The sequence below is a fragment of the Xiphophorus maculatus genome, chromosome 22, assembly GCF_002775205.1.
Source record: "Xiphophorus maculatus strain JP 163 A chromosome 22, X_maculatus-5.0-male, whole genome shotgun sequence".
NCBI classification, from domain to species: Eukaryota; Metazoa; Chordata; class Actinopteri; order Cyprinodontiformes; family Poeciliidae; genus Xiphophorus; species Xiphophorus maculatus.
The window spans coordinates 1-71,900 of NC_036464.1; the positions used below are offsets into that span (position 1 = coordinate 1).

General features: G+C 37.3%; 4 protein-coding genes across 4 annotated transcripts; 1 reads left to right on the top strand and 3 right to left on the bottom strand.

Annotated features, from left to right (window-relative positions):
- Positions 1–6: 6 nt before the first annotated feature.
- On the bottom strand, positions 7–11,724 carry LOC102221704 (insulin-degrading enzyme). Its single transcript, XM_023327110.1, has 9 exons — positions 11,591–11,724; positions 8,236–8,420; positions 7,153–7,360; positions 5,610–5,779; positions 4,667–4,789; positions 3,023–3,135; positions 2,772–2,934; positions 1,524–1,616; positions 7–645 (listed from the first exon to the last, which is right to left on the bottom strand). The coding sequence occupies exons 1-9, from the start codon at positions 11,701–11,703 to the stop codon at positions 497–499; spliced, it is 1,317 nt and encodes a 438-aa protein (XP_023182878.1). The 5' UTR covers positions 11,704–11,724; the 3' UTR covers positions 7–496.
- Positions 11,725–13,629: 1,905 nt separating this feature from the next.
- kmo (kynurenine 3-monooxygenase) lies at positions 13,630–38,235 on the top strand. Its single transcript, XM_005795175.3, has 15 exons — positions 13,630–13,749; positions 13,961–14,030; positions 14,114–14,211; positions 17,065–17,154; positions 18,963–19,011; positions 20,581–20,668; positions 25,523–25,688; positions 25,785–25,856; positions 26,794–26,915; positions 27,368–27,515; positions 27,948–28,005; positions 28,094–28,176; positions 35,086–35,187; positions 36,607–36,666; positions 37,325–38,235. Exons 1-15 carry the CDS (start codon positions 13,687–13,689, stop codon positions 37,496–37,498), a joined length of 1,443 nt encoding a protein of 480 aa, XP_005795232.1. The 5' UTR covers positions 13,630–13,686; the 3' UTR covers positions 37,499–38,235.
- A 2,464-nt stretch (positions 38,236–40,699) lies between these two features.
- Positions 40,700–51,290, bottom strand: opn3 (opsin 3). The gene is made up of 4 exons (XM_005795176.2): positions 50,857–51,290; positions 47,230–47,549; positions 42,489–42,740; positions 40,700–41,414 (listed from the first exon to the last, which is right to left on the bottom strand). Exons 1-4 carry the CDS (start codon positions 51,167–51,169, stop codon positions 41,130–41,132), a joined length of 1,170 nt encoding a protein of 389 aa, XP_005795233.1. The 5' UTR covers positions 51,170–51,290; the 3' UTR covers positions 40,700–41,129.
- A 12,130-nt stretch (positions 51,291–63,420) lies between these two features.
- On the bottom strand, positions 63,421–67,774 carry LOC111606510. The gene is made up of 2 exons (XM_023327124.1): positions 64,958–67,774; positions 63,421–64,042 (listed from the first exon to the last, which is right to left on the bottom strand). Exons 1-2 carry the CDS (start codon positions 67,751–67,753, stop codon positions 63,692–63,694), a joined length of 3,147 nt encoding a protein of 1,048 aa, XP_023182892.1. The 5' UTR covers positions 67,754–67,774; the 3' UTR covers positions 63,421–63,691.
- Positions 67,775–71,900: the final 4,126 nt, after the last annotated feature.

A 71,900-nucleotide genomic window follows, 5' to 3' on the forward strand; every position in this document is an offset into this window, starting at 1 on the left:
CATAATTTTTAAAAAGTACAATTTTACATGAACTGTATTTTTAACTAATAAATGTTATTGTAAAAATAATTTAAGTGTAAAAGTGCTGACAGTTATCCAGTTCAAAGGGTCGTTACAAACTAACATTGCTCTTCACAGAGGACTCTAATAACTCAAAGCATATGAATGGAAAGTTAACTGGAAGGTAAAAATGTGCAGATTAGGAAGACGGAGAGAGCTAGAGCTAAAGAACTAGAGGTGTATGGCTATAGAGCTATAGACCTAGATCTGTAGATATGGAGCTATACATATAGATCCAGAGCTAGAGATCTGGAAAGCTATCTATAGCTTAAATAGAGCTAGATATAGAGCTACAGACATAGTACTAGAGCTAGAGAGCTATAGATATAGAGTTATAGACATAGAGCTAGAGAGCTTTAGACCTAGAGAGCTATAGACACAGATAGAGCTAGATATATAGAGCAGTAGAATGATATCTATTTCTTTGTAAACAGCCTCAAGGCGTCGTTTGTTGTGAACTGTTGCTACATGAATGAAGTGAATCAGAACCGACCTTGCACTCGTCAAACACCCATTCCTGAGGACCTTCGGTGCGAAGCTTCTGGATGTACTGGAACATGTGGAAGATGATGTCCTCAACATGCACTGCAGCGACAAATCACCCTACAGTCAGTCAACAAGCCCACTTCCTTTCAGACACGCTGCAAACATCTTCAGAGGTTTTGCACGAGTCGATGTGCATAAACCGGCAAAAGGTGTTTAATAGGAGACTTTTAAATAGTTTATTTTTTAGGTGGAAATAAAACTGCTACTTCAGGAGTTCTGGGTAAACATATTTACAGTTTTTTCATCTTAAATTAAAAATATTTATATTTCTTGCACAGTTTTGGCTTAATTAGTTCTCTCAGTGTGTTATTTTAGCAAACAGCAGGATTTAGAGTCTGATTACTCCGGTTGTTAAATTAGTTGACAATTATTTCAATAAATGAATTAATTGTCTAGTAAACAAGTCTTCACACAATCTCTGCAAACATTTTGAACTGCTGCCATAAGAACCAAAGTTTTATTTTATTCTAAAATAAAAAACACTTTGGTTTTATTTTACTTTTAAATATACAGTATATATATATATATATATATATATATATATATATATATATATATATATATATATATATATATATATAAAGTATTTTATGTAAAATATTTATATAAAAAAATGCTTATTTGAGCATGTAAAAAAAATTTTAATTTTATTTTAAAAATGTAATACTTATTTTTAAATAATTATATTTAAATGAATATTTAAAAGTACAATAAAAAATTATAAAATATTGTATTTTAAAATATTTATTTAAAAATACAACATTTTATTTTTTAAATTTAATTTAAAACTAAAGCATTTTATTTTTAAAAAATTTAATACAATTTTAGATTTTATTTTACACATATTTTTAGTATTTTTAAATAAAATAAAAATATATTTTAAAAATAAAATAATTTGTATTATAAGGTAAACTCACAGAGCCCCTCCTCCGTCAGGTCGACGTTGATGATGAAGAACATGAATCCTTTGGCTCCTTCCTTCTGCCCTCCAACCAGCGTGTTCACCCAGCCTGAACAGGAACAGGAAATGCGTTTCATTCGAGTCAAACAGGAAACTCATTCACCGTCCTTCTGTTTGGGGACGAACCAAAGATTTATTCTGGATTTAAACTTGGTTCTGTGAGGGCTGAATGTCTGGGCTCCTGCTTTTGATTTCACTTTCTACATAAAGATATTAGCCAAACGATCCAACACTTAAACCTATCAGATTGCACCGAGAGTTTTATCACTTTTAGTTTTATTTATTGACACAGAGAAGCAGCAGCTTTGAATTCGTCTCTCCAACCATCCTGCAGGTAAGAAACTGAAGATTTTAATCAGTTAAATGTGTTTAAACTGAATCAGGATGAAACAGGAAAGTTGCTGTTTATAAAGATGATCTGCATTCATTTAGATTTTATGGTTGTAGGAATATATTTAAAAGTGAAATCAGTGTCTTCTTGAGTCCAACACAACTTCAGATTACATTATTTGGTAGTTATTCAGTGTTTGAGCTGCAGAAACAGAGGAAGAGGAGAAGAGAGAGAACGGATTTGATGGTAATAAGAAAACTACAGGTGACTGAAGTGACAAATAGATTTTCAAAGTTTTAATTATTAAATATATGAATGAGAGCAACTTTGATGGAATTTAAAGTTTATGTCAGGAGTGAAAGATAGCAAAAGAAAGAGCAAAAAGATTAAAAGAAGAAAAAAAATTAAGAGCAAAAAAGGTTGAAATAGCAAAAAAGATTGAAAGAGCAAAAAGATTGAAAGAAGGAGCAAAAAGAAAGAATGAAAGGAAAAGGAGTAAAAAAAATGTTTTCAAACTTCATCTCAGACTAATGATGATAAATAAATGAGAACTAGTTCATCTAGAAGCTGTGAACAAAGAACTTTTAAGAAGTGAACTATGAACATGATTCACTTAATCTGAACCTGACTGACTTGAGTCGATAACTACTTCCTGTTTGGGATGAACTAGAAACAAACCCTGTCAGAGGTTTTAACTTCTCAGCTTCCTTCATTAAAAACTGGAAAATAATTCAGATTTTTCCATCTGCTGTTCCCAGATGTGACAAACCAACTTTCTGGTGCCCAAAAATCAAATTAACATCTGGATAGGATTGCATAAAAGTGCTAACTTAAATCTAAAACTTTAACAGAAGATAAAATATGACGCAGTACCTTTAGTCTTGAGCTCGGATAACAAACTGCCGGGTCCTTCGTGGCCGATCAGGTGTCCCAGATAATGGCCTGGGTTCGACTTGTAGTACTTCTGCAGGTCTGGGATGGGGAAGGTCACATACAGGTTCCTAATGTCTTTGATGGGAACCACTTTGTAGAATTGCTTTAACACAAAAAACCAGGGGAAAAGGGAAGATTAGTTTAACTGTTTTAAATTTGCAGGAAATATTCTAAAAGATGTAATGACCCACTTTAAGGTGCTCTTCCTGAAACGGATGCTCAGGGAATTCTGGAACCGGAACGTTCTTGTTTTCCACTTCTCCAAACAGGTTTTCCATCATGGTGGTTAATTCATCAAGAGACTCTGGAAAGATCAAAACACATGTAAAATAATTATTATTTCAACAGACTTTATTCTTGTCTTATTTGCTTTATAAACTACACTTGTCTATTTACTGTAATAGATAGACAAATAAAATCAAAGTATCAAAAGTAAATATCATGACTTTATTCTCGTAGAATCGGAACTTTATTCTTTTATTTTTTTTCTTAGTATGGCCCTAAAACTTATCCTAACGGACATTTCTCACTGTCTGCTTTGCTTTTTGTGTCACCCCAATAAATGTTAATGCCAGACGAATTGAACCTGAGTAAATACGGAGCTCAGCCTTCGGTTGATTTTATCTATTAAGAGGAGAAACAACGATTCAAAACAACATGTGGAAAGTATTTACCCCAAATAACTGGTTGTTCCACCAACCGCCCTACTCTACAAATATTTGAAGAATTTCTGGACCTAAATTGAAATTTCAGTCCAGACTTTGACTAGGCTATTAAAAAACTAATTTAGTTTAGCTTTTTTGAGCCATCTTTTTGTAGGTAATTTAATTGCTGTAAAGTCAATGTGCACTTTGCCTCAGCTGGACATTTTTCCTCCTTCAGGGTTTTCTGGAACAGCAGCATCCAAGGTTTCATCACGATAAAGTTTCATCACATATGACAAGGTGAGACAGGCCATTGTGTGGTTTTACCTTGGAAACTGCTCATGTCAGATATTTTCCCCAGTTTCTTCCTTATTGTTCAACCATGAAAGTTTGCAGAGATTTAGATACGTATTTACAGTGAATAGAGTACACGAAAATATTACTGTAGTAAAAGTAACGACATATTTTTACTTAAATACGAGTAAAATGAGCCATCTAGGGAATTACTTGAGAGTAAAACAAAGCATTTGATAAAAAGTTTACACAAGTACTAACTGATCAAATTATCAATCATTTAATATTTAAAAATTACATCAGACGGACCAAAATATAAAGTTACGTGGGAATTTTGGTATTTTAAGAATGAAAATGACAATAATTCATATAAGTAACAAAAAGAAAATGTTTCTTTCAATAAAAAACTTTATGAAACTTTTAGAAAAACTGCAGGTGTGTGTCTGTGTCTGGAGAAGTTTTGGTTAAAACATGTTTGTTTTTCATCCGGTGGGTTGAAAGTACAGAAATTTTACTCAAGCAAAAGTAGAAATACTTCATAATAAAAATACTCAAGTAAAAAGTACAGCATAGTAAAAACACTCCTAAAAATAATTCTTTTCCAAAAAGTTACTCATGTAAATGTAATTGTAACCCTTTTAAGACCGATATCTGTGAATGTCTTCCTGTTTCTGAATTGCTTTTTGCCATAACTCCAGGTTGTATTAGATAACTCTTAATCCCCTTCAAATAAATCATTTTAGAAAATATTTTTATGCTTCTTTATGGGAGAAAATCCTTTTTATTGTATTATAGAATAACACGCACAATACTTATCAACTCAGACTGGATTAAATGGCTGAATCCATTCGTTTTATTGAAAGGGTTGAATAAAATTATTCACTGGTTAGTCCTTACCTCTTCCCAACACGCAGAGTCCCATCAGATTAGCAGAATAATACGTAGAGTGAAACTTCAGCAGTTCCTGACGAATATCGACCCCTTCTTTAGAGGGTCTGGTTTCAAGTGTTAGTTTGTTGCCTGCAAAACAATAAAAACACCACAAGAATAAATTAATCTCAACTAAAGATTAAAAAAAATCCAGTATCTAATTATCTTTACCACTAAATGATACATTGCAGCTTTGTGATGATATTTAACTACGATTGTACCCCCAGCTGCTCTTTATGCTAGCTGTGTTTCCATTACAAATGTGTGCAAAACTTTGTTGGTATTCCGCTAAAAATTAAAAACATAATTCCGCAATTACCGTTTCCATTAAAAAGGAAACAATTAAAAATCACACGTCAATAAGTTTGTTCACGCAATAAAAAAAAAAAACATGCCGTGCTCACTTAAAATTGTAATAGAATATGTTTCTTTTTTTCTTATATAAAGTAATATGCAACAAAAGGAAAATAAAAATAATAAGTTAAAAAAAAAACAAAATGTGATACGCCGTTACCCTCCAACCACTTCCTGTCGTCTTCATCATTTCTGCCAGTAGTAACATCTGGTTATTGATCATGTGACTCATGTGATGCAAAAAAAAAAGAGTTTCCATTGCTGTTAAACGTACTAATTTTAATATAGCTAAAGAACCACCTCATACTAGCGCAAAAACTATTTACCAAAAACGTAAACTTTTTTTCTAAATTGCCGTGTTTCCATTAAGTTAATTTATTTTCAGAATTCCAATTTGTTTTAAGAGTTTCACTTTTCAAACTAATAAAATAACTTCTATTGAGCTGGACCCATCGTATCTTAATTTATCATAAATGTAATGGTGACAAAACAAATCCAAATGGATAATCTACTGATATTTAAATGAGTTCAGGAAGGGCTTGGCGCGGCTTTCTACCTGTTCCAAATTTACTGAATGGGTGGTTTGGGTTTCCGGTGGCTTTCTCCAGCTGAAACAGCCTCCAGGCGTCATTCATCAGGTTCTTCTCGTGTTCGGAGTCGACGGCATTCACTTCCCGGTCCTTACAGCTCTCATCGAACAAAGGGCACAGGAAGAACTGGGCAAACCTGAAAAAATCATTCACTATTCAGACCGAGCATAAAGCAGCAGATCCTGCTTTCCATTTTCCTCATTGTTAAGAGTTTGTAAACAAAGCAGTGGAGATACATAGCAGCATCATTAGTGTGTAAAGCAGAGCCATCTGCATTTAAACAAAGTGATAATAAATCATTTCCATGAAGACAAGCTCAGAGCAACTGCCATGCAAATGAGGAAACAGAAAATACAGCAGGTGATCCTCTTCACTCAGACAGGATTATTCTACTGTGTTCACAACCAAAACAGTTTTAAAGTGTACTTATCTAAAAATGGTTCACCACTACTGCAGACTTGAAGGCCTATAAGGCCGTCATAGGAAGAAAAGGAGTACATTTCCACCAAAAAGTCAGACATTTTTTTATACGAAACAAATGCATTTCTGAGAATGAGTAGTTGAAAATTTGCTAGAAAAAAAATCTGAAATTTTGAGATTTATGTCAGAAATATGTGGGAAAAAAAACACCTTTTTTGGAGTTTCAAGAGATGAAAAAATATTTTTTTCTAGAAAATTTCTGAATTTTTCACAAATTAATTCTGAGATTAATCTCAGAAATTTTTGAAAAAATAAGTAAAAATGACTCCGAAATTTCTGAGTTTCAAAAGTCAAATATTTTCAATTATTCAAACTCAGTTTTCTTGTTTTTTCTAGAAACTTCTGAGATCAATTAAAAATTTTTGAGTTTTTTCAAGCTGATTTTCAACTTTTCAAACTCAGAAATTTTCTTGTTTTTTCTGGAAAATTTCATAGATTGTTTTACTCCTTTTTTCTTTTTTATCCACAATGGCCCTAAAATGCTGTCAGAGATTTGAAGTAATCTTTGAACTTTAAAAGTATATTTCCTTCTGATTAATCTGCTGATTAATGTTCTGAATAATCTGTGAGAGTTACGGATTAAGGTCATGGAAAGCCTCAGAGAAACGCAGCTTGTTGGTAATCGGAAAGCATAAAAATACAAAACTTTACGTTAAGTATAAAGATCTAAACTTTTAATAAAATTTAGACTAAAGCACTTTTTTCCTTGTACATGTTTTTGTCATTTTCCAGCAAGAAAGGAAGGACATAAACTTTTCTTGATCAGATGAAAAACACTGAAATCAAACTTTCCCAGAATGCACTGGGATTCCATCTCATGAGATGAAAAGTGAAACACTTGATATCAATACCGACACTTTTGCAAACAGATACCATCATCATCATGATGCGTCAAAAGTCCATACAGCACAAAAAACCCTGGTAAACAATACTGCTGAACACGGATGCTAACCGGCTGCTGAACACGGATGCTAACCGGCTGCTGAACACGGATGCTAACCGGCTGATCAGAGCAAACAGGGAAGCTACCTGTCTAACGCTCCTTGCAAATGCTCATGGGAAACGTCGAAGTAATAGTTGGTGTGCTCGCCGCTGGTGAAGGCGTTGGAGCTTCCTGCGTGCTCGCTAAGGAACTGGCTGTATTCGTTCTCCTTGGGGTATTTTTCTGTTCCCAGAAACAGCATGTGCTCACAGAAATGGGCCAGGCCTGAGATGTTCTCTGGGTCAGACAGGGAACCTGGGAAAGAACCACAAACAATTATTAATTCACCAAATTAATCAGGACGTTGGATTATGAACACTGCAAAACACTGAATATTACCGAGTATTTTTGGTCTAGCTTCTAGTGCGAAGATCTTAGTAAACCTCAAGTAAGACAAACTAACTTAGAAATAACTTTTCATTAAGATAAAGAAACTTGTGCAAGTAAATAATTCCTTAATATGGATGAAAAAGTTTGAGTTCCACTGGCAGACTATTTCAGTTATTTCACAATTGTTACCTAGCAACGCCAACCAAGCCCAGCCCGTTACCTGGCAACCGAGTTCTAGTTCCACTGGCAAATTATTTCACTTATAACAAGACATTTTTCCTATGTTATAAATCATAATGTTGTGAATTACTGACTTAAAACAGTAATTAGTAAAAGCAATTTTTTGTGCTGGAAGGTTAGTTTAGTTAGTTTTGTCTTATTTCAAGTGAACTAAGATATTTGCACTAGAAACTAGACCAAAAATACTTGGTAAGAATTTGTGTTTTTGCAATGACTATACATATATTGGCTCAAAACAACAATATTATCAATTATTACAATAATTTCTAGGACAATTTATCATCCAGTAATATGTGCCATCTTAACAGACCTAAACTTAGAACACAAGATTTTCCCACATGTTATAAGTGAAGTAATCTGCCAACACTGCTAGTAATTTTTCATCTATATTAATACATTATGGAGTTAAAACAAGCCCTATGTCTGGCTGAAAAGTTACATGCAAGTTTGTTTTTCTTATTTCAAGTGTACTAAGATATTTGCACCAGAAACTAGAGCAAAAATACTTGGTAAGATGTTGTGCTTTTGCAGTGAAGAAGCGGGAAGAGTGAAGACTTTACCTATGTGCACATCCAGTGCGGCTGATGATTTGTCGGTCGTCGGGTCGCTGATGAGCATCGCTTTGAGTCCGTTTTTGAACTCCAGGCCCCGGTAGTCCCTTCTGTCTTCAGGAGACCGAATTATATCGGTGACCACCCTCCTCACAGCCGGTTCCGTCATTCTGAGAGGTAAGGATGACACCAGCCTGCAGGGAAGAGAGACAAATAAAAATGTAGCATGGGGTTGCTCAACACGTGGCCCATGCGCCATTTGTGGCCATTGGAATGATGTCGTGTGGCCCCCTGACTGCAGTTCAAGAATTCTCTGTATTTGGTCTTACAGTGGGAACTTACTTCTTTAGAGCGAGAATTCCAGTTTCAAACTTTTTTGTTTCTTTCTTTTTTTTTTTTTTAGCAAACTTTCCGGCCTGAATTTTGCTCCATACATACTGTTTTTCTGACTTCAAAAGCAAAAGAATTTTGTCATCAATAAATTAAACATGCAATATTTTAATGAAACAAAGCAGAAACTTTTGTCTTAATAAAAGGTTAAGACATAATAAAAGGTTTCCAAACTTTTTGGGTAATTTTTTCAGATTATTTGGTCTAGAAAATCGTTTAGTCTATTCTAAACAACAAAAATGCAATTTTATTCAAAAAAAAAACCAAAACTTTTGTTATTAATAGAATGAATGTGCTCAAGTCTTCTTATTTTAAATAAAAAGTTGCTACATACTTACAGTTACTGTTTATAAAGTTAAAACTAAAAGAAAACATGGCCAGTAAAGGAAATATTATCTGTGCCCAACACTTTCCAGTAAAAAACGAATGAAATTGTTTACTTATTTAGAGTTACTTTTCAGCCATAATAGATGAAACAATTGTTGACTCTATGTCTTTTATGCCTTTGTATTTTTGTGTTTTTATGATGTAAAGCACTTTGAAATGTGCCATACAAATAAACTTGATTGCTACATAAATTTGTCTCTGAAAAGAAAACTTGAATATGAAAAGTAGCTTGTAACATTTTTTTCAGCTTCAAAATGTTTGGTTTCAATTATTTTTTCTTTTGAACAATTTTATGGCCACCATTTAGCTCCATAAATATTCCACTGTCCCTGAGTATTTTCAGCTATGGGATCCTGGTCCTTGATGCAAAAACGTTGGACAGCCCTGATTTAGAGCATGTTTGCATCCATTTTAGTGTGTGAGTGTCCCAAAAATAACCGTACAATCCAGAAACTCTTAACCAGCCATTAGATTATAATGAGTTATTATCCTCCCAGTTCAGTTTCAAGTTGTAATAAATCCCAGTGGGGTGAGCCAAGTATAGCAGCAGCTTGAAGGACACATTTAAGTGGATGTTGGAATCAATAAGTCGGCACCATCGACTCCAAAGACCTTTCTATTGTTACAGTGCAGTGGAGTTACAACAACTCCACTGCACCTTAATCTAAGGCAGGGGTGGGCACTCCTGGTCCTCGAGGGCCGGTGTCCTGCAACTTTTAGATGCATCTCTACTTCAACACACCTGAGTCAAATAATGAGGTCGTTAACAGGACTCTGGAGAACTTGACTGCACTTAGGAGGAGATTCAGCTGTTGGATTCAGGTGTGTTGGACCAGGGAGACATCTAAGAGTTGCAGGACACCGGCCCTCGAGGACCAGGAGTGCCCACCCCTGATAAGGTGTAGATTAAGGATTATCTACACCTTAATCGTTTTATTCATTTAAGTGAAACATTAGCATCAACTGTAAAACTGATAAAACCACGTTCGATCTACCTGAAAAACTGTAGCTTTTTTCCCTCTTTTTTTAAACAAACCAAATAGTTTGTTTACTTTTTTAAACAAACCAAATATCGTAATAGACATGTGATCAATAACAATAGAAAATATGTCCGATATAATTTTCAATAATTTCACAAAACAGAGATTCAGAACAGCACTGCATTCTGGGGGATGTAGTTTGAGGAACGGCTGCAGCTGCTCAACCTGCACAGTTGGTGGAATCAACTCAATCACACTTTGGTTACCTAGCAACTCACTCATCCTTCGGTTGCCAAGCAACAACCTGTTGAGTTACTTGCCGAGCAGCAGTTTCAGGTTTTGCCACTATGCACCATAATTGCATAAAAATTAAACAGAACTCAAAACGAAACTGGATAACAGATGAAAGGTCACATTACTAGTTTGGCGATATTTATAGTAGAATAGAATATACTTTATTGATCCCCCAGGAGAATTTGCTTATTCTTTGATAAACTACTCCATCTAAGAAGTTAAATATTAATAATACAAATAAAATCATAAGAGGTCAAGTTTATAATATTGATAATATTGTAATTTCTAGACCATTTTCAAGTAATATATTGATATTGGCATAATGCAAGTTTGCTCCTTCTCAAAGATTAATAAACTTTAATTGTATAAAGAACACTAAACACTGTTAGTAAAATAAAATGCATAAAAAATGCAACAAATAAATCCTGAAAAAAGCTCCACTTACAACAAAAACTATAAATAATGTGGATTATGACATTTCTGTAAACAAAACTGACCTACCAAAAAATGATCAAAATTGAATTTAACGAGCTCATTTTAATTTATCTTGCGATTAATTGCTTATTTCGACAAGTTTACAGTTCAGAAAATTATCTAGTTCTCAAAACATGATGATTCACAGCTTAAACACCTGATGCAGATGACTGCAGTTCAGTAAAAACCTGTTAATCAATCATCAGTTTAAATCAGGTGTGCTGAAACTGGGAAACGCCTAAAACATACAGGGCAATGTGCGTTGGGAAACATTGATTTAAGGATTACTATAAGGCTTTAACGTACGGATTATTTTTTTTTTAAATACTAACCGCTTGCCATACTTGTCATCCGCTGAACGGGTATAAATATTAACATGTATAGAACTGACATAAAAAATATTAGTGTGGTTAAAAACAAACAAATGGAGCAGATTAAAATAGCTAAAAGCAGAGGTTTTGTTTTATTTATTTATATGGAACATCGGGAGAGCATGTTTAATCCCTCTGACTCACAATAGGAAGGCTAGCATTAGCTTGTTCTGTTTAGTATATGACAGAAAGGTTACCACGCGCCAAGACACCGCCGACTTCAGCCGCTGGGTTTAGAGGGATTGTTGAATAAATTGGAAAAAGTTTCGTATTCAGTCATGTTAGATAATTGTTAAAGCTGCATCTTAATATAGCAACGAGGCTAATAGCCGTTAGCTGAATCACCTAACCAAATTGAGCGGCTCAGCCAGCTAACGTTGTTCCGGTAGCCTCACCGTCTTGTCGTGCTTAAGCCGGCGTTACTTTTATTTTTATTTCAAGCCTAAAACATGAACCGGCGAGTCTTACCTAAAACCTTGGTTAACACAGACGCTGTTTCCTGTTGACTTGAGATATCTGGTGAACTGGGCCGTTCGGTTAATGCACTTAAACATACTTTGCACCCATAGAAAACAAATCATGGGCTTTACAGCGCCATCTTTAAACAGACTCGACTAGTCGAGCGCAGAACTAGCGGATATTTCGTGTCGTAACTCGCTGGTTAAGCGGTAAATTATTTAAATCGTCCACTCGGACGCAACAGCAGAGATCAAGCAGCCATAAATAGCTAAGTTAAAACATTTGTCAAGAAGCAAGCAATCTGCAGTTTATCTAAATATTGTGTTGTGTCATTGATTCGGAAATTGATTAAACAGTCTGCATGGAGATTTCCTTTTAACGTCAAGTCGCAAGCAACGTCATGTTAGACTTTTATTGGCGCATCCGGCGCTGGGTGCCCCTAAATAATTTAGACTCTACTGTTTGGAGCCAAAAGCAATAAACAGAACTATATTGTTAGTCTCTAATAATACTCTATTGGAAATACAGAAACACAGATGTAAGTTTAGTGATGTCAATTTATTCTCTAAACAAAAACACTTTATTTATACACCTCATTTGATGTATTTACGTGAATAAGCCTCTTTGCTTCTGTTCATTCCTGTAAATGTTAATTAATAACTTGTGTTCAGTTTATTATGTTTCTTTCTATAAAGGTTTTTTTGGGGGGAAAGTTAAAATATCATAGAAATGCTGTTTTATTTAATTAATTACATTTTTAAAAAGTGGACCTGATATATTTAGTCGTTACACAGAGTTTTAAACATTTATTTCAGTTCCTTTCTATGTGGAACACCTATTAATAATCAAACACGTTTTAGTCTATCAGAAGATTTAAATATAACACAAAACCAATGGAAAATATTTTTTTATATATATTTTATATGACAGCAGCCTGATAGATAACTTGTGAAACATTTACAAGGATAAAAATAAATAAATAAATAAAGTTGTCTCTTTACAGAGCGATCCATCCTAGCATTTTGATTTAAAGTTGAGTGAAAGGAAAAGTCTTTGTGATGCTGTTTAGTTCCTAATTTTGAACTGCTGGATTTATTTTGCGATTAAATAATTTCCACCTGGTCTCCATATACTATTCCCGTTACATCTGAAGGACATACATTTTATTTAGGGCATCAGTGTCAATTATACAAACACTCAATAAAAGAATATTTTCACAAGGCGCTAATGCTTCTGTATTCTCAATTTCTTGTGACTGTAGAAACGTTTTTCTACTGTTGAATTAAAAACAAGTGAATCAATCTTTAATGGTGACTGATTTTGTTTTGTTATTTTAGGTCAAAGTTACTGAATGTTTTTCAGATGGGCTGAGAAACTTTTCGCGGCTGCAGTATCCAGTCTTCTCCACTAGATGGCGTCAGAATCCTATATTTGTTCAACCTTTTCACATCATTTCACCTTTCATTTAAGGCAGGGTGTCAAACTCCAGGCCTCAAGGTCCGGTGTCCTGCAACTTTTAGATGTGCCTCTGTTTCACCACACCTGAACAGAATAATTAGGTCATTAAGGCTCTGGAGAACTGATCTACACAAGGAGGAGGTAATTAAGCCATTTCATTCCAGTGTTTTGTACCTGTGGCACATCTAAAAACTGCAGGACTGGCCCTTGAGGACTGGACTTTGACACCTGTGATGTAAGGCATGACGTGAAACCCAAGAACCTTCACGGTTTTGTTTTTATTTTAACACAGGTGTTGCAGCAATAATGAACTTTGGAAGATTCTCATTTGCTCCAATGTAAGTGAGACATTTCTTGAAACCATAAGAGTAGCATCCAGCAAAACTCTGAGAAGTAATTTAAATCCTATTTGCTAACAAGTTGAGACTTTTACCCTTAAAATCTGTCGCCTGACTGCAGCGAGCGCCCTGCTATCTCCTGTTTCTATTTGCATTGAAAGAGGAACTGATAGTTACAGGGAAGTTCATCAGAGTGTAGTGGCATATGCAACGCCCCTCCTCTTTTAAATCAAAACTCAGCAGTTCTGCAAAGCTCTTTGAACCGGACAGAGAGCCGGGTCAGACCATCGGGGAACTCTGCTGAGCGACATGGAGGAATCAGCACACAGACGAGGAGACAAGAAAGTGGTGGCAGTGGTGGGCGGTGGGTTGGTAAGAAGGGAAAATGAAAGTGAAAATACCAATTCAATGTGTTTATAGTATTTATTTTACACTATCTGGGTGCAAACATCTGTTCGGTTTTACAAAGCATTACTCTTTCATCGTGTCATGTAGGAAAAGTGAAACTATGAACAGAAAGTACAGAAAAGGCATTTTGAACTGTGCTGACATTATTATCAAAGCACTTCTTTTCGTCTTTGAGGTGGGGGCACTCAACGCCTGCTTCTTCGCCAAAAGAGGCTTTGAGGTGGAAGTCTTTGAAACAAGAGAAGGTAGCTTTTATTTACAAATCAAAACAAAAGAAAAAAGAAAAAACTCAACTGATGACCAAATTATTCTGTGTGTTTTCGGTCAGATATTCGGAAAGCCAAAGTAGTGAAAGGCAGAAGCATCAACCTGGCTTTGTCCCACAGAGGCCGGCAAGCCCTGAAACATGTTGGAATGGAGGATAAGGTATGCTGATGGAAGGTACTCATGCACAAGTGGAGAAAAGGTCAGCTGTAGAGATTAGCATAGGCTTGATAGGAGGTGGTAAAGTACCCAAAGATTGTACTCAAGTAAAACTTAAACTACTTCAATGTATTTTTACTCAACTTTTACTTTTAGTAAAGCTAAAAGTTACTGTCCAAGAACGTACTCAAGAATGAAAAAGTATGTGGTACTGAATAACCGATCAGAACATCTTCATATTCAAATAAGATGTTAGCAGATTAAAATGTTAAATTATGTCCAAATTCTGGTGTTTGAAAGACTAAATGAACATAAATTAATACAAATAACTCGATTACAAAACTACAAATTCAGGCAGCACTTTTACGAAACATGACAAATGTTTACAGACGCAAGTTATCGATTAATGACTTAATCTAACGATCGATCTTATCAATCGACTAACAATTAACTGACAAGCAACCATTTTCTTAAAAACCCGAGTTTTCTCTTGTATGAAGAGGGTCCACCGCCTTTCCATAACAGCAACATTTTTCATATGCCGGGTTTTAAAGAAAAGCCTGGGCTACGTTCACACTGCAGCCTGAAGTGACCCGGTATTTTGTCAAATCTGATTTTTTAAAATTTATTTTTGCCGTGGTCATTCACACTTCCAAATGCGATTGTGATCTCCAGTGTGAACTACAAACAGCCTGAAAGTGTCCCGCATGCGCAGTAGAGGGCGCAATAACGTCACACAGAGAGCGTGCTCTGTGTTTGCGGAAGTAAACGTGGATGCTAGCAGTGGAGCTAGCATCTTACGATTTTAAAGTTGTTGTCCAGCTGGAGTCAGCACATTAACAACTTAATCTTCATTATTGTCCGCCATGGTTGTTGTTTTTCTTCCCGTTTGCGCGTATCAGGACGCAGAGTTTGTCGAGTATCAGTAACGTTCAGGTCGGATGATGCTATCAGGTTTAGGACCACATACTGTATCCAGGTGACCTGGGTCACATCCGATCCGAAATAATCCGATCTGTGTTGTTCAGACTGTGATGAAAATGTCAGCTATAGGTCGCATAAAATTTTTTTTAAAAAAAATCGGATTTGGGTCACTTCAGGCTGCATTGTGAACGTAGCCAGATAAACGTAAGGAGTAGGCCTGTCGCGATAAACGATAAATCGATTAATCGTACAATAAATTAAAACTATCGACGTCATTTCAATTATCGGCATTATAGTCTCTTCAGGCCCTTTTCTCTTTCTGTTGATGACACCAAATGAAAAAAAGCTCAACTCCGGTGCTCTCCACTGACTCTTCCCTTCCTCATTTCCTTAGTGTAAAGCTCAGCGCACACCACAGGATCTTAAAGCTTCGGCCGATTGTCGGCCCATTTTCAAAACCTGACAGACCACACAGCCGACAGAAATCCTAGGTATAACGTTTGATCGGTTTGTTCCTGCCGTGTGGTGTCCAACAATGGGCACAAAATAATGGCTACAAGTTCAGGTAACTCATTTTAAAACCAGGCATTAATCAATGCTTTACTACAATCTACCTCCAATGCATGTGGCTAGTGTCAGAGTAAAGTCCTGACTGAATGAAAATCATTAGAACCTATTTATGTCACGTTAACGAAGAACAGCTGAAAAGTTACCGGGTTTATCAACTGCGGTAGCAATTTCGCTCCAACTCCTCCTCTTGTCATTTCTATATTCTTTGCATGTTGAATAAACATTAATGTTGTTTCCACATATCATCTCCGATGTCCGCTGGACTTCGGGTTGCGCCGTGTCAGCTGTTTGGGATTCCCCTCCGTAAATTCCCCTCAGAAAACTCAGAGGAGAATCCTCGCTTTCTGATTGGCTGCCTGTCACATTCAACAGGCGTAGTTAAGGCTCCCAGTCGGGGAAAACCCCTGATTTAGATCAGAGCCTGCAACGACGATCTACCGCAACACACCACACAGTCTTAGAAAGACCAACTTTCTAAGATTGTGGTAAGGGGAAAAATAGGAGCAATAAATCATATAGTGTGAATTATTGCATCAGGTAGTCGATGTGCCCATCTTCTCTATTTAAATCTAATTATTACTGAAGGGCAACATAATATACAGACTTCATAATCTGCACTCCTTTGGTTGAATGCAGTATTTATTTCCACTTTGGCTTTATGTTGTTTAGTTTTTTTTCCAAGTGTGTTTTTTGTTAATGGAGACTGAGAATCCATTTTGTTTTTGGTTGTTTTGTTTATTTTGTTTATCAGCTCCCGTGTTAAATATTCTTTTGAAAATAAAGTGCAACTATCTTTGGCAGGAAATCACATGCATTATTACGTCATTTCCATTAAATCAGTGTAAAAAGGTCTTCAGACAATATTATCGCTTATCGCAATAATTTTTAGAGACAATTAATTGCTCAGAAAAATTTGCTATCGTGACAGGCCTAGTAAGGAGCTTATTGAGTGTTTATATATATATATACAGTATGTATATATATATATATATTTTTTAAAGAACCATATAAAATGCATTTTGAATCTGTTTGGACCGTTTCTCTTTCCCATTCTGTTACTGCCGCCAACTTAGTTCTGTATCAGCTGATAGCAGGTAGAAAAATACATTAGAAAACAAACTTTGTGCACAAACAAGAGGTCTTACTTTAGCTTAAGCTGGGGTAGAGTACCCAGAAATTTTACTGAAGTAAACACAGCAATACTTTATAATAAAATCACTCAAGTAAGTAAAAAGTGCAGTAAAGCTACTTCTAAAAGTACTTTCTTTGGGTAACAGTCCAGCACAAAGTAGTGCATAATGTCCTTCCTGAATAGTTTCACCTCAGTGTTTTATTATTAATTATTCAATTTTCTTTCCCCAGATTGTTTCTAAGGGAATCCCGATGAATGCCAGGATGATTCATTCGCTAAGTGGGAAACAATCTCCGATCCCGTATGGGAAGAAAGGACAGGTAAATCTACAGAACAGCCGCCGTTTCCAAGCTTTGGTAGATTTTTAGTTTAGGATTTAGAAAAGTTTCTGTTGCAATGAAATCTGTTATTCATATAAATAATAAATACAATTTTAAATTCACATTTTTAGCGAGCGCTTCCCATAATGAAAGACGATTTCTCTACTATGCAACAAACATCTTGTTGGGAAAAGGTTTGTAAGGATTGCATCAGAAGTACAAATTTACCTTCAGATAAAATATTAATCGTTCCAGAGTTTGGACTAACATTGAGGCCAGTATTGAGCATATTGTGGTGAGAAAAAAAAACTGCAGCGTCTTTTAAATTAAGTTTAATCAATCAGGATGTCATAAACATGAGACAAGATGTAACTCTTCACTCAACAAAAATGAAGCAAAAAAAGAAGGAAAAACCCGATTTTTGGTGGAAAACTAACACTATAAGTCACCTTGGAAACACCAACCCAACACCCAGGCATGGTGGTGGCAGCATCAGGCTGTGGGGAGGAGATATATTAGTTTCTGCAACGCCATCTTAAAGTCCCATCAGTGATGTTCAATCACACTCGGCAGTTGCAACACCTTTGTTATTTTGCTGCTGTTCGCAAGCCCATATCACCACTCCACCACCACTGTATCTGAGAGGTAACATTGGTTTTACATCCCCCAATACCATTCTTATAGAAGATCTTTTGTTTTTTGGGGGGGAGAGGTTCTTATTAGAGTTGGATTTCTTTTAGTACTGCCCAGTTTGACCTTTAAGTGAATGTAAAAGTCAAATTAGAATCACTTAATTAATTCAGGAGTGAACGCCTTCCAGACGTCTTAAATAAAATTTTCACAAACCACAGATGCTTTTTAAAGGTTATTGCTGATGTCTTTCTGCTTTGGCATTGTGTTCAATCTTATATTTTTCCAGAGATGAATGACAAATAAATACACTGTAAAAACACAAAATCTTACCAAGTTCTGTCCAGTTTCTACTGCAAATATCTTAGAAAGAGAAAACTAAATTACAAGCTATAGGAGCTTGTTTTAAGTCGGTAATTCCTTAATATTGATTTTAAAAAAGTTCTAGTTCCACTGGCAGAGTATTTCACAATTGTTGCCTAGCAACGTCAGCCAAGCCAACTCGTCGCTTAGCAACCCAGTTGTAGTTCCACTGGCAGATTGTTTAACTTAACATGGGAAAATATTTTGTTATTGGAATTGTTGATTTAAAACAAGCTCCTACCTCTTGCTGAAGTTATTTGTAATTTAGTTTTGTCTTATTTCAACTGTAAGAAGATATTCGTACCAGATACTCGACCAAAATTACTCGGTAAGATTTTGTGTTTTTGCAGTGTATGATAAATTAAAACTAAAAAGGCGTTTTTGTGTTTTTTATTGTGGGCTCTAGTGTCCTTTATTTTTTGAAAGTAGGCTAACAGAAAAGGGGGAAGACATGCGGTAAATGTCGCCGGGTCCGGGAGTCGAACCCCCGACGGCCGCGTCGAGGACTCGAGGCCTCCAAACATGGGTCACGCTGTCCCCTACGCCGCCACGGCACGCCCTAGCGTTGTTGTTTTTTAACACATATTTTTACTAATTATAAATGTGAGCCTCGTCTGAAAATAGAAATGATTTTCCTGCTGCCAGTTTGGCAGAGGCTCATAATCCCATTAAGGGACCTTCACGGTTAAATAAAACAAAAATATTCCAGAACACCAGGAAGCAAACAAACCCTGGAGCCTTCCTGTTCCCATTTTAAAGGGACATGTTCACAGTTCTGTTTGATTGGACTACATTAAATATTGTTCTCTTTTCAGTACATCCTGTCCGTTGACAGAGCCAATCTGAACAAAGAGCTGCTAACAGGTAGGAATGGAAAATAGATGAATCACGCCTGAATTAGACACACCGAGTTATGACATATCCCTCTATGGCATGACTTTTTATTTTTGTGGGGAAGAAATATTTTCCTGCATTCTTTGGGAGCTTGGTGGTCCCTAATTACATGTCAATCATAAAATCGGACTCTGACACCTCCTGGAACCAGATTTGGGTTTGTTGCCTCAGGGTAACATTGGTCTAGAACACCAAGATTGTCTACACTGATTATGAGAAATGAAATACAAATCAAACAAAAACTATATTCATAAAAGAACTATTTTTTGGACAAAAATATGTCAAAAATCATGCCCCCCAAAAAATAAAATAAAGGAGCAATGTGAGGTACAGCTATGTGGTTTGTTGCCTGAGGGCAACGCCATGCCATAGAGGGATATTTTTTGTTACATCAGCTGCAGAAAGAAGTCGAATAAAAGCGGTTTACTGATGCATCACCCCTCTGGGAATGTGGCTAGAGGTTAAATTATTGGTGAATACTGATAAAATTGTAATATTGGACACATTTCTACTAGTTAAACATGCTAGTTTTCTGCATTAAAAGGCCAAATGTTTTTTCTTTTCATTCTTTCAACTTAATAATGTGTATTTTATTATTTTTAAATTATAAGTAACATTGCTGCTCAGTTAGGAATGATATTTAATGTTCATATTTGTTTTTCTTTTAGATTAACTGCATCTGAATGTATTTTTTTATAACTAGATGGGATTGAACTGCTGCATCTAAATCTGTCTGTATTTTACTGAAATTCGTTAAACTAAACTGAATTTAATTCACTTGAACTCACTGAATTGAACTGATGTAAACTGAACTGAATTTAATTAATCTGAGCTAAATATATTTTTTAACAGAACTAAAATAAAGTGAAGAAAACTGAACTAAAATGAATTTGAACTGAACTGGATAAGCTGAGCTGAAGCGATTATTTTAAACTGAATTTATTCAAACTGAACTGTAATGAGCTGAACTGAACAACTTGACGTTAACTAACATCAAAATTGTAAAGTAAAGTAATGAAAAACCTGGTTTATCATTCAATATTTTTGTTTTGTTACTTATTATCACACCTCTTTATAAAGTATTTGCTCTTTTATCGTTTGTCCAGATTTTGGCACGTTTCTCTCCATTTACGTTTCCTGACATTCCTTAAATAGGCGACGTAAGGGGATGTGTTTTCCTTTCTTTTTGTAGCTGTAAGGATTTTTCCTAATATTTAATGAGGAGCCTCTGAGAGATAAAGTGTGGCAGCTTGGCTCTGTTTTTAATTAGATTGCCTGGATGCGCTGGAGAGATTGTCGCTGCTCTTATCGTGGTTGATTCAGGCGGCTGCTGCTCTGAACCCTGAAGATAAAGGGATTTCGCAGTGTGAAAACCCAAAACCATCAGTTTGCACAGATCCCAGCTGCAGCTCCGCGGTTCCACTGATGATCGTTCAGTTTTTGCTGATCCTCTGGTTAGCGGAGTAAAAGTTTTGGGTATATTGTAAGAAGACATGGCAGCTGGTGTTGCATCACAGGCTGTTTTTGTAACTCTCACAGAGGCAGAGACGTATCCAAACACAACGCTGAACTTCGACCACAAACTGCAGGACTGGCGTGCTGAAACCGGACTAATGACCTTCGCCAGGTAAACAGTTAGTGATCGCATGCAGAGACCTATAGGTTCACTTTCCATGGCAGGAGGTGGTAGAGTAGCTAAAAATTTAACTCATGTAAAAGTAAAAAGCAGCCACCTAAGAAATTACTCAAGATTAAAAAAGTATTTGGTAAAAAGTCTACTCAAATAGTGAGAAACTGATCAAATTATCAATCATTTAATATTTAAAAATTATATCAGATGGACCAAACTCTAAAATTAAGTAGAAATTTTAATATTTTAAGGATAAAAATGACAATAATTCATATAAGTTACAAAAAATAACAAAATCATGCAAAATATTTTTTTTCCAAATCAGTTTATTTCAGTATAAAACTTTAACAGAAACTGCAGGTGTGTGTCTGTTTATGGTGAATTTTAGGTTCAAACATGTTTGTTTTTCATTCAGTGGGTAGAAAATCCAGAAATTTTACTCAAGTAAGAGTAGAAATACTTTTTAATAAAATTACTCAAATAAAAGTAAAAAAGTAAAGTGTACTAAAAATACACTGCGCTTGAGTTTGCCAGGTAAACTTTCAGAGAAAGTTACACATTTATTTGAGTAACGTTTTTTGAAGACATACTAAAAGTATACAAAAACGCACTGAAAATATATTTTTCAAAAAAAAGTTACTTAACTAAATGTAATTGAGTAAATGTAACTAGTTACTTCCCAATTCTGGTCAACACCCCCCAAAGAAGATTCTTTTTGCAAATGTACAAAATTATAAAATATGTAGAGAAACAAAAAGTTTCAGAGTTTTTTTATTCAATAATTATTACATTAAGTTAGCATAAATGCTAATCTCATACTTTCTGATTTTAAATGGCTATGAGTTTTGTGGCAGAAATTTTCGTTATTACATAATACATTATTCCTTCATTACCATACAGTACAAATTGTCATTACAATCCCCTCTTGATAATTTGCACCCTGATATCAGGGGTATCAGATCCCGACAAACTGCTGCTGCCTATGATGACTAGCATTGGCTTGAGCTGTCAAGTTGTCAAGATAATGCGCTAAATCTTAAATGTCCGCCTGATATATAAAAGAAAAAGGATCACAGTACTTTGCTACTAATTGTCAACACTTCAACAACCAAATAACCAGGTCAGAAAAATGTTAAATTAATAAATAAAATAAACAGCGAGGGAGAGTGAAGTAGGTCAGTTATGCTAGCTTGACTTTGACAACCTTAAATGTAGATGTGCTGCAGAATTTGGTGTGTTTGGGTTCAGCAAAAAAAATAAATAAATAAAAATGTTGATCCGTAAACCAACTCTGACAGATAATTATGGCTTTTTTTTTCTCATCTTCCCTTCAACTTTCTGAGCGCCCCCTAAAGGCACCGCTTTGAAAAACACTGTGTTAGCTGACGAGGGTTTAGAAATGTAATGGACATGTTGTGTTTTTAACGGCTGTAAGTAATTAATTAGTTTTTTTCATAACTGAGTGTCCCGAGGAAAATGTGACGCACAATTTACAATCCAATTAACCCTGAAACACCTCCAGCTCTTTTCGGGTGGGAGGATTCACGCTTCAGCTCATGATTAAAGCACCAGGCAGAAGCACAAACTGTTGTACACAAATTCTCAAATTAAATGCAGTCTTATCTGGAAATTAAAAAAATATCCATTTATTTTAACGCCCACAGCTCCATGCAGAAGTTTTCCTGCTCCTTTAACTTTTTCCACTGTTGTTGTTTTACTGGGATTTTCTGAGACAGACCAATACAAAGTGGAGGGAAAATCTAGCTTAGAATATCTTGAAATATTTGGCATTGATTTACATTGACAGGGCCGGCCAAAGCCTTTTAGGGGCCCTAAGCAGATTTTCATTTGGAACCCCGTCCCCCCATACAAACAAGTCAACACCAGATGCTTTGTCGTTCCTTGTGTTACATACCTGCTATCATTAGCAATGCTTGTGAAAATTACAAAACATTTCCAATAAACTGTTTAATCAGTTGGAAAACATGGTTTTATGTGGTCTGAAAAGGTAGTTTAATAACTTTGGAACCAAATTGCATCTGTACTCTTGAGCACATGTAAAAAAAATAGAGTAACTTGGTTAACATAATTTTTAATATTACCAGAAATTCTGAATTAATATTAGATTTATTCAACTTATTTTTGGTTTGGGAGGTGAAGTAAGTCACGTTGGTTTTCTAAACCAAATTTCTTGTTGTGTTTAGTTAGTAATAGGCAACACTGTTAACTGAGTGGAAATTGTTGTCTGCATCAACAAAACATGTACAGAGTGTACTTATTTTTATTTATTAGGGGAGCAAAAAAAATTTAAGTTGTGGGTTAAAGTATACTTTTTATCTGTTGGACTGTAATGTTACCTTTTTTGCCAAATTCATATTTTTAAAATTTTTGTACTTCCGTTTGGGTGTCTGCTGCTCCTAAAAGCAGCTCAAGCACTTAAAAAAAAAAAAAAATCAACCGGCCATTTTTTAGCAATAAGTTTATGGTTTTTTGGAGTCTGAAAAATGAGCCTCGTTAAAAACCTTCGGAGTGTAACGTCACAAATCAGCAGGCACTGCCCGTTACCTAGCAACCCCAGCCAAGCTCGGCCCGTTACCTAGCAACCCGAGCTGAGATCTTGGTGTTTTGCTGTTGACCTGCCATCCAGAATTCACTTGCTGCATAAATTTAGAGTTAGGGTGCGTGGCCAGCAGCAATTAATTTTTATTTAAAGTGACCAGACGCCCTAAAATAAGTCATTCTAAATAATGAGATGGTATCTCATTATTTAAATTAAATGAACATGTTTTTTATTGTCCATAAACCTATCATAACATGTTCAAGATCAGCTTTAGCAATAAAAATCCCTGTTTACTGGTGCTAAAAGGTGTCAAAATGACGATTTAAAACAAACTACAGTCGACAATGCAACAGTGACAACCGTTCAAGACGATTTCCAAAGTTCCTTCCTGCTGTGGGGAGAGCATGCGGGGCTCAGGAAACAAAGCCCAGTAATTCATTTCAAACTCGACAGGCTCCAGCTAACAGAGAGGTTAAATCTAATGGCTGCGCAATTAGAGAAAAAGACAGAAAAGGTTTAATTTGTTTAAAAGATTTCTCATAAAAAAAGAAAATTACTACTGTGGGTTATGTCTACTGACCGTTGTAATTACTCTTTTATTCAACCCTGTAGGAATGAAATGAGTTTTCTGCAGAAGTAGGCAGATGTATGAACACCCTCTGTGTTATGCAAAGTCAATTTTGACAGATTTTCTGTTTCTGCTGTATTGTAGCATCTGACAGATACAGAGGTGATGTTTTTGCTGTACTGAAGGTAGCAAACTTTGTGAAATAGAATATTTATTATATACAATTTCCTATCTGTCTTGCTATTTACCACCTATAAAAGTGATTTTATTTTTATTTTCACACCTGAAGTGACTGTGAGGCTTGATGTAGCTGAAAAAGGTGTAAAAGAAAGAAATTGTCTAAATATAAATAAATGACCAAAGAAAGAAAGTAAAATATCTAATAAAAAAACAACAATTTAATCCTTTGTATCAGTTTCAAGAAATATAATGCTTAAATGTCAAGTACCATTTTCATAATTCAAGAATATTTACATATTTTGAAAATAATCTTATTTGCATAAATAAAAGTGGTCATGTTATAAGTGAAACTACATTAATTTTAAGGTATTTTTACTTATTTTGGAAAGTTTTTACAAGTCTCATTTTATTGTTCTGTTTCCAGAAATATTTTCTTATTTTAAGTAAAATATACCATAATTTTTATACTTTTTCTTCTTTTTTTAAAGGTGACTTTTTACAGTGTGGTGCTTTACAGTTTTACATTTCCTCAAACTGCAGCCACAAATGTGAGCGGTAAACTGTCCTACATCTGTGGTTTAGGTCAAAGAATAGCTGTGTGTTAGAATGGCCCAGTCAAAGTACAGACAGACAGAATCTGACCCAAAACACATCTCATTCAATCTGAGGTTTTTTACTAAAAAAAATAATTTAGTCTTTAAAGCTGGTAGAGACAAAATCTGGAAAGTGTTGCTCATGAACATGAGCTATATTGTGTGAAAACTCAATAAATATTTTAAAATATTACAATGAAATAAGAATAAGAATGTAAATTAATGAGCTCCCAGGCTAAAAACAACAGATTGTTGAAAACATTTAGATTAAATTCAGGTGGAAGAGTTGCTCTAATTCAGGGCTGAAACGATTAATCAGATTAATTATTGAGATAATCGATTAATCGTTAACTGAACTCAAAAAAGGCCATTTACTCAAATAACAGTCAGAGCAGCAATAAAGACAAAACTGTACAAAAATATATGCATTTTCAACTTATGACAAAAAAACAACCTTTGTCAGTAAATATGCTTTTTATGGAAGAGGATTAGGGACACTGAACAAAAAGAAATTGAATTTCTTTTTTTTTCAGAATTTCGACTTTTTTTCTCAAAATTCAAAATTTTTCTCAAAATTTTAATTTTATGTCAAAATTCAAATAAATAACCAAACATTCTTAGGTGTATTGTGTCGATTATTTTGTTAGCATATAAAAATAATCACATAAATATTTCTTCTTTGTTCTATGATTGATCCAGTGGACCCGTGATTTGAGTCTTATGAATAGATTTGCCTGATTCTGCATAAACAATTTAAATAATTCTGATTCTGAGGGAAAAAAGTCTGAATTCTGATATTAAAGTCAGAATCATCTTTAAAGCAAGGCTTCAGTGGTAACAGAATGTTGAAATTTCTCATCCGATTAATCGACAGAATAATTGATTATTAAAATAATCGTATGTCTCAGCCATACTTTGATCACATTTAAGTGTAAGTATCTGATTCTCAGGCCGGACGGATCCAAGACGCAGACTCAAGCGGACCTGATCGTCGGTTGCGACGGAGCGTTCTCCGCCGTCCGGAAGCAGTTCCTGCGCCGCAGCCGCTTCAACTACAGCCAGACGTACATCCCGCACGGATACATGGAGCTCACCATGCCGCCGAGAAACGGGGAGGTCAGACGGGTTTTACTTCGGCTTGAGGCTCAGATTCACAATCAGACTTTGCTTTTTCACATCTTGGCTTATTTCCACCTTCATCATCATCTGCAGTTTGCCATGAAGCCAAACTACCTGCACATCTGGCCCAGAAACACCTTCATGATGATCGCTCTCCCCAACCTGGTGAGTGAGAAATGCATTTCTTTATCATTTTTTTTTTTACTTTTTTGAACGTGTACAGGAGAAAAAACGCAACAAAGAACAGTTTATTCGCTCGATTGAACAGATTTCATCAGTTTCAGGCAGCAGTGTTGTAAAAGTAAGAAATACTGCCATCTGCAGGTGGGAGTTAACATCACTTAAACTAATGTTTTTGACCATTTTTGCGGAAAATTTGCAAATAAAAGGTTAAACTAGATGCATTTCTTTTAATACAGAAAACTTGCAAAAATAAAGTAATAATATGTTGTGAATTTCTGCCGGAAATCTCAGAAATTTTGAGAGTAATCTCAGAATCTATCTAGAAAAACAAGGAAATTTGCTAAAAAAAAACAACAACTTAATTCTTAGATTTCTACAAAAAACAAATTCTGAATTTCAAATGTTGACAATGTTGAGATTAATAAAAAAAAAATTCAGGTTTTGGATCCACAATAAATATCGGTCTACTTTCAATATCAAATTTATTGATGTATGACTTTTAGAAACAGGTTTAAACTGCACCAAGTTTAGTACAAAAACAATAACACGAGAATAAATTTATGAAAATTAAGAAAGTAAATAAATAAAAATAAAACATCACAACAGAAAAGTTACAGTATCAGGACTTAATTAAATGATAACAAATAAAATAAGTTTTAAGTAGTGATTTAAAATGACCCTTGGTATTAGGTTGTTTTGTTTGTTTGGTTTTTTGGTCTGTAATTAATCTCTTAATTTTAATCAGTTAATTTTTTTCAGAGATTAAAGTCAGCATTTTTTTTCCAGTGGCCTAATGCTCTTCTGTACTTTTGTCCCGCATGGCAAAAAGTTTGGTCACCTCTGATCTACAGGGCCACAGAAAAATTTACTGTGTTTTAAGGATAATATTAAAGCATCTTTTGTTTATTTTCTAATTTAGGACAAGACGTTTACCTGCACCCTCTTCATGCCCTTTGAGGAGTTTGAGAAAATCACCACAGGAGACGAAGTCATTGAGTTTTTCCAAAAATACTTCCCTGATGCCATCCCGCTAATTGGAGCGTAAGCGACCTTTCTCCGTCTGTCTCCTCTTCCTCCTTCCTGCCTCTTCATCCCGACCTGTTGGGTTGTCGTCAGAAACACCTTCAGCCGCCGTCACCCCACCCAAAGCGGGCGCATCAGCAGCGGACTGTGAAATTGAACGCTCACACAGATTCCTGCCGCCGCAAGGCTTTTAATTTTCGGCGGGTGACGGATAGACGGCAGGATGCAAGTAGCCTTAATAAAGTCTGAGACTTTTATTCGGAGCGGTCAGGCATGAGCAGCCCAGCGCGGGCTTTCCTCCCGTTTTCATTAAACCACAGCGGACAGTTCGCGTCGCTCTGCAGTACCCAGCTGTGACAGACGCTTTCACTGCAAGCAGGGCGACTCCGTTGTTTAGGAGGAAAACATCAGATTAGATCAGCTACTCTGAGCAAGTTTGTAATGGTTTTGTTTGCTTTTGTCCTTTGCAGTGCTGCCCTCAGGAGGGATTATTTCCGCCTGCCTGCTCAGGCCATGGTCTCCGTGAAGTGCTCCCCGTATCACATCGGGGACAAATGCGTCCTCATGGGGGACGCGGCCCACGCTGTGGTGCCTTTCTATGGCCAGGGGATGAACGCCGTGAGTACCGCCGAGTACGGGAGGCGGGCTGACAGAGAATCACTTTAGATCCGATCAAAACTTGAACAAAGAATCACTTTAGATCTGTACATAACAATCTAAAGAATCACTTTAGGTCCGTTCAAAACGCCCTAAAGAATCACTTAGATCTGTTCATAACGCCCAAAAGAATTGGTTTGATCTGTTCATGACAATTCAAAGAATCATTTTAGGTCTGTTCAAAATGCCCTAAAGAATCACTTTAGATCTGTTCATAACTCCCCAAAAGAATCACTTTAGATCTGTTCATAACTCCCCAAAGAATCACTTTGATCTTTTCAGCTCAAAGAATCCCTTCAGATTAGTTCTTAACTCTGGAAAAGAATCACTTTAGATCTGTTCAAAACTGTACTAAAGAATCACTCATATTTTTTCTTTCTTTTATGCTTTCAGGGTTTTGAAGACTGCATTGTCTTTGATGAAATAATGAATCAGTTCAATGAGGATTTCAGTAAGTGCCATGTTTTTTAAATAAAAACCACTGGTGCAGAAAGAGTCCGGAGTCGGTAACAGAGTCATTCTGGGTTTTACCTGCACAGGTGTCGTGCTGCCAGAGTACTCCAGGGTCCGGGTTCCTGACGACCACGCCATCGCAGATCTGGCCATGTACAACTATGTCGAAGTAATTCTGTTCAATTTCTACTTCACATGCACTTTTAGTTACATTAGTTTTAGTTAGAAATTTTCACTCCAGATGTTCTTTTCCAATACAAATATTTGATTCTCCATCCACACTATTTCAGATATTTTTCAGAAAATGTCTTTTTTTCCCCTCTGTTTTTTCCAAACTACACTATTTCACCAGATATTTTTAAAAATATTTATTTTCCCTGAGTTTTTGTAGAAATTTAGTTCCCCAGCCACACTATTTCAGATATTTTATTTTTTAAAAAAAAGCTTTTTTTACATTATGTTTTTGTAGATATTTGATTCCCAAGCTGAACTATTCAAGATATTTTTATTGATCCAAAACAAAAGTAAATACAAGGCCAGAATCACTGATATTCATATGGATATTGATGTCAATACCAATACAATATCGATACTATTTATGATTTAAGTTTATCAAACTTCTGATCTTTTGAAGTTTTTGTGACTTTTTCTTTCAATTACTTTAATAGAATCTGGACAAAGTTTAAATGTGTTTATAAAATACTTTAATAAAATATATTAATGTGATATACAGAAAAATAAAATTAATTTGTGAATTTTTTCCTAAGACAAAGTACAAAACATGATATTTTTTTAAGTACTGTAGATTTGAGCAACTAACTAAAATCAGATTCCAAGAGGAAATCTGAAACTTTAGTTTCAGGAAATCTAAAGTTTCAGATTTTATAATGATCTTTTATAAAAGATCATTATAAAAGATGATAATGATCTTTTATCATTTATTGGTTGCATTGATCAACTCTTCTCACCTATCGGCCGATACCGATTTAATTCAGAAAAATGATGCTGAATTGACTTGAAATTTAGTTGTTTTTTTAAATACAGACATAAATGTATTTAGTTGGAAAAACTATTTGATAACTCTGCGCCAGCACAGCACATTTAAATACAACAATAACTTCACAATGTTGGTTAAATGTGGAAAACCAATTTTAATTTGTTCCGTCAGTAAAATTCGGAGTAAAACAGCTAATGTAGAACAAATAATAAAGAAACTGACAAAAACAATGTGTTGACTACATTGGTCAAACATATAAATAATAAACTCCAATAAACCTTTCAAATGGTTCGGAAAGTGGAATTAGGAAATGTAAATATAAAAAACAAAGCATAGAACTAGACTGAATAGATCTGCCCTTATGGATGGGGAACAATGAAGGTACCGATGCAGATATTAATATCAGATCTGAGCATCTCTGCTTACTTTAGAGAATGCAGTTTATATTACATCATTGTTCTGGGTTTGCTCAAACAAATCCAAAACCGAGCATTGCTCTGAACCGGTTCTAATCATCAACCCAGCTAAAGAGACTTCTGTATAAAGATTTCCTCTCGTTGCTCCACTGACTCGGAACATGAAAGCTAAAAGCCCCTGACTGCCGGTTTTCAGTCCAGCGCTCTGGAGCTCAGGGCTGCTAGTGATTCAGTCGCTGGAAGCAGGAAAGAAAAAAGCAGTTTGTTCCTCTGCAGGAAAACAAGCTGCTTTAAAATCAAACGCAGGGATTTATAAAAGGCATCCAGCAGAGAGACGACCTGGAAACAGGTGCAAAGTGTCCAGCAAAAACTAAACATTGAGCAAACGATTAATTGATTGTTGAAATAATCATCAACTAATTTAGTAACAGATTAATCGTTAACTTGAGCAGAGGTGGTAGAGTATAAAAAAAATTATACTCAAGTAAGAGTAGCGCTACTTCCACATAATTTTAATCAAGTAAAAGTAAAAAGTTTTCATCCAGGAAATTACTCAAATAGGAGTAAAAAAGTGTTTGGTAAAAAGTCTACTCAAGTACCGAGTAACTGATCAATTTATCAATCATTTAATATTTAAAAGTTACATAATCAGATGGAACAAAATATAAAGTTTAGTGGAAATTTTGGTATTTTAAGGACAAAAATGACAATAATTCATATAAGTAACAAAAACTAACAATAAAAATCTTCCAAATCAGTTTCTTTCAATAACAAACATAAACTGCAGGTGTGTGTCTGGTGGATGTTTGGTTAAAACATGTTTGTTTTTCATTCAGAGACTCCAGAAATTTTACTCAAGTAAGAGCAGAAATACTTCATAATAAAATTTACTCGAGTAAATTGAGTAAAAGGTACTCAGAAAAGTACATTTTTTCAAAAAAGTTACTCAAGTAAAAGTAACTAGTTACCAGTGATGGCATAGTTACTTTGACAAAGTAACTTTAATCGGATTACTGATTACTCCTTGAAAAAGTAACTCGGTTAGATTACTACTTGATTTGGGAAGTAACTAAGTTACATTAAAAGTAACTTTTTTTAAGTTACTTTCAGCAGCTGCTAACAACAACGCTGTGAAAATTACATTGAGCTTTGCCAAAACTTAATTGTAAGCTATTTTATAATAGTAACATCAACAATGTGTCTCCATTTATAAGGTTGAACTGAAGGGGAGATTTTTTAATGGTTACAGTACAAAAAAAAAGTTAGTAATTTGTGCATGTTTTTGTGTGGTCCACTATTGTCTAGAAAACTTTAAGAATTTTAACCCCCCAGTGCCCCCCAGCCTCCAGGTTGTGAGTTACGGCCCTGCGTTTGGTGTCAAAGCGCAACGCTCCTCCTGCGGCTCCACAGTCCAGATGGCTGCTGCACAGATTTGTGGCACTTATCTTAATATTAACAATTATAATGCCGTTTAGTTGAACAACTTTACGGACTTGTTCATTCGTAGCTCTTTTCACGTTTATTGCGCTGTTCATATTAGTCTCGATGTTTCCAATGTTCTGGATAGAACGACGTAATTGACAGGTAATATATTAACTTGACATTAACAAAGACAGCGGGACGGATCATCCGGGAAATGATGGACAGGGAGAACCTGACGAAAACTAATTGGAGGTCAGACACATTCTGGGGTTTATGTCTGCTTATTTAAAAACCCAAATGAGCAACTTCACGTTCAAAAACGAGCCCAAAAAGCGCAACCCGCGACTCATTAAATTTGCTAGCGACTTTAAAAAAAAAGAAGTCCACAGCCGCTTATAATAATCGGACTTGGCGACAAAAACTCAAAATAGTTCCTGTTTTTCTACCAACAAAATGCGCATCTCCCGCTTCCCTCCATTGTTTACGTTTCTGTCGCTGCTGATACTGTCCCATGGAAACGGCGATCCCTCGACAAGACGCGTAGAGGAAATAAAATTAAATTCCAAATGAAAATAGTAACGCACAGTAACGTAAATAATTTTGATAAGTAACTGTAGTCTGACTACTGGATATGAAATGGCAACGCGTTACTAAGTACTAAGTTACTAAGTAACGCGTTACTGACATCACTGCTAGTTACTACCAAACTCCAAACTTGAACATACAGACTCAAAAAAGCCAATTGCTGAAAGAACAACACAATCAGAGCAATAGTTAAGTCAAAACTGTGCAAAAAACAGAAAATCTACCATTTAAGATATGAGAAAGCCCTTTATCTGTGAATATGTTCTACAAAAACGTTTCAAGTGTCGCTAAACCTCTCTGCTAGCTAGCAGGGTTGGTGAATCAACTAAATGGAAGCGATATGAAGCTCCAGACGTCTGCTTTTAGACCAGCTTTAAAGGAGCGCATTGGTTGCTTTGACGTCCGTCAAGGCGGAGTGGGCGGAGCTCTGGAAACCGTGACGTCACGTGCAAAGGGTCAATAGTTTAAATCATGCAGAACCATCTGATAGTTTCCATAGCAACGACCAGACGCAAGACCTTGCCCCAGAACAGTGAGTTCATTGATGAGGTCACAGATGACATCATAGACCAAAGAAGATCTATGAGGCTCTGAAGGCTTGTTTCTCAGAACAGCAGTTAGGATCCCAGCAGTTGGTTGATTGTAAACACAGCATTTCACCATGAATATTTTCGGAAAGGTGCCAGTTCCTGTACTTTTTGGACTTGGATACTTGGCGATAGTAGGAATGAAGAAGCTCTACGACAATTACTTTCCTGGGACTGATCAGGATGAAGGCAGCTCTCAGCCTGAGAGCAAAGACCAGAGGATGGATAAGTCGACGGTTCCCAAGAGAAGAGAGAAAGATTTCTCAGAAGTCACAGAGATCAGCTTGACAAACACGACGTCAAAAGGCAGCAATCAGGAGAAGAGACAGGTCTCTGACAACAGTGGGAAAGATGTTCCCAAGGAAAAAACTGACCCGGACGGGAACGTTTGCAATGCGATTGATTGGAGAAACACGACGTCTCAAAACCGCGCTCGAAATGTGGCCAGAGCCTTTAGGAACACGGGAAAATTTGTTCCTAAAGTAAAAACCAACCCGGATGGGAACATTCACACGGAGGAAGAGACAGTTTTCTCTCCAGTCAAAGAAAAAACTGTCCTTAGTTTGAAAAAAGAGACATTGCACAACGGAGCTCAAGATCCGACCCCAGTCCTTGGGTACCAATCTCCCACTGGTGCCAAACAAAAATTTTACCTGAAACTGAGAATTTGCCCAGAGACAGACAAGGTTTTCTCTACAGTCGAAGCGATTAGTTTGAAAAACGAGACACTGCCAAACGAAGCTCAAGGTGCGACCCCAGTCCCTGGGTACCAATCATCCACTGGTGCCAAAGAAAAAATGGACCTGGACCTGAAAGTTTGCACAGCAACTGATTTAACAGACAGAACATCGCAGAATGGTGCTCAGGATGACGCCACAATCTGTGGGAACAGTTTTGTCACTGTGGGCAAAGTAAAAACTGACCCGGACGGGAAAGTTCTCACGGAGGAAGACATTCACAACCAAAATGCAGAACATTTATGGTGTAAATGTTTGATTCTAACCATTAGTGTCCTTATTTTCTTTTGTATTTGCTTTCCTTTGCTTACTTCCTTTTCTGATGCTTCCGTACTTGTCGCTTTTTTCAGCGGTTATTTCTGTGCAGTATTCTATTTTTTCTTATGTACAATGGTAATAAGGTAAAATTGTAATTTTTGTTGCATATGTTTTGTATTGGACACTACAATTCCAATACTATAATTCTTCAATTTTCAAGAATTAATAAAAATCTTGAAAATTTTATGCATGGGTTCTCTCCGGGCGCTCCGGCTTCCTCCCACAGTCCAAAAAGATTTTGTTTGTGTTAGATAATGGATAGATGGTGGAATAAAATTTAAACTTGTTTATTATAATAAACAAATGAATTATACATTTCTTTATAATATTATTATTATATTACTTTATTATTATTACTACATTTAATATCAATAAGATAATGATACTGTTATTGTATTATTATTATATTACTTTATATATAATAATATATGTGGTATACCATCATTTGTATATAATAACATGTATTATAATATATAGAGGATTATTTGCAAACACAGTGGATGCGCGCGCAACTTGACTACAGACAGACCAGCCGTTAAAGGCTCCCTTGTTGCCATGGTTACCCACATTTATCTTGCTGTTTTAACATTAGCTAGCATGTTCTCAGCATACTATTAACCCTTTGCAACTACGTCACTTAATCATTTGAGGCGTCGTGACGAACGTTGGAAGTGAGGGACGGGAGTACTGAACAGAGCGACTCAAATTGTTTTCCAAAGTTGTTTTTGCCAGTTTATTCGTGGCTTTTACTTGTTCAAATCAAGCTAATTCGTCTGTCAGTGTAGCAGGCCTGGTTGGGGTTCATAGCCATATTTACGCAAGTTGGAAATACCTAGCTTAGGTGTGCGTCGGTTTTTAAACTGAGGCACACCTCCTCCCTCCTGTGTTGATCAAATTACGACTTTGCCTGAATTCACACCACATCATTTACATCACTATGTCATAAAGAGCGTTTCCCCATTCACCGGAGCAGCCTCAAAACATACCAAAGACGAGCTGCTAACCAGTTTTTTCTATGCATGCTAGGCTACATGACAGTACGGCATTATCTCCATGGTTACTAATGGGACGCGTACCTTCTCATTAGCGCGATATTTGATATCATTTCACGTCATGATTTTTTGCCCCGATTCCCCCCTTACGACAGTTCTAGAACATTCTTCGTTTTAAGATTGTCGCTTGCTAATCCTAACAACTCACCTCCGTATCGTAGTAAAGCAGCTGCTGGCGCCATCTCCGTTCTTTTATCCAACGCCTTTTCTTTTTGTCTTTTATCGCTCAGAGTAAGCTCACAAACTATCACTATTACTTCTACATTGTCAGTCGTCTTTGTTTACTTTAAATTCGGGTATGATAAAGAGGGATTTTAATGGGATTGTCTGACTGGAATCTGAATGTCGATGAGTGAAATCGGTTCGTGTGTGGCGTGTTGCTCCTTCCGTGGGGCTGGACACCACAGACGGGGCGATCCAACCGTTATACCTAAGATTTTTTTATCGACTCCTGTGTGGGATCTCACGTTTTTGAAAATCAGCCAACTGCCAAAACTCACTCACTCTTTGGTTACCTAGCAACTCACTCACTCTTTCGTTACGTAGCAACAACCAGTGGAGTAACTGATAAGTAGCAGTTTAATGTTTTGCCTCAAAATTGCTTTAAAATTGAGAGATCGAGGTGCAGTGAAAAGAGAAAATGAGAAACTTTGGAAAAATCACCACTTTGGCTATATTTATTCCTTAATATTGATGAAAAAGTTCCGGTTTATTTATTTAAGGGAATATTAATTGATTGATTGTAAGAATAATTGCTGAAAAATATGTTAAGTAATAGTTAGTTGCAGCTCTAAAATGCATCAGATAATCAGTAGTCAAAACATGAAAATGATCCATTTCATCATTTGAAGCAGAAACTGGCTTGATAGTTTGAAATAAATGTATTTAATTTTTTTTTTACATGAAAATGGAGTTCACCATCATTGATTCACCTCACAAACACATTTGCTGTTTAACTTTCCAGATGCGGGCGCACGTCAACTCCAAATGGTTTATTTTCAGAAAACATGTGGACAATCTACTTCACCTCCTCATGCCGAAGACGATTATTCCTCTTTACACAATGGTAAGTGTGTCTTCGATCACTGCTGTCAACACTTACGGAACAATAACGTGATTTCTTATTTTTAAAAATCACGTAAAAATCTTACACAAATTATGAAGCACCCTTCATATTGGTTTTTGTTGCAGCTGCTGCCTTAGGCAGAGTTGTTCATTTTATTAGCGTGAACACAGAACAAACAGAAGATGTCAGGAAAAAGAACAGAAACCCGATTTATGGTGCAAAATTGTCTCTTTTTAACTCCTTCTCTCCAGCATATCTAAACCAATAAACAGAAACAGAAAGGAACAACCAGTTGACCTGAAAAAATATGAATTAGCCAAGCTATGCAATGTGTCACTGCAGCATAGTAGCTACTGTTAGGGCTGGGCAATTCAATTTCTCCGCTAGCTAGCAAGGTTGGCCGAATTAACTAACTCACTTACTCTCTCTGGTTACCTAGCAACTCACTCATTCTTTGGCTACCTAGCAACAACCTGCAGAGTAAATAATAATTAGCAGTTTCATGTTTTGCCACTCTGCCTTAAAACCGCTTTAGCATAAAAAATAAGATTAGGTTGGAGTGAAAGGAGAAAATGAGAAACTTTGAAAAGCTACCAGTTTGGCAGAATTCCTTAATATTGATGAAAAAGTTCTAGTTTATTTATCTAATGGAATACTTTCTAACATGCTTAATAACATTATTTATTTAATTTTGAATGAAATGTCTCTCCATAGCTGATGTCCTACAGTGAGAACAACTGGATTATTAGTGGACATACATTGTAAAACTTTACCAAGTACTGCCTCTGAAAAACACTCCCATTTGTAATACACTAAACTCCACACAGTACAGTAAATGTATTTAATATTTTCACATTTATTTGTATTTATCAATACTCTCATTCAACAAACTGAAAAAAATATATAATTATTTTAAAAATCATTAGTTGGAATTTATCATGACAATGATAAATGAAAATTCTTACCATAAGAAACTAATCGAGATAAATTATACGGTAAAGGCCGTACTTATAATCTGAATTAATGAGTTACAACAACATTTAACTTCCTTTGGGATCAATAAAGTACTTTTTTTTTATAACATGGCGGAACTAGAAGTGTGTTGCTAGGTGACGGGATGGGCTTGGCTGGCGTTGCTAGGTAGACGGCGCAGGGACAGTTGACTGTGAAATAAATTGCCAATGGAAAGAGTACTTTTTCATCAACGTTAAGGAGTTATTTACTTAAAACAAGCTCCTATATCTTGCTGAAAAGTTATCTATAAGTTAGTTTTGTCTTACTTAAAGTGTACTAGAATATTTACACAATAAACTAGACCAAAAATACTTGGTAAGATTTTGTGTTTTTGCGGTGTAGATGTGTGTTGAGACTTTTTATGCATTTTAACTTACAGGTTTTAGTTTCTTTCTGGTTTTTCAGGTTACTTTCACCAGGACCAGATACCATGTCGCTGTGGAGCGCTGGCATTGGCAGGACAAAGTGAGTTTCTTCCTCCTTCTGTTTAATTTTCCTCTCTAATCCGTCACTGTTGTGAAGTCGCAGCATTCAAAATGCGATTCTCCAGCTGGAATATGTTGCTGTGTGGAGCAGAAATGTTTCTGATTTGAACCAGGAAGTGTCTGACTCGTGCTAATGGTTTCTGTGCTGATAGTTAAAGAGACATCAGGGATTTCACAGCCAACCTCATAAATCGTTTCCACCCCAAAGTGAATGAGTTGGCAAAGGTTAAAATGGATGTGATGAAGGGGAATACTAAAACGACCTCACGAAGCCGCCAGACACGTTAAAGAAGATGGAGCTCAAACAGAGCATCCTGGAAATACTGTAATGTAAAGTCCATTATGTTTAAAGGCCAGGTCTCAGTAATGTTAATCTATGAATCATGGATACTTGCCTTACAAATCGATTTATACTGCTTGAATTTTTTTCCCATTTTGCAAAAACCAAAATGTTATTGGGATTTTATGTGACGGACAAAATAAAAGTAGTCAGTTTTGTTAATATGAATGAAAATGTGCATCTATTCCACACCATTGACTCTGAAATCTGTAAAACAAACCATCTATTTTTAAGCCGTCTGAAAAGAGTTCAAAAGAGTTCTTTTATTATTATTATTAGCATGTTTGTTTCCCTGCAGGTGATAAACCGTGGCCTGCTGCTAGGAGCTGTGGGAGCTGCTGTTGGCGGCTCCTATCTGCTCATTAAAAATCCTCCAGAGATCAACAAGCTCGTTATCACAGCTGAGAAGATCTGGAACAAGATGGCCGCCCTGAAGACGCCGCCTCGTGTCGGCGCCGCCTCTCAGATCTGACAGACAGGAGCCTCAGAACATGGGAACGAACAAATCCAGTTATTAAATCTTATAATGGAGCAGCAGTGGACTTCAGATTTAATTAATTAGGATGTTTCAATTAAAGCAAATGAACAGATTTCATCTTTATATAACATTTTCACATTAAAATAAGTCCTTATTTTTATTTGTCACAATAAAATTAATGTACATTGATGTGGATTTATGTTTCTTTTAAATTATTTGTAGATCTAACAGCCTTTTAATATGCATAAATTAATTAGTAACCATGAAAACAATTCCTTAATTGTAAAACTGATACCAATGTATAACTTCAAAAGATGCTGAACATTCCTCATTTTAATTATTTATTTTTCACTGAGCTAGTTTCATAAAATTACTGCCTTATTAAAATATGACCTTATTCTAGTAGTTTTATGGCTTTAATGTCACATTGTTACTTTTTTCTCACATTATTATAATTTTTTTCTCAAACATATTTAGGTTACAATATTATGACTGTTCCTGTTTTATTATGGCTTTACTTTTGTGTTATTGTGAATCTCTCACATAATTACAACTTTATTGTGTTATTTCAAGTTTATTATTGTAATACGAATTTTATTTTCATATTATTGCTACTTTCTTCTGTTATCACAGCATTTTCTTTTATTACTACACCATTAATCAGGTAAGTTACATTACCTGAATAAAGATGTAAAGTCGTTTCAGGAATAAAGATAAGATTTTATTCTTTATTACAATGTTTTCTTGTATTATTTTTACTTTATTCTTGTAATATTTTGAATTTTTTCTTATATTATGGCAACCTTTTCCCTTATTATTACCTTATTCAAGTAATATAATTACTATTTTTTCACGCCATTCCAACTTTTTCCCCGCATTTTGATTTTGTGACAACTTTATTCTTGTAATATTACAATTTTTCTCAAACGTTGGTGGTTAACATCAGTTCAGTAGCTTCTGCTCCTGTACATTAAATAAAATACAATAAAGTAGATAAACTACTACTTTATTGTAGTAAACTTCACACTTGTGCCTTTCCCCCAAACATTAAAAAACAAAGAGGCCACTCAGTCATTCAGGTCCACAGTGAAAAGGGATTTTATTAGACATGGAGATCCATTAATTATGTCTATTCATAGCTGACACCCAGGACGTCCCACCCTGATCTCATCTCCTTTTGCCTAATTACACTCCTGCAATCCTCACATATTCTCACCAAATGCCACTTCACAGTGTCAGATCTCATCGCACTGGATAATGAGATGAAGTACACAAACCTGCAAGTTTAAAATAGAGTCTCTTTCCTGAATCCATACAGTAATATGTATTTATGGTTAAAAAAATAAGCTTTATTTTTTATCTTCCTTACACACTTGCAGTTGGGTACCAACCAAAATGTATCACCATAAATCACAAGCTGACCCGAACTTCGCTGTCCTCTTAACCTGCAAAAACACAACATATTACCAAGTATTACCAATATCTGAATACACTTTAAATAAAATAAAACTAACTTACTAGTAACTTTTCAGCAAAATAAAGGGGCTTGTTTTAACTCAATCCATCCTTAATATTGATGAAAGAGTACTAGTTTCACTGGCAGATTATTTCACTTATAACTAGAGATACCTAACACGGATTTAAAGTTTTATCGCAACACTGGAAAAACAGAATATCTTCCGAAGTATTTTGGTATAGTTTCTAGTGCAGATATCTCAGTTCACTTGAAATAAAACAAAACTAACTTAAAAGTAACTTTTTAGCAAGATGTATGAGCTTTTTTTAAGTAAATAATTCATTAACATTGATGAAAAAGTGCTAGTTCTGTTGGCAAACATTTTTCCCGTGTTATACGTTAATTTATCTGCCAAAGGAACTGGTACTTTTTCAGCAATATTAAGGAATTATTTACCTTTCGCAAGTAAATAATCTTGCTGAAAAGTTATTTTTAAGTTAATTTCGTCTTATTTCAAGTGTGCTAAGATATTTGCACTACATAGTAGACAAAAATACTTGGTAAAATGTTGTTTTTGCAGTGAATATTTGTGATACTATTGCCACACCAATAAAAGTGACAATAAGAACTATTTGTTACTTATTTTTTTAGGTAACTATGACTGCATAGCCCGGCAATCAAAGCCTCACAAACACAAATAATGCTCCTGAAAACATTCAAAAATGTCCATTTGTAATACACTAAACTTTTACACAGTACAGTTAAACTCCATTTAATAATACATTTAATTTTATTAATGAAACTAAATTATTATGATAAGAAATTTATCACAATAAATAAATAAAACAATATAATAAATGCCCACCAGTACTTGGAAAAATGTCTTGTCATACGTGAAATAATCTGCCAGTGGAACTAGAACTGGGTTGCTAGGTAACTGGCTGGTCTTGGCTGGCGTTGCTAGGTAACGGCGCAGGGACTGTTGACTTGAAATAATCTGCCAATGGAACTAGCACTTTTTTGTCAAAATTTAGGAATTATTTACTTAAAACAAGCTCCTATGTTTTGCTCAAAAGTTACTTGTAATTTAGTTTCGTCTTATTTCAAGTGAACTAAGATATTTGCAGTGGAAATTAGACCAAACATACTTGGTAAGATTTTGTGCTTTAGCAGAGTAAATACTGAACATAGTAGCTGTGTTTCCGTTGATAATATTTGCGCAAATTGGAATTACAGAAATAAATTTGCTTAGGATGAAGTGGATTTTTTTCGGCTGTTTAGAAATTAGTGTATTTCACAAAACTGTAATGGAAAAACTTTTGTCACATGTGTTCAACAACCGGATGTTACTACTGGAGGAAATTAAGGAGACAACAGGAAGTGGTTGGAGGACGATAAATAATCCCAGAAGTCATTGCGATAAACGATAATATTGTTGTTTTGATACCATTTTCAAGTAATACAATGGTAATCAAAGATTATTAAGCTTTAAATTGTAATGAACATTTAACACAGGAACTGGAAGACATTTTAAATATCCAGAAACAACAAATAAAATGAATTTTGAAAACAAAATTATCCCTCAAAAGAAGGGCTAATTGAGACCAAAACACCAAACTGAAGATTTTTTATCATCCAGTTTTTGGTAAAAAAAAAAAAAAAGAGAGAAAATAAAAAAACAATAAATCATGCAAGTGGAAATTATTGATGTTTTAAATGATCAAGGATTAATTGATTATTACTTATTGCGACAAGCCTATGCAGCATGTTTTTTAGTGACTTTTCTCATGAACAAACTTATTCAGGTGTGATTTTAATGTCGTTTAACTTAAACACCACAATTGCAAAATTGTGTTTTTCCGGCATTAGCGTTGAATGTTGACAAAGTTTTGAGCTCATTTGTAACGGAAACCCAGCTTCTCTGCCACACACTGCATCACATTAAACTAGTTAATCAACTATGCAATTACCTACTTAATATCACTAAGCCCATGTCTAATGAGGATGTCCCCCTCTTTACGACTCGTTTAGGTGTTGCTGGGTATTTACAGTCAGTTGTAAAAAGTCTGGAGCTGCGTTCAGACACAGAAACAGCCGTGGAGGTCAGGCGGGATTAGTTTGGCTTGGAACTGCATGTTTGGTCATAAGGCATTATCCAGAGGTCAAAGATCACAGCGGCCTCACTTGGACGACGTTCACCTGCGAGGAATCTCCAGCCTTGGAGGTGACATCGAACTGCTGGAAGTTGTCGCTGGTGATGATGAAGACGATGGAGGAGGAGTTGAAGGTGACCCTCTTCTTGGGGCGGTCCCTGGAGTCGCAGGCGCTGGAGACGACGATGGGGCGGACGGGGCGCTCGGCGGGCGTCAGCGGCCGCTCTTTGAGGTTCTGCTGCAGCCAGGAGATCTTATGGAAGAGCCGGGAGCAGAGCAGCTGCAGGAAGTAACGCCGGAACTGGAGGAAGAGGATGAGGAAAACAGATGATGATGATGATCAGAGGTGAGTAGAGAATCCAAAAATTACACTCAAGTAAGAATAGCAATACTTCATCATAGTTTTACTCAAGTAAAAAGTTGCAAGAAATTACTCAAGTAGGGGTAAAAAAGTATTTGAGTATTTGGTAGAAAGTCTACTCATGTACTGAGTGACTCATCAAATTATCAATCACATATTTAAAAATTGCATCATCGGATAGATTAAAATATAAAGTTGAGTGGAAATGTTAGTATTCTACAGCTCAAAATCACGATAATTCATACAAGTAACAAAAAGTAATAATAATTTTCCCAAATCAATTTCTTTCAATAAAAAAATTATGAAACTTTCACAAAACCTGCAGGTGTGTTTACTGTGTTGGGTGAATTTTTGGTTAAAACATGTTTATTTTTCATTCAGTGAGCTGATAATCCAGAAATTTTACTCCAATTAGATTAGTAACATTTCATAATAAAATTAACAAAATACAAAGTCTTTCAAGGTATTTTTGGTCTAATTTCTTGTGTAAATATCTTAGTACACTTGAAATAAGACAAAACTAAATTGGTATGATAAAATCCTCTTCTTAAATACAAAATCTTTCACCAATTTTTTTGTCATATTTATCTATTATATTTAACTAAGCTAATTTAATCATTTTTAATTACCGTAGTTAAAAATATCAATAGTTCTTAACGTGTGACAGCAAAGACAAAGAAAAGTTCTCATTATCTGAAACTTGACTCCTACAGTTCACGGCATAGAGCCGTTCAAAAGAATTGAATCGTTCTTGAACAACACATTTTCCTTTGATCACATAAATAATCCTGCTGTTTTCTTTCCATCCGTATCTTCAGTTTTTCTTTTGAGTGACCCAGTTTTAAGCCATCTATCCATTATTATTTCAAGCTAGCTGCAGCTAGCTGTACGCGTCGCACTTTGAGCTGACGTCACAGTACATTAACGGCTGTTACGTGCAGTACCTTGCGGACCACTAGGGGCGCTCGCGGACCGCCAGAGGTTTGAAAGAGACTGATTTAGAGGATTACATACCTTTCTACTCATGAACACGTAGATGAGGGGGTTGTACGCTGTGCTGGACTTGGCGAAGAAAGACGGGATGATGGCCACGGTGGGGGAGACCATGGCCTTCCTGCCGAACGCCTCCATCATGGAAACCACGGCGTACGGCGTCCAGCACACCAGGAAACAGGAAATCATCAGTAGGAACATGGCCGCCACCTTCTTCTCATAGCGCAGGATCTTTATGATCTGGACCGTCTGCAGGTCTTGGAGGGAACGCAGCTGCAGGAATGGAAAGAAAGAGAAAATTAAGACTTTAAAATCTTCAGCTGCAAATCTGAATGTTTCATTTCAGAAATATGAGGTGTTGAATTCAACTCTAGTTTGGAAATCTAATTTATTTTTGTTTGCAGACAACGGAAATCATCACTTAAATCAAAGTGTGGTTCAGGGGCCATTTGTGGCCCTTGTACTAATTTTGTGCTGCACCCAATTACAATTCAAAAGTGACACAAATTTGGCCTGTGGATGTAGATGTAGACTTTTAATTTGCAATCACAGTAAAAAATGTTACCAACATAATTTTCTTACACAGAAACATGTAAAGTACAAGTTTTAAAAGTTAAAACATTGACAAAAGTTAAAACTGAGTTTATCCAGGGACTTTAACTGAAAAGCCGACTTTGCTGAAACCAAATCAGCTTTTATTCTTTCTTAAACTTGGCTAAATACAACAAATGTTTGGAGAGAAAGTCACCCAAATCCTGTTCTTATAACAGAAAATAAATTGAATTTTGAAAGTAGCCTCAGAAGGAAATTTGCTAGAAAAAAAATTTGACTAATCTCAGAAATTTTCCACAAAAAAACATGAACATTTCTGAATTCAAATGTCAACAATTTTATTTTGAAAAATTTTCTAGAAAATTTCTGAGATTAATCACAAAATTTAAGTTTTTGGCAGAAAAAAAACAAATCAGCTTTTATTCTTTCTTTAACTTGGCTAACTATAGAAAATGTTTTGAAACAAGTTGACCCAAATCCCGTTCTTATTACTCAAAATAAATGTATCAAACCCCAAAGAAACTGAAAACTAGATATTTCTTTTATACAGCAAAATTAAAGAAGTAGTAAAAAAAAATCTCAGAAATTCTGAGCGTAATCTCAGAAATTTTCTAGAAAAAAGGACATTTCTGAGCTCAAAAGGTCAAAAGATGTACGAGTAAAAAATTTTTTTTTTGAAGTTTTGACATTAATTAAACTTTCTAAAAGAAACTTAAACATTTCTAAAATGCAAATACTATTCTAGAACATTTCTGATTTTAATCAGAAAATGTCTGAGTTCTTGGGAAAAATTTACTTGTTTTAGACCTAGAATAAATATCGGACTACTTTATTTTCTTTTGGGTCAACAGTTTTGGCCAAAGTGGCAAAAAGTTTGGACACCCCTTTGACATCTGGGCTTTTCTAACACGGTTTCAGTCTGTTTATGTCGTTTGTACCACTGTCCTGGTGGAAGGTTTCACCTCCAATGTGTTTTCTTCCATCTTTGCATCAATTATGACCAATTTTCCTTGTCATCATGATTCTGCCACTACCAGAATCCCAAGACCATCATATTACTTGAAAATGGTCTCAAAGCAATATTATTGTTTATTGCAATAACTTCTGAGACTATTTTTTGTTATTAATTATTGTAACAGGTGTATTAATAAGACTGTCTTAGAAAAGCAGACTGTCTTTTGTCAGAGGTTTCTTCAAATTTGCTGCATTACAGACTGCTACAGGAGATCTTTGAAGAATTTTCCATTAACATGAGTTCAACATTTACATCTTTTTTATTTCAATTTTAATTAAAAAGTGAGCTTCTGCAATCATTTAATAACCATTTTTAGTGGTTTAATTCTTAGATTTTTTAATTTTTTCCCCAGTTCCATGTTAGTGATCTGCTGCTCTCTCCAGATCTTTAGACACCTGATGGGTTTTTCTGTGTCAGGAAAAGCAGGCCAGCTGCTCTGGAGTGAAATCTCTGCAGCGTTCAGTGTTTTTTTTTTCTTTTCTTCTTTGAAGATTTTTCCGGATCGCCGTGAAGTCCTCTCAGGCTTCGGCGCCGTTCTGGGAATTTTCTGCAGCTCGAATTCGGGGGCCTCAGAGGAGGGAGCTGCTCACACTTCCAGCAAAATGGTGAATATTTAAGGGAGGAAACTGTGATTCACAAAGACATGTGGGTCACTTGAACTGAATTAAGACTGGTTTTCTTTATATTTTACATGCAGATTTAATGTAATGAAAAAAATCTCCACAAGAGTTAGAAAGAGTCAGCATAAAGAAAATCCATAATTGAGTCCATGTTTTCAAAGGAATAACTAAACTTGAGGTTATTTCAGGTAATGTTTTCAATCTGAGCTCACTGTGGGAGATACTAAAGCAGAAGTGATGAAATGAACACAACGAAGTGGAAATGTTATCCGAGCGCAAACAATTAAAGCAGCTGACCTAGAAGACGTGACATTTAAAATCGTTAAACAAACCAGGGCGATAGGAAGTGATGTGGTATTTGTGCTTCAGGAGTCTAGAAACTGACCACAGCTTATGAGCACTAAAGGTTTGTTATTTATGTTTTTTAGCTTTACGTTTGAGTCAAACTGATCTGGAAGAGAAATGTCTGGTGATGGGTATATTTTATCTTTGGGTGAAATGGCTCTCTGCCCTGGGCGGCACGACATGAAGGGCAGCAAAAGGCAGAAAATATCACCCCAATTTGGTTTTTCTGTTGCTTATTTTAAGTGGGACCTATTATGCTTCCTTGAACAGGTTAGGATAATTCAATGGCCTAAACAAAACATGTTCGTTATATTTTTTTCCACAAAATCATTCTTAGATACTAAGATTTTCGTCAGAATGAGCTGTTTTAGGGTCTCTTGTCACTTTAAATCCTAGAAAGCTGCTGCCGGCCACGAGCCCCCAACTCAACGTTTACACTCGCACCTGAAAATGGCTGCAGATAGATGCGCAGCTGTACAACCATACATCTTTGAAAAGCAGAAGTGGAGCCTCCTGTACAACCAACAAGAATGCAGTAAGTGGTTTCTGGATTTTAAGTCAACAACAAAACACTTGTCTTTTTCCGACAGCCATTGTACAGCGCAAACAGAGGTAAAACCAGCTGACCAAACATGCTGGAGTTCCGTTTGGGTTGCTAGGTAACAGACGGAACTCTGCTGGGATTGCTAGGTAACGGACAAAACTCTGCTAGGGTTGCTAGGTAACAGTGAGGTGCCTGCTGATTTGTGACTTGGCGATCTGGAGGTTTTTGAAACGGCTCATTTTCCAGACGTGTATTTTTTTTAAATGCTTGGTTGGTTTTTAGAAGTAGTTGAGACCCAAATGGAAGTACAAAAACAAGAAAAAATTTAATTTTGCATAATTGGCACTCCCCTGTGGTGTGCCCAGTGGAAATGTTGTGATTACTTATTGCTGTGATTAATTAAATAGCTATTTCAGTATTTTTTTAAGGGAGTTTGAACCACATTTATAAATCAAAACTTACATATTTAGACTGTTCAGACCACATCTGAATTACTCTATGCCAAACAGAGATTCTGTCAAATAATGTTTGTAATTTATGAACCTTTAATGTATTTGTGAAAACACAAATAGAGGACAATTTCAAAGCTTTCTTGAACTGCTTTAGATTAAAGCATGCACAGAAGCGCAAAACATACACTTGTTACATACACATGTTTTATGTTTATTTTAATATCAATCTATAATTTCAGTTACATAACAATAAGCTATTGTTACAGAAGAGTTCTTGTTACCAAGGTAAATTTTCTCCCTGCTTTTAGTGGTTCTTGTTTGGTTTTGAAAGAGCAGACTTTGCTGTATAATTGTACTTGTATAAAGATGAATGATGAGTTTATTTTTATGTGTTCATTTTCTTTTTATGTAATTACTTTGTTTGGTCAAAGCTTCATTCTGGTTCCTTCCTGCCATTTTGCAACTGTTCATTCATCATTATTTCCCTCCTGTTACATTTTAAAGCTTCACACCTGCTTTTTGTCTGGATGTAATTTGGATAATTTTAATTTTTTGCCAGTTTGGGATTCTTTTCTTTCTGCTTCTGCTCACTGTGAGCTTAATGACCATTTCAGTTTGGATCTCTCCTGCTGTCTGCTCTGCCAGCTCGGTCCGTTATTGTTGTTACAGTGGCAGGAGGAAACCTGTGCTTTAATGCAAAACTGCATCCAGCATTGCTATGATGATAAAATCCTTATCACAACGTTTAAACTGGCAGTGAGCAATGATTAACTTCATCAATTAATCAAATTTTTTGGTTTTTGAAGATTGAATTTCTTTGAAAAATTTAGATATTTTTCAAAAACCCTGTTTCTAAAATTTAATTAAAAACTAATTTATTTCCATTTCTATATTAATGAGGATGTAACTATTTCAAGTATTTAATGGTCTTTGCTACTCAGAATTATAGATTTATTTATTTATTTAGGCTAACTTTAGGCTTTTTACTTTTTTAGTGTGGTTTAAGTGCTAGAATGAGTATTGAGGAGCCAGACGTTATTGTCAATTTGTTGGGATTAGAGCATAAAACCAGAAAAGCTCTGAAATGTCAGCTTTAGAGAACCAACGGTGGATCTGCCATGTCAAAATTAGGAATTTAATATGGTTGAAATGTCACCTGCAGGGAGAATTTATTCCAGCAGAGCAGAAGGTGTGCGTTCTTGTAAAACAATGAAAACATCGTCCGCAGCCTTACCATTCTCACTGTGTAAAGGATGTTGCCATAGCAGTAGACCATGATGCCAACGGGCACGAAGAAACACGCAAAGAGGAAGAAGAGGATGAAGGAGGCGTCGTTCGGGTCTTTGGACGCCCAGTCCAGGGAGCAGCCCAGCTGGTGGATCTCTAACGTGTAGCGGTTCCAGCCCAGCAGAGGCGCCCCCGTCCAGGCCAGCGAGTACAGCCAGATGTGGGCGATGGCCCGCCATGCCCAGGGAAAGTCCACCACCTGGGCGTGCACCACCCGGATGTAGCGCTCATAAGCCAGAGCCGCCAGAGTCATGATGGAGACGATGCCTGGGAGGAGAAAGAGCGGCGACTCAGTGTCTCTTTGGTCAGACTTTCATCACAGTCGTCATCAAACTCAAGGTCCGGGGGCCAAATCTGGTTTTAACAACACAATCTGGCACAACCGGCCCTTTAAGAGGATTCATGATTTTGATTTGGCCCAAAATGAAAATGAGTTTGACACTTCTGGTGTAAACAGAATACCGAGGAGTCATTTCAGGGCGACTCTTAAAGCTTTTTAAAGGGGCAGCATGATGTAAAATCTACTTTTTCATTCTCTCATCAGAAACATACCTGGAGTGTTGCTTTGATTTTTTTCATGAACGTTTGATTAATCTTTTCATCTCCATAGAAACCACTCAGCTGTCCAAAACGGCCGGGTGGACGAAGCCCCGCCTTGGGGTGCAGCTCCACCTCTGAGCTGCAGTTTCCAAGCTCATGAGCTTCTGCAACGTTTCCACTCAGCTCCTTTAGACTAGCCAGCAGCGATTAGCAAACACCTGGTAGAACTGTGCATCTGCTGAGTTCATTATAGGAGCTACTTCTCAAAAAACTCTGATAAAAAACGTTGTTAAAGGGTTAACAGAGGAGCCATTTTGTGATTACTTCCAGAAGGCTGCGTTTTAAAGAGACAGAAGCCCAATTTCAAGGTGTTAAATATCAAAGTCAAAAAGTCAAATTTCTTTTAAGTTGTATTTGATCTATATAGCATTTTTATAACAACTGAAGTTAACAATTACCTGATTGTGCGACAAAAGGAGTCTATGTGGGTCTTAATGCTGTCAATCATCCTCATGTACTCACTGCTCAAAGTGCTAATGGCAGAGAAACAACTTACTGTTAAAGGTAAAACTGTTTGTCTGCCGTTATCTGTGGTAATGCTAACTAGCATTAGCATTCACCACAGGCTGAGCTAACTGAAGCGTAGCAGTTAGCGGAGGGCTTGTTTCTGTCAGTGCAGCAGATTTGATTGTCATCAGATTGTCATCAGTTGTTCCAACTTTTAAAAGAAGCACATCTGCAAGCCGTGTGGCAACTTTAAAATAGGGCTGCAACTAACGATTATTTCAGTAATCGATCAATCGTATATACTGATGATTAATCGGATAAAAGAATTGGTCAATTCTGCAGATTTTGCTTTTCAGCATTTTTTGTAGAATATTAGAAAGATGCAAATAAAAAATAATTTTTAAATAAGAAAATAAACATTTCATTGTCTAAAATACGACAACATTGCTTTAGTTAACGCTTGACTAAAGCTTCTAGGATGTGGCAAGTTCAGCCCTTTCTGCTTAATTCAACATCAATAGCGTGTAGAGCTAATCTTTTGGTTTATATTTTGGCTGAAACTATTAATTACTGGGTAGCAAAAGGTGATTTTTTTAACAGAAACTGACCGAGATAAAGCTAAAACTTCATCTTAAATGAAAAATGTGTAAATTTTTTGTACAGTTTTGACATAATCGTCAACTAATTGACGATTATGGAATGATTAATCATGACTATTCACAATTAATGGTTTCAGCCCTAATTGAAAATAGATTTTCATCTTGTAGATAGTCGTTTATCTGTTAGTGTTTCAAAACTGACTGAAAAACTCTTGGATTATTTTTATCTTTGTGCTTTTTAACTAAAATATCTCAGTTTTAGTAAAAATCTACTGGATCCCAATACACATAACAAATGAAACCCATTACACACAGAGTGGTACAATCTGAGAATCATTGACGGTTATTTCACTAATCGATTAATCATGATTTATCACTTCAGTCCTTCTGTAAAGTATACAAGTTCCTTTTTTAAATAAAAACATCATTCAACACTTTTAAGTCAAGAAAAAATATAGATTACAAGACAAGGAATTCAGAAAAACATCCAGAAATAAATAAATCAGATTTCTCAGAGCTTTTGCAGTTTTACAAACGTAGTTTTTTAAGATGTAGCATCACTACTTCATCTTTTCTTGGAGCTCTTTAATCTGTGTGACCTTGGATCGTAACACAAAAGAATAGATGATTATCAGCTAATTTATGAGTGAACACTCATTTATTTAGCTTAAACTTTCAATATCTTCCAGGTTTGCTTCATTTTGTGAATGTAGGCCAGAGCAGGTTGCCATATCCTGCTGGTGAAATAAGATGTACAGTACGAGAATCGACGTGACCATCAACTTTGCATCTTTTCGATCTGCAATGTCTCCTGTGACATGTTTGAAATGCAAACATGAAAGATAAAAACACCAAAAAACAAACACACCGCTGCAGTACTGCGCGCTGACAGAGGCAGGCAGACGTGTTCCTCACATCCTGCAGGCTCACAATGCAATGTCAGCTAAAGGACGGCAGGATGACAGGAGTGGAGGGCAACTGTCCAGCACTCCCAAAATGAAAAAGCAACAAAAAACAACAAAAAAAGGCTAGAAGGGTTTTTCTAATGAGCTCGTTATCACTCAGCCTTCCTCTGGGGCTGGGGGTCAAACGGTGGTGGGAGCCAAAAAGTGCCTGTTCACACTTCATTATTAAATACGGCTCTGCTTATGGTAATGAGTGGGAATGTGTGTCATCCCAACGAGATGTCAGATGTACAAAAAAGGCAACTCTTCCTGATTTAGGTTGCTGGATGCTCAGTTCTAATCAAAAAAGCTTTCAGGGTCTTTTATTGAACCTTTTTATACATTATTAGACATTAAAAAGTATAAATAAATTCATTTTTGTTAAGACAGTAAGCATTACATCTGCACGATGCAATGACCTCTATAGTACAAATAAACAAATAATTCAACTCCTTTTTGTTAAATAAAACAACTAACATGATGCTATGCTCAGTTTTAATTAAAAAGCATTCACGGCCTCTTTTATGCAGTAGTAGAAATACATTAAAAATGCTAAAGAAAAACAATTCAATGTCTTGTTAAATAAGGTTACATCTGCATGACGCAGTGATCCCTATAGTGATAATAAAATGTTTTAATTTAAAAACTGCTTTACAGACCTTTTTATAGAATATTAGAAATCCATAAAAAATTGCAAACAAATAAATTCTTTTGTAAATAAGACGATATCTTGTAATACATTTTAGTAAATTAAATTTAATATATTACGCATTTCGTACTATTTTGGATGGTTGTGGATGTGTGTATATCTAGTGGTTGACTCTTAAATAAAGTATCTATCGATTAGGAGTATAATCAATATCTGGTCGGTGGTTTATAAGGTATTAATTGTGTTTTAATGACATTTTTAAGCAAAAATAAATGAAAAATAAAAATAATAAAAACCTCTTTTAAGAAAACATTTCTTCACAGATATTTTCTCACCGAACAGGCTGTTGCTGAATCCGTCCCAGACGCATGTCGCCTGGCTCCAGATCCACCTGCCTTTGACGCACGACGCAAACGTGAAGTTTATCCCGATGACCGACACCAGAAAATCACTCAAACTTATGTTGACCAGCAGCAGATTGGTGGGCGTGCGGAGCCTCTTGAACCTGCAGTAGAGCAAAATCACCGCCACGTTGTTGCAGAACCCGAACACTCCGATGGTTCCGATGGCGACCGCCAGAAGTTTGTAGGTTCCAGCCGCGAACAGGTATCTGTCCGCGCTTCTCTCGGTCTCGTTGGCCGGATTCATCGCGGGGACGCAAACTTGGTTTCCAGCATTGTGAGGCGCACGAGAGGCAAGTGGCAAGGTGCGCTCGCTGAGCAGCCGCGCGCGCGCCGCTCATTCAAACGGACAAGCAGCGCGAGCGCTCTTGAATGAAACTGGGTCAATGTGACGAAGTCAAGGTGGACCAGGCGGGAGTGTTTCCTTTCCGCGATACCTTTCAAATTAAAGCGCAGCGTTTGACCCACATGCTGTGTGACGTCACAAAGGTGTTACAGTGTCGACAGTTTAACTTAAATGATTCAAATCTTCCTGCAAAGATGCAGAAATCAATGTTTGTGAAGTTACACAATAAAAAGTTTACTGTAATATTTTTGGGTTTTTTAGCCCGTTATAAAGGGAAAAAACTGTTGGTGTTCATTTTTCAAAGTTATCATGTTATTCATACATTTACAAATGTTTAATTCACAAACTAAATATTTAGCGTTCAAATTAAATATTTAATTAGAAATCTAAGTATTTAGTTAGCTTACAAACTAAATATTTAGCTTTCAAATTAAATATTTAGTAAGCTAAGTATTTAGTTTGTAAACAATTTTTTTAGCTTTTAAATTAATCTGTAGTTCTTAAATAAATATTTAGTTTAGTCACTAAAGATTTAGATTCTTAACTAATGATTTATTTGAAGGCTAAATATTTAGTTTACAAAAGAAATATTTAGCTTTCAAATTATATATTTAGATAGGAAGCTAAACATCTAGTTAGGAAACCATATATTTAATTTTCTAGTTTCATAACTAGCTAAATACTTAGCTTTCAAACTAAATATTTAGTTTATGAACTAAATATTTATTTTGCAAAGTAAATTTTAAATTCTAAACTAAATATTTCAGAGAAAACTAGAGAACATCTGAAGAAAGTTTTTTTTATTACAGAAATTATATAAACCATTTAAGAGATGAAGAGCGGCAGCATCATGCTGGAGTGACTCTGTTACCTTCTGATTTGTTTGTTTTGTACCTTTTTTCATATTTGTTTTGGTCGGAGCGTTGTTCCCTCTGGTTTTGGATGCTGTGCACCAGGGCAAAGTTTTGCTCCTACTTTTTAACTTTCGGATAATTGTTAGGTTGCGTAACCATGGCAACAACTTATTATAGCTTTCTTTTTTTTTTTGCAACAGGGCAGCTGACTAGTACGTCAGCAGCTCAAATATTACCTGAACTACAAACCCTAAATCCCAGAGGAGCGTGAAAGCCGGTTTCATGGATCATCGGGTCCCAGAATCCGTTTCTCTGCTCATCTTTCTAACCACTGGACCAGGAAGTGACCTACTAATATGATGCTATGAATTGAGCAGCAAAAGCAAATGAGGTGGATTAGCATTGCTTGATGATGGTGTCATTCAGGACATGTTGCTCGGAGATATTTCCTCTACTGCCTGGAAATTGAACCGTTAGCATGTCAGTCATGTGACTATCGTAGAGCAACAGTCTTCAGTCAGAGGCATCTTCTGAGTCGTTGTAAGACTGACTGCTACCAGAGATCCATCACAGTCCACAGCTTTTTGGATGAACAAAGTATTTCTGATTTGATTTGATTCGCAAACAGACGAATCAAATCAGTGGACAAGATTTAACTGGTTGTGTCAGTTTCATTAATCTCTCGATGTATTTTATTAGTTAGCATAAAATGCTGTTTACACCTCAGTATTTATTATTTTTACTTTAAATTCAGGCAGCATCGGTCGTCTTCCGTTTCTGACTTGAAACCGTGAAACTGATGAGAACTCGAGCGTCTTCATTTATCAGGCCGTAGCTCCATTTTCTACTTTTGTTCCCAATAAAGACGTAATCACAGCCCACATAATGGGCTTTAAGCGTTTAATTACATGTACCACTTTAACTGCAGGACCGTCTGGGACACTTCAGATACAATTAAAAGTTAATTCATTAACATCCAGCGCATTTCACAGATGTTTGGACTTGTGTTTTACAGCCAGTCCAGGTGCAATATGTGTTTTTTTCATACTCATCATCTCCCTGGAGCTTCTTCTCTTTACATGGAAGAGTTTAGCCGTGGAGTTTAATTACCGTAATTAACTTATGGAAGAATAATGGGGGACTCAGAGCTGGAAGAGGCTGTTGAAACTGTGTCTCTGTGATGACATTAGTTACTTTACTGTAAAAATATTTCAAGTATGGATACAAGCATAAAAATATGCATTCTCACCCTCATGTTGTTTGTCATTTTTTCCATTAGTCACTTGAATTTCAAAATGGACGCCCAACTTCAGCCTTTTAAACCAATAAAATGTTTCCTATTTTTATGACTTGTATAAACTTTTGATCCCGTTAAAAACACGGTTCTACATGGTTCAAAGTACGTAGACTATGATTTGACTCCAAACATGTTAATCTAAATGGTGACTTTAGTGCAAAAATTTCTTTTTCATGACATATATTGTGGCCATGTTGGAAAACCAAATAATTATCAGTAAATATGATTTCTATGGATCCAATTATGTAATATTTGACACCAAAAGTAATTATCTGTAAAATAATTACGACTAATGGTGACGTTCAGGACATGTTGCAGTGAACTACAATAAATATTGGCAGTTTTAGTGCAAAACAACATTTTCCTTGATGACAATGGCGGCCATCTTGAATTTTTCAAAGAAGAATGCCTCTGAGATTTTGCTGAAATATTGCATTTTCTGATATTCTACATGTGCTGACAACAACTTAACCCTCCTGATTTTCTGACATTTTCCCGTTCGTCCGTCGCCTCATGTTGTTCAGAGAGAAACGTGTCACAGCGACATTGTTGGTGTGTGACCCCATTTCTCTGTGCCTACAGGTGGGTTAGAAATAGCAAATCTTCCTCACGCACACACACACACACACACACACACACGCACACGCACACACACACACAGAGGCAGCAGATAAAAGAGCGGGTGGGAAATGTTTTAATTATGCTGCTCTGACTCACTCTGGCGCGGCTCATTCTCCGTTGAAGGCTTTTCGCTGACGGTTCAGACGAGGCGCCGCACGGATTTACGTTCTGCTGACGCGTCGTTTTCCACCAAGGGCGCTCAGAACGATTCGCCGCCGCCGCCGCACTACGCTGCTCTGACACGGACCGGGCTTTAACTGAGCCACTGCAGCACAGAGAGGAGCTGACAGGAGACCAGCAGTTAGAGCAGGCATCCAACCAAACAACCAACCATCCAACATTCATCCAACCAACCAAAGAAACATCCAACCAAACATCCAACCAACCATCCAACTAACCAAACATCCAACCGTTCATCCAACTAAACAAACATCCAACCAAACATCCAACTAACCAACCATCCAACCGTTCATCCAACCAACCAAAGAAATATCCAACCAAACATCCAACTAACCAACCAACCGTTCATCCAACCAACCAAAAAAACATCCAACCAACCATCCAACTAACCAAACATCCAAAGAAACATCCAACCAAACATCCAACCAACCATTTCTCCAGCCATATATTCCACCAACCAACTAGCCATCCGTCCGTTTGTCCGTCCGTCTTTTACTAAATTTTATTCTCTCTTTTCCGTCCATCCTCTTTCTCTGCGTCACGTTCTGATTATCTTTAGATATTTCTCCTGTGATAGTTGGAACAAAGTTTTCCATATAATATGAAAAAAGCAAAGAGATTACTGGTGTTAAAAACAAACATTTTCTTTTTTAACTAGTCCATCTGATCGACAGATTTCTCTCTGAGCTTTTCTTCTTCAGCTCAGTTTTCAAATGGTTGCTTTTTCTGAGCCTCTGAGTTTTAAATGTTGCTCACTTGTTGTTTCCTGTAATTTCTAATCAAATGTCACTTCCTGGTATCGTACAGCCCTTCAGTATGCATGCAAATAACCCACCGCTGCTGCACCCCGCTACCCCAGAGATGCAATTATTGTTATATTAAAGTCACTGTACTGGGAGTTGCCTGTGTAATGAATATTTAAGTAGCTTTTCACTGTCACAAACCTCCGCTCCGCCGCCATGACAGCCCTCTAATAAGCCAGCCCTGCCATCAGACATCTAATTATCATCACTGATATGTGTTTCCTGGTTCTCTGCTGAGGATTCGCAGTTAAACACCATCCTGTCTCTTTGTTAGATGAATGGTGTGGGGCTCCAAACAGGCTGTGAAATTAAAGCTCACTTAGTTAAACACATAGTGTCACAGCTGCAGGCAAAATAAGATGGACTAGATGGCGTTTAAATTCTAATTGGAAGGCAATTTAAGTCAAAAGCGTTTGTGGCAGAGTGAATATAAACAAGCAGTTAAAGATGTGGGTGAGGGAGTTTGAGACCGACAGAGTGATTTAGATTATTTTGTTTTTACAAATGAAGTAAAATAAATGTTATCACATTTAGATGCTTTTGTATCTTAACTAATTTCTTAGTACAGAAAACATGCAGTAGGTCATAAAACAAATTTTCTTTTAACAGAATATTATGCTAACAACATTAATATTAACAAAAAAATTTAATTCTCGATTATTTTCATCTAGCAAACTGAAAACATAAAACATCCTGTTTTAACAGTTACTCGTGGATCAACAGCAACATTTAGAGGACAAAACGCTACTTGCCTCGACAGCACCGAGTTTATATAGAAGCGCACAAAACACCGCTTTTATTTTGATAGTCCACTTCCGCTTATCAGCAATCTAACTTGGATAGCAGCTAAATATTTAGCTTCTACCTAAATATTTGTTTAGCGAGCAAAATATATGGCTAGCAACTTACATTTAGCTTGTTGCTAACTAGATATGTAGCTTGCTAGCTACATATTAGCAAGGTAACTATTTAGTTTTAAAATTATTTCATTTGGAAACTAAATATATAATTTGTAGCTAAATATTTAGATTATAAACCAGATTTATAGTTTGCAAATAAAATATTTAGCTTCCTAACTAAATATTTAATTTTCAAGCTAAATATTTTGTTTGTAAACTAAATATTTAGCTTGTGAATTAAATATTCACAAGCTACTGTAAATATATATTAATATATATTAAATATTTTGTTAGAAACTGTGATGTTTATAAATGTAGGAATAACATGATGAAACTATGACTTTGAAAAATGAACACCCAAATTATTTCTTTTAATTTTTTTATAGTGTAACTTTTCTACCAGCTACTAAATAATGGGGTGTCCTTAGTTTTTCATTGACAACATTTCCCTTTTTGTGGTACCCGTATTAAATGTGCTGCTAACACATTAGAAATGTTGGATTTATTCATTCTCACGATAAAAAGTGAAATGTTTTTCATTTTCCAAGGCTGAAGTGAATCAGTAACAACAACATGCAGGCTGACAACTGCTGACATTCCAGGTCCATCTTTAAATCATCGTGTAATGATTCAGTTACGTTACTTTTGTTTACGTCAGCCCAGAGCAAACCAGCGACCCCGTTTCTCCGTGGCTCGGCAGACAGGACATTGTGCAGGCATGTGAAAAACATTTCATTTGGCTATCATTTTATAACCCTGAGCCAAGCATTTTCAAGCAGCGGGTCATCCATTCTGTTCAGGCAACCTGGGATATGTGAAACAAAAGAAAACGAACCACAGAGATTTCCTCAAGTAAAAACAGGCTGGAAGGAGAAACATTCCTTTGCAGTGAAATGTGAGCTGTGTGAGTGGGACTTTAAACGTGACTGGTTAAATCAGAATACAATCACATTTATTTATTTCTGAATGCAGAAAAGGTTTAAAGAAAAAAAACCCTCTGTTGGCACTTAAAATGTCATTTTTAAGACAAAAACTCAGCATGATATCGTCATACTCACAGATAACTAATAAGCATCTTTACAGTGGAAACACGTGTGTGTGTGTGTGTGTGTGTGTGTGTGCTTATTTCACTTTGTAAAATCTAACCAAAGTATTTTTCATTTAGTTCTATTAGTTCACTTGAAATAAAACAAAACTAACTAACAAGTAACTTTACAGATATGATCTTGTTTTAAGTATAAAATCCTTATTATTGATTTTTACAAATTTTATTCTATTGGCTTATTATTTCACTTATAAGAAGGCAAAACTTATTTTAAGCGAAATAATCTGCCAATAGAACAGGAACTTCTTTCTCAGTTTTAAGGAATAATTTACTTAAAACAAGCTCCTATATCTTACTAAAAGGTTACTTTCATGCTAATTTTGTTTTATTTTAAGTGAACTAATAGAATTAGACCCCAAATACTTCCAAATTCATTTTACTCTCTTAAAGATGAATTTCTACATTTCTAAAAAGATTAAACAGTCTTGAAATAAGTTCCTTTTTCTTCCAGGTCCATCTTTAAATGATCGTATAATGATTCTGGCCCTCGTGAACAGCAAACATTTGAACTGATTTCCCAGTGAGAGCTTAGCGTAAAAGCCTCTTGAATTACATTTGGACCACATTCATGGCCGTCACAACCGGCGGCTGCTCCGTTCTCCAAATGACAAAAACAAACATTGTGCCAGCTCCTCTAAATGGCTGCCTGCCACATCGGCGCCACTCTGCATGGGATTAACGGAGCAGATGATGTAAACTTTGGAAGTGGATGAAGCTGAAACATACAGATTTATGTATAAATTTCCCCCATTTTATTGCAGCTAATATTTTTTTAATCCCTTTTTAATTGAGAGCAGAATGTAAATTTGTTCTGCGTTTGTTGTGGAAACATTTGATCCTGATTCTAGCTGTGATGAGACTGTCACTCCTCTTCACTGTCACTGCAGAGTGTCTTTGAGAATTAGCCGAAGGAGCTCAGCTGTCAGTCTGAATTAAAACTTTCCCAGTGCCTGATCTGTGCTGCATCTGTCGTTGACGTGTGAAAGTTGCAGCCAAGGTTATTCCAGATGTGAGCAAAAGATTCAGCAAGTTGCTGGAGAAGTTTTCTCCATGCAGAGCTCAAAGTGACTCAAATCACTTTTTTTGCCGTAATGCCTGAGTTGGGTCGTAACTAGTTACATTTACTTGAGTAACCCTTTTGAAAAAATTTACTTTTATGAGTATTTTTACTCCGCTGTACTTTTTACTTGAGTAATTTTATTTTTAAGTATCTCTACTCGTGAGTAAAACTTCTGGATTCTCTACTCTCTAACATGTTTTAACCGAAAGTCCACCAGACACACACCTGCAGTTTTTGTTAAAATTTCATTGAAAGGAACTGATTTGGTAAAATATTTATTTTGCCTGATTTCTTTTTTTTTTTTAATTCTTTGTTATTTATCTGAATTGTTGTAATTTTCATACTTAAAATTTTCACTTAACTTAATATTTTGGTCCATCTACTGATGTTATTTTAAAATGTTTAATAATTTGATCAGTTACTCAGTACTTGAGTAGACTTTTTACTTGAGTCATTTCTTGAACGGCTACTTTTTACTTTGACTTGAGTAAAAATATGTTGAAGTAGTTCTACTCTTACTTGAGTACCTGTATCTTATCTTTTCATGATAGTCTGAACAACACAAATCGCACTTGTGTTTATTAGATATGTGGTTCTAAATCCGATACTATCTGATCTTTTCAAAAGTAATCGGAGTCTGTGCGGCCAGGCCGCATTCATCCGACCTGAACGTCATTGATACTCGACAGACGTCACTATTCTGCGTCCTGATACGCGCAAGCGGGAAGGAAAACAACAACCATGGCGGACGACAAAGTGGATTAAGTTGTTAATGTGCTGGCTGCGGACGGACAACAACTTTAAAACCGTAAGCTTTGCTCCACCATTAGCATCTATGTTTACTTCCGTAAACACTGAGCACTTCTTCTTCTTCTTCTTCTTCTTTTTTATGGCGGTTGGGAAAACGTCGAGCTCGCTCTCTATGTGTGACGTAACTGCGCCTTCCACTGCGCATGCGGACATGACGCTATAATCAAATTAGTTCATTTGACTAGAAAGCTTAGGTCCGTCTGGTCCATCTACTGATGGACCAGACGAATTGGAAGGTAAAGACCTTCCAATTCGCAATTATGCCCTATTTTTATTGGTCTGTCAGAAACAGTCCCAATATGTGACAAAATGTTAAATGAATACTTAATGTAGCTTCACCAGGGCTTAATAGTTTTTGGTTTTTCAATTTAGTTTTGTTTTAGTTCATTGTGATTTTTTTTGTTTGAGTGTGTTTGCCAGTTCTTATTAGCTATTATTTGTTTAAAATTGTTTAGTGTAGTGTAGTTTTTTTATTACTTATAGTATTAGTAGTTTTAGTTTTTTCATACTTTGATTCTTTTTTAGGTGCAAAATTCAAAAAGTAAAAGTCTTTTGATTATGTATGCACCGATTGGGTAATGAATACTCATCAGAAGATACCATTCAAACAATGAATTCAATTGTTGAAAAACCAACTATTAAGGAAGAATAATTAACATTAACTTTGGACAAAAAGTTTGGCTCCTTCTTCCTTAAAGTCCACGGATCTCTGGCAGGCGGACTGCGGCTGGAGGAAGTGAAACCACGACACTGCGCGTTGCCGTCACAGATCACAGAGTTTAATTCCACACAAAATAACGCATGAATCAATTAACAAAGCTGCAGAGATATAGAGATATATTCATTACCTGTAACAGGAAAAAATAGAAAAAAGAAACACAAAGAAAACAAGGGGGTTGGGGGCAAAGACGCGTCTTTGGAGAAAGCTTTTTATGCCAAAAGCAAAACAGTGGTAGCATTCTGAATTTTTAACGTTTACATGAAGTTTTATACTGAGTGGGCGTTTCTTCAATTTAATATATTCAACTAAGGCGTTCCGCTCTTTAACCAATTAGAAACTCCCGTAGGAACTACAGGAAACTTGAGAAGTCTCCCAATTTACAACGAAGTTCCAAAGGCGTCTGGTTTCTATCGAGAGACAAAGGCGGACCAGTTAATCTTGGACGATACCAGGTACGAATGTCCCCGGCGCCGAGAGTCTTAAGATAAGATTTCGCAGACACCCATAAATCTGACGTCTCTTCCATTATCTCTCCTAACGTTCTCGAAGAGACTTGCATCTGGTAATTTTCAAAAAATGTTATCTTTACAAACCCCAGTTTTGCTTTTGCACATTCAGCCCCCCAAAAGATTAAGTTCTGCCAAAATAATACATAAAATCCACAGGACAAAATAAAGTATAATTCCTGAGCCATTTTCTAATAGTAAAAAACATTTTCATTCAAACAATTTCCATTTGCTTCTAATATCGTCACAGATAATACAGTTTTCAAATACATTCATCCTTTAATAATTTGTAAATGAGATAATACAATCTTCAGTAAACATGGTATTAATACTTAGAAGTTAAATGTTACGGGGTTTCAATTTTCTATTTTGCATTAGTTTTACACCATCGCAGATGCTGGCCTCCAGCAGTTCTCCCCAACTGCCTGCAAGAATGTTAATTTATGCTTCTGTGTTCTGGCCGGGCTGCGCCCCATTTAGTGATCTGCATTCTAACCCCTGTCTGTCCGGTTTAAAACAAGAGTATCAAACCTACCCTTTTACACATGCATAAAATTAACTGCATTAAGCACCAAAATCAATAATTTTCCTCGACAGTCCCCGTTTTGAGGTCTCAATTAAGAGACCTCACAAAAATTAATAAAGCCTTCTAATAGAGGACCAAAAACTATGCATTATACTACTAAAGAATAAAAACCCAAAAATCAAAAATAAAAAACTCAAAAAAGAGAGACCTGAATATATAACAGTCCCCGTTTTCAAACAGAACCTGCAAGCTCCACAACTCCCTCATCAGGAACACCACGAAAGAGCATCTGATAGGGAGGTGGAGCCGGTGGTCCACTACTTCCCTTTTCAATTGAGACTGTAATAAGCCTAAGGATAAGTGAACGGACGCACGGAATACAACAGCATCCACACGTCACCACTATGGCAACAAACGTAGCCACAGAAACTAGTAATGACATGACAATCCCTTTCCATTTACCAAAGATAGTAGAAAACCACCTGTCCAAACCACCATCAATACCCGAATGTTCATGCATAGTGTTACTCAGAATTCTCAAACCCTCCAGCGCTCGAGTGACAGATCCATCAGGGGCAGTATTGTTTGGAATAAAAGTACAGCAGCTCTCTTGGAACATAAAGCAGACTCCACCCTTTTCGGCCAACAGCATGTCCAGCGCCATCCGATTTTGAATTGTCATTAAAGAAGTAGGAGCTAACTGATCCTTCAAACCCCCCACAGCATCCCTGGTCAGATTCGCTAACCTCAGAAGATTATAATGGACATAATTTATCCTGTCAACATTTTTATTCGGAGTTATAGGAAAAAGAGCTGATAATACTGGCATATTTTCAAAACCTGCTGCAATTTGATCCGCCAATTTGTATTGATCCGGAACCCCTCTCGGCACACCGATGGCATCTACATAAGTGGGAGAATTAGTAGTCAAATCAAATGCAGTATCAACACGTGTATTACGCACCTGTCGCTCATGTCTCTGTGTCCGTAAAGTGAGCACCTGCGCCGGACCTACAGGATCAAGTCTTTCTCCAACAACCATAAGCGGCACTGCAAGGCGAGTCATAGCACATATTCCAACAGTCCTAGGAGGAATTCGCACATATAATCTATCACCCCCACAAAAATAATAAAGTCCAGCTCTTGCCCAACTCCCGATTCCGGATGCTGTTAAAGTAACATTACACCAATCACTAGAAATCTGTCCTAGATTGAAATCCGGCTTAAGATGAGTAAAATTAAAACACACATACAAACCTTTACCCTTAACCGGAAGAAAAGTTCCCGTCTGAGTATAGTTATTAATAGGTGGATATATGTTGGCAAGCGCATCACAATTTACTGGGTCTGCCTCAGTTGTCAATTTTAGCATGCAATTAAAACCCCAACTATCTCCTAAGTGTAATGGGGCAGGTTCCGTGTAAAGATGAGGTCTAGCTGTGGCACATGCAATGCAGTTCCCAATATTAGTTTCTTTAGCCGTTAGAACCATCCAATTCAGCCATAAATTTTTTTCCCTATATCCAGTCGCTGTTTGAATGATGTCCAATGGTGAAACTGCTGTGTAATCAATCTTAGCCGCATGCTGATCCGGAATTGCCATATCCCTATCTTCCTCCCCCTCAGGTCTGACCATATTAATTTTAATAACCCCAAGTGGATCTTTATCATCAACCGAAGCACCTAGAGTCAAATAAACAGCTGAATCTGCCGGATACTGTTTAAAGAAAACATCATGCATCGAGGAAATGGTTAGCACTAAAGGATTTTTACCCGTCGGTGGAGAATGTCTTAAAGTCCCTCGTCTTATGGTAACCTTGTCATATTCAGTGACAGATTTATGAGCATACGGTGGACTCCAACTTGATCCCACCCATCTGAAGGCCGATTTCCAAGTGGGACACAAGTGTCGAACCCCATTTTCCTGAGTAATACAATGTCGTTGGAAGGTCAGATCACCACACAAATACACAGAAGTCTTCTGCCAGGATTGAGGGGTCGACCAGCAGCGACGAATGACCTCACACAGATCAATTTGGTAATTAGTTACAGTACCCAGAGTATAGTTCAACTCAATTCCACGATATTTAGTGAGGCACTTATCAACAGGAGGACTCAAAGAACGCTTCACACGAACAGTCGCATTTCCGCAAGACACTCCGCACTCGACAAGACTCGGTCGGAGATTAAGTGTCTGTGAGGAAATGAGTCCACTCGTGGATCCTCCGAAAACCCACATTCCCAACAAATTGAGTTCAAGAAACACACCTAGCAAAAACTTCCACTCCCAGTTCATGTATCTTAAGATGAACCCCATCCTGCGAACCTGTCAAATGTAATCCAGTGTTATTCAACAATCCAATACTCACCTTTTAACCACAAACTTTCACCGGTAAAAATTAAAAGTGAAAGGCACTTATCATTCTACAAATATGAAAAAATCATAAACTCAATTATCAGAATACAACCCAAAAACACAGTACACAGAACAGCCCCAAATGTAAAAATGCAAAAATAAGACTAAAATATGTATATAACAATAGCTAAAAATTATTCTGGAAATTTTAAAAATATATTCGCCACCAATCAAAAACATGCAGACATAAAGAATTACACAATAGTTTTCTCTTTTTTTTTTAAAGTCTGTAAAAAACAAAATATGAAGTCTTTTTTTTTTTTTTTTTTTCTTTTTTTCAAATGTTCTTTAAAAGTCTGTAAAAAACAAAATATGAAGTCTTCTTCAAAAAATGATAAAAATTACGCGCAAAAAACGAAACGAAAGTCCTTTTTCAGAGTTCGCAAAAAAAAAAAACAACGAAAACACGCAATAAAAATGTATCAATGTTGATCCTCTTGCAGCCTGATCCTTCTCAGTGAGAAACCTCAGGTTTCCAGCTGAGCGGCCGTTGCTCACTGAAAATTGGATTATTATGCCAATATAACAGTGAGTTTCAAGGAAGGTATGAAATCTCCTTTTTCCTCAATAGAAGGACTTCGGAACAGGATTATTATGCCTGTCCGAGCCTTTTAAACCTTGAATTTCAGGAACCTGAAGTGGTCGTGGCAGGAATTCCTGCTACACTCCCTCCTGGAAGCGCCTGGCGATGCTCCTCATCCGAAGATTGAAGCCGAAGATCTTCTTGTACGTCTCGGAGCGCACGCTGTGGCTCCTCGGCTGCTGTGCACTGACTCCAATGAAACCAGGTGTCTCCTTTCCCTTGCAGACGGACAGCATGAGATGTTCTCTCCACGACTCGGTATGGTCCGGTGAAGCGAGGTTCAGACCATTTCCTTTTGATGACTTTCAGGCGCACCCAGTCGATTCCCGGAACGGGTGGTGAGCCGGGACGTTCCTGTGTCGTCTGATATTTCACAAATTCCCCTGCCAGGATCTGCAACTCATTAAAGAAATCTTTATGAGATAAGTGTGCAAGTTCACCTTTCCATCCTGGAATGCGGGTTGCAGGTCCTGGAAACATCCGTCCCGTCTGAAGCTCATATGGAGAGAATCCTGTTGATTGGTTAACAGACATTCGAACAGACATCAAGGCAATAGGCAAAGCATCCACCCAATTTAATTTAGTATGTGCACATATTTTAGCCAATTTTTGTTTAACAGTTTGATTCAGTCTCTCAACTTTGCCTTGTGATTGAGGATGATATACTGTACCGAATGAATGTTTCACTCCGAGCAGCTGCTCCACTTTCTGCAGATCTTGGTTCCTGAAATGAGTGCCGTTGTCTGATCTTACCTTCTCTGGAAAACCATGGGTCGGAATGTAATAATTGATCAGACACTTTATGACAGTTTTACTGTCCTCTTTTTTAGCTGGCCACGCCTCCGGCCAGCTCGAATATGCATCAACACACATTAATACATACCTGTATCCTCTAACGGGTGTTATCATGTCTGTAAAATCAATAATAATCTCCTTACCCGGTTGTGTAGTCCAAGGGAAATGTCCCACTGGTGGTCTGACAGTTGGTTTCGCATTGTGTTGGCCACAAATTTCACATGTTTTCACATGATGCTTGACCATGTCTCTCAAAAATGGATGCCACCAGTGCTCCAGATTTTTTAACATCTGTGCGATACCTACATGTCCGAGTCCATGAGCTTCCTGGAAAACCTGGAATCTCATATTTGGAGGGAGAATTACTTTACCATTCGGTCCGCGCCAGAGTCCCTCATTGCAGATGGCACCTCTTGCTTTCCAGACAGAACGTTCCTCAGGTGACACGCCTTTCTGGTGAAAAATAATTTTCTCCAGGTTATTCTGTTCCATCTGTTCCATTTCAGTACTCACCATGAAGAGAGATGGCAGGTATCCAGCTGCTTCTTTGGCTGCCTCATCCGCGGCCGCATTTCCTGCTGCCACTCTGGTCTTGCTCTGATCATGTCCCTTGCATTTAATCACTGCAACAGACTGAGGCAACAGCAATGCCTCCGCCAATTCTTTCATTTCAGTTTCATGTTTTATGGGCTTTTGTGCTGCAGTTATAAATCCTGCTCTGAGCCACTGAGGAAGTTCCACATGGACGGCACTCGCTACATAGGCTGAATCACTATATAGATTTACCCTCATTCCCTCAGCTAATTTCAGAGCTTCAATCATGGCTTTGAGTTCTGCTCTCTGTGCCGATTGGGCACCCTGCAGTCTTTCCGCCCTCAAAACGTGAAACTCGCTGCCCAAGTCTTCCACCACAGCGAATGCTGCTCTCAGTCCATCTGTATCATGTCGAAAACAGCAACCATCTGTATAAAAATTTCTCACACCTTCACCAGCCAAAGGAGAAGCTTGTAGGTCAGGTCTTATTTTTTCTTCCTTTTGTACTAACTCCTCACAGTTATGCGGCTCTCCGTCCTGCATCCTGTCAGCCATATTCACTCCGTTATGTACAAAGGTTATATTAGGTGATTCCAGAATTTTGCTCAATTTTTGTTGTCTCAATGTTGTCAATGTGAAATGTTGTGAATTCACATATGCTACCACACTGTGTGATGTCATAACCTGTAATGGATGACCCATCACAATGTGTGCTGTCTTTTGAATCATTTTTCCCACACCTGCTGCATGTCTTGTACATGTCGGATGTCTTATCTCCATAGGATCTAGCATTGCGCTAACATACTGGAGAATTTTCCTCTCACCCCCTTTTTTCTGAAACAGAACGGCGTTCACTGTCAGTTCTGTTACAGAAACATCCAAATAGAATTGTAGAGAATAGTCCGGAATAGCCAGCTGCGCCGCAGCAGCCAACTGTTGTTTCAAAGAGATAAAAGCATCTTCTGCCTCCATAGTCCAAGTCAGAGCATGGGTGAGCTTACGAATCCCATGCTCTCTGACTAACGCCCGTAAAGGGTCCGTCAGTTCTGTATAGTTAGGAACATAGTTCCTACTATATCCAGTCAGTCCAAGAAAAGACAACATGTCTTTCACCGTACATGGTTTGGGGTGATTCAGAATCGCAGATTTATGACTGGCAGACATCTGAGTGCCTGTCCCAGTGATAATCCGCCCCAAAAAAGAAACTTGCTTCCTAGCAATTTGCAGCTTAGATCTGCTCACTTTGAAACCCCTGCCTGCTAGGTGTAACAACAAACTTCGCGTGCCCTCAATACAAGATTCCAACGTCTGTGCTGCCAGCATGAGGTCATCAACATACTGAACCAGGGTTACACCGTCTGGTAACAAACAGTCCGCTAACTGCTGTTTCAGAACCTGATTAAAAAGCCCTGGTGAGAGAGCAAAACCCTGAGGCAGACGCGTATATCGCAGCTGCTGACCCCTGTAGGTAAAAGAAAACACATCCCTACATTCCTCATCCAATGGGAGACAAAAGAAAGCGTTAGCAAGGTCCACACAGGAGAACCAAGTCTGAGAAGGGTCTAGGTTAGTCAATGCTACATGAGGATTAGGTACTGGCACCGTAGGGGTCAATAAAACAGAATTAATTGCCCTAAGGTCATGTGCCATGCGGTAGTTGCCTGTCCCCTTTTTTTCCACTGGTAAAATAGGAGTGTTCCAGGAGGAGGTGGAAGGTTCTAACACACCTGCCTCCAGAAGACCCCCAATAGTTTCTGCAATTCCCTCCTCTGCCGCTTGCTTATGAGGATATTGTGACCTCCAAATCGGAGGGCCCGGTTGTAAATCAAACGTGACAGGTGTGACATCAACAAGCCCCACATCAGTGGGACCCGTAGCCCATAAACACTCCGGGAGAGAAGCCAACATTGCAGCCGCAGTTGGATGATCAGTCAGCTCCCTACCATGGTGTCTAGGAAGTTGAACATGTTCCAAAACCACAGAGTCCACAGCCGAACACTTTATTTTGTATGTGTTTGTAGAAGGAGAGAAAGAGAGGTCAGGAGCAACAGTATTCTGCCAGTCTGTAGCTGCAAGAGAGCGTTTTACCACGCCCCCTAACTCCATGGCCTGATGTCCAGGATGGAGAGCCAAAGAAATATGTGGAACCGCTTCATCGTGCATCTTATACCAAAACAACTGATCCTGAGTCAGATTCACTGCAGCAGCAACACCCTCCGGTGCCACATAAATGTCCTGTGAAAACACAGTCCAATCTTTACCGGCCAAATTCGCCTCGAACTGCTCCTGGAACCATTCAGTCTGGTCTCGGTCATAAAACAAAGTGACATGAGGAAAATCAGGAGCAGACCCATACGGTGCGAGCGCTTGGATCCAGGGTTTCCAAAGCAGAAAACAGGACAGAATCCCAGCATGGTCCGTCGCTTCTGGCTGTAAAAGACCCCAGTATATATCAGCCAGGTGCTCCTCGGATTGTTGGAGCAAAAATTGTCCATGCGTATATACTTCAGTGCAGGCATGGGAAGATCCATCAGGAAAAGTGACAAGTAGTCCATCAGGTCCACACAAAATAGTGGCCCCCAGAGCAATCAACAAATCTCTCCCTAATAAATTCACGGGAGATGAGGGGGAACACACAAAAGGATGTGACACTTGTTGTCTGCCCACAACAGTGTGCAGAGGTGTGGAAACAGGCAGAGTTTGTTTCACCCCGGAAAAACCAACCACTGATATAGTCCGACTAGAAAGTTTTTGTGATGGCATGACAATATTCATGGTGGAATATGTTGCTCCCGTATCCACCAAAAATGGCAATGTTTGTCCATCAACTGTCACATCAATCAGGGGATCTGCCAAAGCTCCCTGATTCAGGTTCCTCTCTGGGGTGTGTCAATATTCTCCAGCCTGAAAGTACTGTCCCGGATGTCGCGGAAGTAATGCAGCATTTGGAGGCTGTTGTGGCAGACTCGGCAACGCGTCATCTCGTGCAGCAACCGGTGTATAATGAGGACACTGTCGAACCCAGTGTCCCTCCTCGCCACAATAAAGACACCTGTCTCTGAGTTTCCAGCCTCGTGCACCCCTTCCTCGCACACCCGACCACGCGGGGGCTCTCCCTCTTCTTCCACGCCACCCCTGAAAACCAGACTGCCAGCGCGGAGCAACAGAGATGTGCGGACCAGGTTGTGCTACTGGAACAGGGACCTGACCCGGAGCAGGAATTGATGGAGCAGCTGCTGTTAACATAGCTTTAGCCTCCTTCTTTTCCTGTTTGGCAAGATGCAGTTTTTGTCTGGCTTCGCCTAATTGAAGCTTCAGCAATTGTTTCTTAAAATCTTCCTGCTCCTTCTCCGCCTCTCTCTCCTCATCCTGAGAAATCTGCAAATTATGCAACAAATGCAACTCCCATTTTGCATGGTCACAAGATTTCAACTCCGGGTTTTTTCTCATTTGAGCAGCGACAGAAGGAGGGACACCATTCAAAACAGCTTGGCGAAAATGTTCCCTCATTAATGTGGGCTGAGTCGGATGAACTCCAGTTTGTCGACTCCAGATGTCTAAGGCTTTGTCTAAAAATACCTTTGGGTGCTCTTTGGAATCCCAAAAAAATTTAGGAATAATTGAGAGAGACACAGGAGGAAACGTGTCCCTCAAAGCCGCACCCACAAGAGTCAGAACAGCTGAAAGGGGCGTGTGATCAGGCATATTCAGAGTTCCAGCAGACAGTTCAACATTATGGAAATTCGTTGTCGTTGTTGAACGACTTAAAATAGCTCTAAAATCCCCCAAAGCTAACGTTAGCCCCCCTGTTAGTGTATCCAATGCATGTAGCCAAGGAGTAGCCCCATCCGCTAAAGAGGGTAGCTTGTCAATCAGGGTCTGTATATCCCCAAAAGAGAACGGCTTGTATCTCGGTCCTTGTTGTGATACTAATAAAGGCATAGCATGATTAGAGGAGCTCACAGACTGTACTGACGAAGCCTCCAAAATACCCGATATATTCTTAATGCGCGTGGCCAAATCATCCGCATCACGCTGCAGTTGCCCTTCCAGTTGCGAGAGACGGTCATGAAAAGACTCTCCATTAGAGGGGGCAATCACACCCTGTGGTGTGTTAACATCACGAGGAGAGGGACCATTCCCCCTATTCTGCATCTCAGTTTGGTCAAACCCCTCCCGATGCAACCCCGGAGTAGAGGCAAACCTCGCAGCGCCTCCCACATGTGGAGGAGAAGACAATGCGCCGCCCCGAGCAGGCGGTGCTTCCTCTACAAGACTGCCCACCAAGTTCATATCTACACTCAATTGTACCTCCCTCTGCTCCTCCTCGTGTGGGGGAGGGACGAGGGCGGGTACGGGGCTGCCTAGTTGATGTGTAATTTGAGCCATACTTGGGTAAATCGCAGAAGGAGGCAGGGAAAAACAAAGCTTTTCACGCTGAACCCGATCTGCCATAGGCAGACTATCAGAAACAGATTGGGAATTTTTAAGGGAAGTCGTCAAATCAGGTGACTCCCTCACCGGCGGAGAGCTAGAACTCGGAGGAAGCGCTCTCATAAGATCCCATTCAACCGTGCCCCCACGAACATCTAAAACTGGATATAAACCCGTATAAGAGGGATTACTATCCTTATATGGAGGCGGAAGTGGAGCGCCCGACGGACTAAATACCTGTTCAGGTTGTTCAGAGCACACCTCCGGACGATCTACATGGGCCTGAAATGAGTCCGGAGTCCGTGTAGCTGACCCCTTTTTATAACAGTGATCCGTACCTTGCCAACTCACCAAAAGCTTAGCCCATAACTGTCTATCCTGTTCCGCGTTCTCCAACTTCTGACTCAGTGTTTTTCTAGCAAAAAAATTAGCTGCGTCTCTCTGAACTCGCAGCGAATCCCTGTCAGCCAAAGCCTGCTTTAAACAGACATTCAAAATCAAACCCAAAGGCTTTTCAGCACTGAGCAGTTCATCTTGTTTGCAGACCGCATTTTCCAACATGATTTTCAATTCATCCGCCTTCACATTAAGCGAATCCAAACCAAGCTGTTGATCATAAATACAAATTAAGTCAGCAATCTGGTCCCGCAGAGTTTTCCATGGACCTAGACCATACGAGTGGCCTACAACATCATTTGTCAGCTCAGTGTCCATAATAGCTTCACAATCAAACGCAGCAAAAGCTACGCAAATTCACACAAGCAGCGCCTTACAAACACAGCGGTCCGCACAGACAATTAGCGCATACACACGCACAGATACACACAGACACACAGACACCCACAAAGCTCCGGAGGACAAACAGCGCACTTCCACGGCAGCCGGCACACAAATCAGTACACACAGAGAAATACAGAGACACAAACGGTTTCAGACGAACGTAAAAGACAGACGGGGAAGAAATAAAATAAAATAAAATGCCGGCTAAAAACTGCATTAATTTCCAAACTTATAAACTTAGTCCTCCGAGTGATCCAACTCTATCTTAGTCCTCTGAGTGATCCAACTCTATCTTAGTCCTCCGAGTGATCCAACTCTATCTTAGTCCTCTGAGTGATCCAACTCTATCTTAGTCCTCCGAGTGATCCAACTCTATCTAATTCTAAGTCCGCTGGAGATGAGTCAGTCTCCGGGCTGATTCAAACCCACACTAAATTTAATACACCAAAAAATTCATTATTTTAGAGGCACAAGAACGAATCCTCAGGGCTAAAGAAGACAATTAACAAACCCAGCAATTCTGACAGAGGCTACGTAAACTCCTACTGTCTTGACCAGCCACGATCACTTGTAGTGTGCATTTTCCGTCCAATTAGTAAACAACAGACTCTTTTAAAAACAATCTGTATACCTCCGCAGCTTCGAAACTCCGAGCAGCTGCAGCTGGCTGCGACAATCCACTCCGGCCCGACCACAGACGACCAAAAAAATAATTAAATAGTATCTTACCGCATCAAGCCGTCGAGCCGAAACAGGCCGATCCGCCCGCCAAGATTTCAGAACCGGACGAAGCCCCCAATTATTAAGGAAGAATAATTAACATTAACTTTGGACAAAAAGTTTGGCTCCTTCTTCCTTAAAGTCCACGGATCTCTGGCAGGCGGACTGCGGCTGGAGGAAGTGAAACCACGACACTGCGCGTTGCCGTCACAGATCACAGAGTTTAATTCCACACAAAATAACGCATGAATCAATTAACAAAGCTGCAGAGATATAGAGATATATTCATTACCTGTAACAGGAAAAAATAGAAAAAAGAAACACAAAGAAAACAAGGGGGTTGGGGGCAAAGACGCGTCTTTGGAGAAAGCTTTTTATGCCAAAAGCAAAACAGTGGTAGCATTCTGAATTTTTAACGTTTACATGAAGTTTTATACTGAGTGGGCGTTTCTTCAATTTAATATATTCAACTAAGGCGTTCCGCTCTTTAACCAATTAGAAACTCCCGTAGGAACTACAGGAAACTTGAGAAGTCTCCCAATTTACAACGAAGTTCCAAAGGCGTCTGGTTTCTATCGAGAGACAAAGGCGGACCAGTTAATCTTGGACGATACCAGGTACGAATGTCCCCGGCGCCGAGAGTCTTAAGATAAGATTTCGCAGACACCCATAAATCTGACGTCTCTTCCATTATCTCTCCTAACGTTCTCGAAGAGACTTGCATCTGGTAATTTTCAAAAAATGTTATCTTTACAAACCCCAGTTTTGCTTTTGCACATTCAGCCCCCCAAAAGATTAAGTTCTGCCAAAATAATACATAAAATCCACAGGACAAAATAAAGTATAATTCCTGAGCCATTTTCTAATAGTAAAAAACATTTTCATTCAAACAATTTCCATTTGCTTCTAATATCGTCACAGATAATACAGTTTTCAAATACATTCATCCTTTAATAATTTGTAAATGAGATAATACAATCTTCAGTAA

Bases quoted from the DNA above. Each gene is read 5' to 3' on its own strand.
- LOC102221704 (XM_023327110.1), bottom strand. From the start codon at position 11,703: ATGATTTGTTTTCTATGGGTGCAAAGTATGTTTAAGTGCATTAACCGA. The intron at 8,421-11,590 runs GTAAGACTCGCC...TCTTCCCTGCAG, and splicing joins TGTGTTAACCAAGGTTTTAG to GCTGGTGTCATCCTTACCTC. The intron at 3,136-4,666 runs GTAAGGACTAAC...TGATCTTTCCAG, and splicing joins ACTCTGCGTGTTGGGAAGAG to AGTCTCTTGATGAATTAACC.
- opn3 (XM_005795176.2), bottom strand. From the start codon at position 51,169: ATGAATCCGGCCAACGAGACCGAGAGAAGCGCGGACAGATACCTGTTC. The intron at 42,741-47,229 runs GTAAGGCTGCGG...CCATTCCTGCAG, and splicing joins TCCTTTACACAGTGAGAATG to CTGCGTTCCCTCCAAGACCT. The intron at 41,415-42,488 runs GTATGTAATCCT...CTCTTCCTCCAG, and splicing joins ACGTGTTCATGAGTAGAAAG to TTCCGGCGTTACTTCCTGCA.
- LOC111606510 (XM_023327124.1), bottom strand. From the start codon at position 67,753: ATGAATATTGTCATGCCATCACAAAAACTTTCTAGTCGGACTATATCA. The intron at 64,043-64,957 runs GTGAGTACTGAA...AATGAGTTGCAG, and splicing joins ACCTGCCATCTCTCTTCATG to ATCCTGGCAGGGGAATTTGT.
- kmo (XM_005795175.3), top strand. From the start codon at position 13,687: ATGGAGGAATCAGCACACAGACGAGGAGACAAGAAAGTGGTGGCAGTG. The intron at 28,006-28,093 runs GTAAGTGCCATG...TTACCTGCACAG, and splicing joins TCAGTTCAATGAGGATTTCA to GTGTCGTGCTGCCAGAGTAC. The intron at 36,667-37,324 runs GTGAGTTTCTTC...GTTTCCCTGCAG, and splicing joins GCTGGCATTGGCAGGACAAA to GTGATAAACCGTGGCCTGCT.